We start from the raw sequence: 72,089 nt of genomic DNA on the forward strand, positions 1-72,089 counted from the left end.
TAACTTCAAGGCTTGGAATTAGAAACACTGTAATATTTGTAAACATAACCTCAACATAGGTATGTTTTTATACATTTTGTTTGTGACCCTATTCTATATTTTGACGCAAATTTTTCAATATTAGATTTGTATTAATTTGTAATTTCCGAACCTTCGCAGATGCCTAGTAAATGGTAAGTAACGGTTGTCCCATTATTCTGTGAGGAGAATTTGGTAATACAATGTTTGTATATTTTTGTTGTTCTAATGCATGTTGACCCCCCTGTCAGACATGTGGATCACTAACCTGAGCGAGGTTGGCATTCCACCCCGGAAGTCACCTGAGCATAGGAGGGGGTAGCGGCCAGCGGTGCAGTGGACCCTGCAACAGCAAGTTCGTGTAAGCAGAGTTGCCAGCATGCAGGGCAGCAAAAGTAAGCTGTTGCGGTTTTTTGGTGCCTGTAATGTGACACATCAGCCTGAATGACTGCAAATAGAAAAACTGTTAGTATGCACGCGAAGTAAGTTTGGGGCAGCAGCGGCTGTAATGGAAGAATAAGGATGCTTTGGCTTCCGGACAGGAAGGTTCCGATGATTTACGGGGGGGTAGTCGAGAAATACTGACTTTGACGTCTCGAAGTTGGTGGTACTGGCTGACGTCAGGACGACCTACTGAGAGGTGTCCAAAACAAGGAGAAAGCGACTCACACGAGGCGACTGCTGAAACATTGGACTTACGGAGTATCTCAAAATGTGAAGGACGAATTTTGTGTCAACGTAACGCAAGCAAATATACCGCTGTAAATACATAGTTTACCTGTTTGAAAATAAAAATGCCCACGTTTCAAACCATATGTGCGATTAAAATAATGAAATTAATGCGTAAAATGATATTTATACTTAATTTGATAGTGAACTTGAATAACATAAATATGTTTTGAATGTTTGTGTTGTTAAATTATTTTGGCCATCTTGTGTCTGTGATCTATAAGTGGATGAAGTTAACCACGTGGTAGCGAACAACACGCTAGCTGTAGAAGAGGTTACGTACGTAGCCTGTAATGTTAACAAAACTAAGCAAGGAATTTTTGTAGTTTCTTTTCCCCAAATTGAATTTATTTACTCTCCCAGTTTTAATTTGATATATGGACAAATTAACTGGAATTAATACCTTACATAATCTATTGCTTACAACAAACAAAAGTATACCGGTACTTGAGTCACCTACATAGCCGACTTCATTAAGTATTACTTATATCAATGAATAAGCATGGCTTATTTGATTATGAATACCGTATAAAAGCACGTACTACCCGCCCCCGGGTAAGACCCTCACCCTTATTTTTAGAATGCCATGGTGGGAAAAAATGTTTTTATTGCAAATCTGCATGGGAAAAAAATAATTTAGTTGTGATTTATTTTCCTTTCAAACAGTAACAAATCGTAAAGAATTACCAAAAATGTACTATGCTACTTACTACAGCCTCGGCATTTGTGTTAAAAGTGTACAGAAGGCAGGCAACTGCAATGTGGCAATATCGCGCAAGTAGAACGTGGCATCGACGCGTGCGATCGATAACAACACGCTGTGTGTGCACGTGACCTTGCCCAGCTCCCAGCTGTTTACAGTTACAATCTTCCGCGTCAATTATCGTGCGCTGGGCAATGACCTCATTCAAACAAATAAACGATAAAGCACGCAAGTCCTAGCCACGCATAATAAAAACTATTTTTATTACATGCATAATAAAAAACCTTGTGCCTAAATGTGGCATATTCTACACACAAATATAAATTAGGTTAACACCAATAGAGCATTTACTTAGGCTTAAATAAAATTGACGTACAAAATCACACTGACAATAAAATTAACAAAAGAATAACACGATGTCACAGCCGTCGGCCAAGAACGGATTTAAACTTTCTCTCAGCTGTTGTCCACAGTGCTGCCAGTGGCGGACTCATGGTTATTTATTAACTTTTTAACTGCGGAAATAATAGTAGGTAATACTTACTGCCATTGTGCGCTGACACCACTTTTCGGATATGGTTGTTCCACGACAGTACCCGCTGTTTCAAAGTTGCATCGCTCCACAACTTCTGAAAGGGGGGTACTGTCGTGAGAATTATGGTCTTTCTTCTCTGCAGAAGGAAGGCCATAATTCGCCCTAGCATAACCTTCATTGGTGCAATCGAAGAGCCTTTCTGCAATCATGGGTAACTGTGAATTAATAATTACCTTGTCTTGTAAATTTAAATTGAACGAATCATGATATAAAATCAGCCACCGTCCCTGACAATATATAGAATACATACTAACCTCCAATACCATTATTACATAGTTATAAAGTAACCTTTATTGCTTCGTTTCCAACTATAACTGTTCTGCAACATTACCAATACACATAGTATTGAAGGGTTTAAGTCTGAATGATCTCTTTATTTGAATCCCAGTAGGTAAGTTGTAAAAAAAAAAATTCAAACACACATTTAGGTGCTTCATGGTAAAAATTTAAATGTCTAGCAAATTTGAAATGCTTTCTTTGTCATGTTTATGAATAATACCTTTCCAATGGTTGTTTTACAATATAAGTTTCTGGGATTAATACATGTTGCATTTTCGTGAATTTGCTAACAAAAGTACAGCACCCATTGTTAGACTGGTATAATGTATAATGATATCTAAGAAAAATATTCACTTGGTAAACTTGAAACTATCATTATGAGTTATTGTAGTCACACTATTTTCTATAATATTTTCATTTACTTACTTGGAGATCATTCAAACCTATGAAGATAACCAGGCACATGGCCAGCTGGCCGCCGCGCTGCAGGCGCCTCAGATGATGTCGGCATGCCGCCATGCCTTGGCTGCTGACACACGCGCCTGATTTTTTTCTTCTTCGACCTGCAATTCAATTGTTAGATCAATGATATTACACTGCGCTACAGTACATGTTGTGCATTTAGCAATGTGTAAGGAAATACTTAATGGGAAATAAATGAGTGAAGTAATAAAATTAAAAATACTAATTCATGCAACGAATAGCAAAGGAATGCACAAGGATGCTGTTTACAGTTCACTTATTTCAGTGCAATGAGATATTACTACATGTCATTGACCCTCTCACCCCTTACCCTAGATTTTACAATTTAATGGTTGAACAGTGGTGTAGGAACCCGGGGGGGGGGGGGGGAAAGGGGGGACGTGTCCCCCTGAACTTTTTGGGTGGAGGGGACTGCCCCCCTCCCCTCCCCGCCACTTTCAAGACCGTGATATGTTAATTTTATAATATTATTCCGCATTACTGTTATGCTATTTGAATAAATCAATAATCTAAGCAATTTTAAGCGAATCGGGTACCAAGTATTAAAGGTTCATGTGCAAGAAATTTGTCCAGCATCTAAATTATTAAATTCAAAATCAAATAGTAATGTAACTTTACTTTAAACAGTCAAAACGTACCGATGCTATTCGAAATAGAGTATACCTGCAGGACTACGCCCCTTCCACTTGCAACCAAACCTAATGTCTGCTGTCATTAGGCAGCTTAGCTCCCTCCCTCCTCGTGTATCATACACCTATACATATCGTCTGTGAGTGTACTTGCACATTCCTTGAATAACCTTAAGTATTTCGCAATTTTGTTGTCGTGTTAGGTGTAAGCTGTAGTGTTGTAGAAACATGTTTTGATCAGTAGACCAGAGTTGTAGATGTAGAGTCGAACTACTTACGTGTGCATTAGCATTTCATTTTATTGACAATGAAAACACAAAAAACTGTTTTATCATATTTTTCAATCGCCAAAAGACTGTGTGAAGGTGCTCATGCTGAAACTTCATGGAATGGAAGTGAACCAGTAATAAGTGGAACTGAGGTGAGTAACAATCTATCATGAGAAGAATTATAGCGGTACAACACATTATATAAAATTGATTATTAATTATTCTCTTTGTAATAAAGTGGCAAGAACAAGTGTGTGTTTGTTTTCGGGGGGGGGGGGGGGGAAGGCCGTTTTGAATTACCATTAAACCATTACATATAACACTTAACTCTTAACTGTAATTTTATAATTTGTAGTCTTAAGTTTCTGTCCCTTGCTGGTAGTAACTCATCCTTAAACATAAAAGAGATAACAAAGTTAAAAGGTTAACTTAAGGATTTGAAAACATTGAAATAAAAATGTTTCTTTTTAGAAAGTTCACACAAATTTAAAAACCTTTTTAATGGCTATGCATACATAAAAAATTCTACTAAACATAGAAAAAGTATTCATGTAAATAAAAAGTTGTCCTTTTCTTATAGATGCAGTTATTTTAAGTTACCCGATTCTTTTCTCAGAGGTGTCATCTGAATTTCGGATGTGGAAATTATGCCGCCATGATGCTTCGGAAAGCTGGTATTCTCAGGGATTTCCTGGTTTCCCTTTTCCCTGCCTTTTATTTTCGGTGTGGCACAGCGTTCACCTCATTTCAAACACCCTCTCACTTTTTTTTCCGCCCAGATATACTCCTTCAAAAGGGATATCTCCACTTCATTACTTAATATAAATTGTTGTCATAAGAAAAATAGTGTCGCTCATTAACAGGATGGATAGTATAACATTGAATTGAGAAAGCAATGCCACAGGTGGCTGTGTTCAAAAATGAGTAAGGAAACTAACATAGAAACCGCAAGCGTAACAATTACACACAAAAGTACAAAACAAAAAATTAGTGTGCCGCGCGGTGGCCGAGCGCTTAGAGCTTTCGCCTCTCACCAAGTCCAAGTCACCCCTGTGAACCTTAGTAACTGCAGGAGATTTTACCCTGATTAATTCTTTACATTGTTATTAAGTGAGTGAAGACTTATATACAAAAATATGTGCAGTGTTATTTAAGGCATCGAATCATTTCTACTCAAACATGTTATATATTTCAGTAATTCAATTTTTTTATCAATCCGAATAGAGTACATATGATTAAATATTTATGAAATCAAAGCTCTATAATAATGTTGGATACCCATCAAAACAAGTTATTTTAATCATCCCATTGGGGGAAAGTTAATAGATACTTAATTAGTTTCGGGCATTTATAATGTTATTCCGAAGTATTTAAGACCTCTAAATTTGTCTATGTGCATGTCATCTTGTACTGAGTCTAAGGTACTTCCTGAATATTTTACCGTTTTTGGGAATTTCCGAATTCATCGGATTTCCTGCAAATACTGTTATGTCGTACGCGTGTGAAGTGCTAACTCTGTGTTCAGGATGTCTTTTGAAGTAAGTAAATAACTGTTTATATAAAATAATGTTTTTATTTCTTAACAGTTCCTACATTAGTAACATTACGTTAACAAATTTAGGTGTGTATTTTATTTCTTCATATTCTTTTTGGTCAGATGTGAAATCTCATTTTAGTCCATTTTCCATTTTCGTTCTGAATACTCACCACGTGGTCGTACATCTCTGTAGTCATAACTCTTTTTCACTCTGCAAATATTCGGTTCGTCATGGCACGCAGCATTGTTTTCCAACTGAATTTTTTTTAGAATGGGGTCACATTGCTAAAATTCCCTACTTATAGCTGCATGGTGACTTCATTACAGTTTATACAAAATAATGTTTTCATGTCTAACAGTTCTTACATTAGTAACATTACGTTAACAAATTTAGTTGTGTATTTTATTTATTCATATTCTTTTTGGTCAGATGTGAAATCTCATTTTAGTCCATTTTCAATTTTCGTTCTGAATACTCACCACGTGGTCGTACATCTCTGTAGTCATAACTCTTTTTCACTCTGCAAATATTCGGTTCATCATGGCACTCGGTGTGAGTTGTTGCCACAGCATTTTGAGCAGTTACGTTTCTCCAAGACAATGTAAAATGACAGTTCAGTATCTTAAAAGATTTGTTATGTTCTGTGACTGTAGTTACACCTTATATGTTAGGAAAAGTGTATGAAGATTGTCTTACAAACATGTGTTGTAACTTTTCAATGCTCAAAATTCATTTGTCACATTTACTTCTAAATACATGTAAGAAAATAATTAATGCATGTAACTTGTTACGTTTCCCATATAAATCCTTGCAGTGTTGTTAGTCTAGTGTAAAATGTTAAAATGTTACAAATTTTAAATTAAAGAAAACTTCTTTAATTGTGTCTACGATCAAATAAAAGAAAATAATTAATGCATGTAACTTGTTACGTTTCCCATATAAATCCTTGCAGTGTTGTTAGTCTAGTGTAAAATGTTAAAATGTTACAAATTTTAAATTAAAGAAAACTTCTTTAATTGTGTCTACGATCAAATAAAACTAGTGTGTATACCCCTGACCTTAAAAAACCAGAGCATACCTCTGCACTTGAAAATAGTGTTAACTTAGCAAAATGTTGAGGAATGATATACCACGAACATTTGCTAGGAAAAGGAAAGCAAACAGACAAACAACAACAACAATTTTAGGCTGTAGCGAAGTTAAAGATTCAGACCCAGATGATCCGGACAGTATCATTGTTGAAGAAGTTTGGCAAAAAACGTGTAAGAAACCAAAGACGTATTTTGAACCAATGTGTGTCGCAGACAGTAAAATGACGTTGGTTCCAAGTGTACCCACAATTTTAAAATACAATAATAAGGGGTCTGTCGAAGCATGGCATTATACTGATTTAATGCAAACATGTATTGGATTGTACGGAGAAGATGTATTTGCAGAAGAGGATTTTAAGACATTGTTTGGAAGTACGTGGTTGACAGGTGCCGCTATTGATGCTTGTGTTGCCTTACTACTAACAGAATTTAAAGCTGAAGATATTATATACATACCTGCTGAATGGCTTGGAAGTTTTGTTATTTTTGGGAAAATTCTTGAGCAGGGAGCCGAAATAAACAACATTAAATTAAGCTGTGCTAGTAAATGCATCGTTCCGTACAATACCAATCAGCACTGGACACTGATTACGGCAGATTTTAAGAAAAAAATATTTTCCTACATAGATCCCTTAGGTGAAGAGGATAGTGTTTTACCAAACAAGACTACTTCAAAGGCAGATGAAGCATTTAAAGTGTTCAAAAAATTGCTGTCCGAAAGAAATAAATTCAGCCCAGAAAAAATTAATACAGACAACTGGAATTCCAGAAGTTGCGCTTATCACCAAATTCAAACAGATTCCAATAATTGCGGAATTTTTGTGATATTTTTCATTCAACAAATAATAAATTAAATGAGAATTAAATGAGAATTTCAAACCAAACATTATACGAAAAGAACTCGTACATAAACTTTGTAGCTTTACACAGTCAGGTAAAAAGGTTAAACTCACACTAGATACACTTGATGTAAAGGAGGACTATCCTCATCCATTGGCTATGGATAATGGTCTCTTTAATAACACAGAGTACTATCGTCATCCAATATTTGAAGTTGTAGTAGCTTTGTTCAGTGATATCTGCCGGAATACAATAAGGGTTCGGGGTTCAGATTACTGCACTTTTTTTAATGGGGGTGAACTTACTAACACTGCCGTAGATGCAGGTATCTCAGTTTTCATTAAGAGATTAAAAAATTTTGATAACATATTCTACCAAAACATTGAATATATCACTGTCTTTGAAAGTAACATATGTTTAGATAAACCACATGCTTTGGAACTTTTGTACATCATAAAGCTACGTGATTTGAACAAAAAGAATTTATTAATAATGCCTTACTGCGTAAATGATAATCACTGGTGTCTGTTACTGGCTAACTTAGAATCATTTGAGCTTTATCATTTGGACCCGCTAAAAGGCAATGGGGGAAACCAAATTCTGAGTCGATTTGTTAATTTTTTGCAATATCGAAATAAACTATGTCAAACAAAGATAAACATTAGTAGATGGTGTGTCAAAAATATAAATGGTAATATTCCAGTACAAAAAGTTAATGTTAGTTGCGGAGTTTTTGTAATATTTTGTGTGTCTGTGTTTTTAAAACAAAATAAATTTGAAAGTGATCTGAATGTGAAAAATTTCCATAAAATGTTAGCTGAATCAATTATACAGGATTCTGATGTAGTCAACGACCTATGCTTCTATTGTGGAACTAAAGGAAACAGAAAACAAACACGATGGATAATGTGTCAGGTTTGTCGTAGGTGGGTTCACTACGAGCAATGTTTTAAAAATGATAACATAAATTTTGAAGATATATCTAGGCCAGAATATACATTTATATGCAAAATATGTAATGTGAGTAACCCATTTCCGCAAAACAGTTCCCCATAGGGTCATGTATATTATTTTGAAGTGAAATGTTAAATTTGCCAGGGCTGAGTGAAACGGTAACTGCGACAAATGTTACTCCTATGCGCAGGGAGGCGTGTCGTATGTTACATGTAGGGTCCCGTTTATTTTTTTTTCAATTGAAATGTTAAATTTGCCAGGGCTGAGTGAAAGGGTAACTGCGACAAATGTTACTCCTATGCGCAGGGAGGCGTGTCGTATGTTACATGTAGGGTCCCGTTTATTTTTTTTCAAATGAAATGTTAAATTTGCCAGGGCTGAGTGAAAGGGTAACTGCGACAAATGTTACTCCTATGCGCAGGGAGGCGTGTCGTATGTTAAATATAGGGTCCCGTTTATTTTTTTTCAAATGAAATGTTAAATTTTCCAGGGCTGAGTGAAAGGGTAACTGCGACAAATGTTACTCCTATGCGCAGGGAGGCGTGTCGTATGTTACATGTAGGGTCCCGTTTATTTTTTTTCAAATGAAATGTTAAATTTGCCAGGGCTGAGTGAAAGGGTAACTGCGACAAATGTTACTCCTATGCGCAGGGAGGCGTGTCGTATGTTAAATGTAGGGTCCCGTTTATTTATTTTTAAATGAAATGTTAAATTTGCCAGGGCCGAGTGAAATGGTAACTGCGACAAATGTTACTCCTATGCCGAAGGGTGGCGTGTCGTATGTTACATGTAGGGTCCCGTTTATTTTTTTTCAAATGAAATTTTAAATTTGCCAAGGCTGAGTGAAAGGGTAACTGCGACAAATGTTACTCCTATGCGCAGGGAGGCGTGTCGTATGTTAAATGTAGGGTCCCGTTTATTTTTTTTCAAATGAAATGTTAAATTTGCTAGGGCTGAGTGAAAGGGTAACTGCGACAAATGTTACTCCTATGCGCAGGGAGGCGTGTCGAATGTTATCTTTAAAGGTTTTATTTATTTTCATTCTTGTTTATTTTTGCACAGTTACAAAATATTAAACTGATTACAGATTTGTTTCGAATACTTGATAATCTGCTTTTTTAAAAGCTTTATGTTGGTAGTAGATATTGTATATTGTTTTATCTATTTTTTTTTAAAAAGATATAATTTTCACAAAAGCAAACAGTCCTGTATTTTGAAACAATTCAAATGTTGGTTTCACGATTCAGTATTGTTTGCTTTACGGTGACATGGTAATAGGCCTCTTGGGGAACTCGCCATGTAAAATAAAGAGTAACGAGTTGTGTGCTATACCTCCTGATGTATACCACCTGTGGTAAACTTCTAAGGTGACTTGGAAACTTGCACAGGTAGCAGGGGCCTTTTGGTTTTGTTCCTGTGACTTACTGCACTTGCATCTCTAGGGTCTCCCTCAGAAGTGAAGTGTTTGTATAAATCAAAACCTAATTTTTCTGAATATATAACGAAAAATAATTAAATGTTGCTGGTCAGCAGAAATATATTATTTACAGATAATATGAATGTTATAGTTATTTTGTTACTATATAAAATTCAGACTTGCCAACCTTTACGATTTTTTCGTAAAATGTACGAAAATCACGTTCGTTTTACGATTGTACGAGGATGTCTGCATTTTTTACGAATTTTAAGTACGAGACGTTTATTAAAACATGTATTTACCGTCCGCCTTAAATGTTTTATTGTATGGTTTGTGAAAGCTGTTGACATGTGTTGTTGCTGTGGAAACGAGTGCGGTAACTGAGTTATATTATTGGTCGAAGGCGATTGAACCACGTAATTTGTTGTTCTATTGTATATATTTCCTTATTGGCCGCCTGAGTTACATTGATGCGCTTACAACCAATCACGAACCAGTTTAAAGAGCATTTTTAGTTTGGCAAGATGGTGTCGTGCATTAGCGTATGTTGTGATTCTTCAGTAGTTGAGCCGATTTTGAATTTGTTTATTACAGTTTAGCAAACCAATTTATTGCATGTTGTTACTAAAAACGTGTTATGTGCACAAATAACTTAAGTGGAATCAAATGAAGAAAATGCCCCCGAAACGTGATACGCATTATTCTCAAGCATTTCGCGATACATACATGCGGGATTTTCCGTGTATTCTTAAATCAAGCAAGGGAACACAGTTCGCATTTTGTTCAGTGTGTAGATGCGACATCAACATTGGGCACGGCGGAAGATATGACATCAATCTCCACGTGAACTGTTCAAAACATCTCGCAAATGTTAAAAGTGTCGCAGTCAGTTCAAAGGTTAGTGATTATTTTGCTAAAAATAACAGCACAGACAATGCTGTAATACATGCAGAATGTATGTTTACAAACTTTTTGGTTGAACATAATATTCCTTTGAATGTTTCGGATCACGCCGGCCCGTTATTCAGAAAAATGTTTCCAAATTCTGATGAAGCAAAAAAAATTTGGTTGCGCAAGAACAAAGTCGACGGCTATCGTGAAAGAAATGGCAACAGATGCAACTGATAAAATTGTTTGTAATTTACAAAGTGTGGCATTTTCAGTCGCGACCGACGGCAGCAATGACTCTGAATCAAAATTATATCCATTAGTAGTAACATTTTTTGATGCAAATTTGAAAATGATAGTGTCAAGGTTGCTTTCATTACCAGTACTCCAGGGAGATTCTACTGGAAGAAATATTGGGGGGTTATTTTTTTCAGAATTGCGACATTTGAATATTCCGTTGGAAAATCTAATTGCGTTTTCTGCTGATAATGCCCCTGCAATGTTGGGACACAAAAACAGTGTTGCAGCAGTTTTAAAAGAGTGTCTGGCAGAACTTGTTGTTGTAGGTTGTCCATGCCACCTTATCAATCTCGCCGCAGAGAAAGCAGCAGCTACTCTCCCGTGTCAAATTGAAGATGTTCTGGTTGATATCTATTATTTTCTGGAAAAAAGTGTGAAAAGAAAAGAAAAATTGCAGAAGTTCTAAGTATTGCACGGCAAAGAAGCTAGAAAGATATTGAAACACATATGTACAAGATGGTTGTCACTTGGCAAAAGCTTAGTTCGCTTACTTGAGCAATGGGAGCCACTGTTGAGTTTTTTTAATGATGAAGTATCTGTCCAGAAACAGCAGTCATCACTGATGACTTACAAAATTCCAAGTTGTGATTCAGGAAAGAGTACTTCTATATCGACACAAATTGTTCCAGTGAAATCTAAGTGTGCAACTTCTAGTGATTCATCTGAGAGTGGAAAATCTGTATCAGGTACTCAACTGTTTGTAAAAAAACGTGAAGTGAAGCAAGCAAGCTTTGGTAGTTCACAAGCTGCTGCAAAGAAGCAGAAACTGGATGGGTTTGTACAAAAAAAGTGTACTAACTTCAATAATAGTGTTTCATCAGCAAAATCAACATTAAAAAACAAATGCAACACTCTTTCACGCGAGGAAAAATTGTTCATGTTTTTGTCTGCACCATCAAATAAAGCATTCTGTTTGTTTTTAGTTAATGTTACACCTACTTTCGACAAAGTTAATGTATTGTTGCAGTCAGCATCACCACAAATACATATTTTGAGAAAGTTGCTTTGCGGCCTGTTGCAGGAACTGTATTCAAAATTTGTAAAACCGGTGGCAATCAAGAATAAGAAACTACTTGAAGTTGGGTATCATCAACTTGAAAATCAGAGACAAGATTCAGAGTTAGTTATTGGTTGCTCTACTTCCAGAATTGTTGACTGGCTGGCTGATACTGAGAAGCTTGAATTTTACACTGCAGTAAGGAAGTATTTCACAACTGCCTGTGATTACATCCATCACAAATTTCCGTTGAAAATGAAGTTGTTGAAAAAGCAGAAATTGCAAATATTGATGATATTGAAAATGCTGCCTTTGCTAATGTTAGGTATTTCATAGATATGTTTCCTTTTATATTGCCAGTGAAGGGAATGAGACGGTTGACACTGCAATGGATGAGCTGCACAAACAGTTTACTGCTCTCCAGCTAGAAGACATCTCTTCTCTTGTGAGTACAGATGAGCGTGTTGATGTGAAATGGGCCACAATAGCTGGTATTGTAGGCTTGGATACACTCCCAAAGTTTGACAGAGTAGCCAAAATAATGCTTTCAATACTTACTATCCCGCACAGCAATGCGGAGTGTGAGCGCGTGTTTAGTCTTGTGACAAAAAATAAGACAAAATTCAGGTCACAGCTTTCAGTCCAGTCCTTGGAAAGCATGCTTGTCATTAAGTGCAGCCAAACAGGAGTCTGTTATGAACAGCAGTTTTCTGAAGAATTTTTAAGAAAGGCCAAAAAAGCAACTGCAGCGTATTTAAAAAAAGAATAATCTAGGCAATTGTGTGTGTGTGTGCAGACTTATAGTTTTTTTTTTTCATTTTTGTGTGTTTTTATTACTTTTGTTTATTTGTGCTTACTTATACTTACTCAGTCATATTTGAAGAAAACATTCCTGACTCAATTGGTGAGTGTATTTATACATATCTGTTATATCCTATATTTAATTCATTGCAAATTAGGAATTTTGTTTATTGTGTTTTAAAAAGTTAATATTTTTCTGGCAAGTAGTTCTAATCAAATACTTTGTGTATATGGAGCATGGAAGTTAACTGATATCAGTGTATATTCTAACAAAGGTACACTCAGTTGATTTGTAGGGTACCACAAGGAACGAAGTTATTTCTTTTATGTGATACTAAGAAAAAATGTTTCCATAATGGTAAATAATGAGCATTATTGTTGGTCTGCAATGTTAATGTATGTTAAAACGATTACAAATTTTGATTACTAGAAAAAAATGTGATATCATCAAAGTTTTCAATTGCCGCGAGCAGTTTACACGTGTTATACTATTTTTTATGTATTTTACTAATTGAGGGTTTCAAATGTTGGCAAGTCTGAAAATTGTCTTGCAAAATAAAACAATTAATGGAAAAAGTTTGAAGCTTCATTGGTTCCATTTGTTACACAATGAAAAAATAACCAATAACATGTGCACCTGGCCCTATGCTGTCCACTTATCATATCTTGCGTAGAAGATATCATGTAGAAAAAAGAAGTCAAATTAATGGAGGTAAATAGAAGATACATGCTAAAGAATATTGTCACGGATATAATTTTTGTATTGCAAAGATATGTTGTTTTTGTTATAAAATTTTATCTTGCGACATCGGGATTTACAGCTTGTTTTGCCATGTTGCGTTAGGTGGCTGCACGGACGGGATTTGCGGGGGGTCAGTGGCCCTGGGATCGGAAGTCTGGCACAGATATATGGCGTGGCGCCACGTGATCGACGTCGCAGATGCTGCGCTGTATCGCCAAGACTTTATAACGTGGGTTCGACGCGCGGTCGTCGGCCCCCACGATGTAGAAGTTTCTTTTAAATTGGCCTCTCCGGGAGAGGTCGGGGTCTTTTTTGTGTGGGGATTTGTCTCGTGGTTATGCATTTGAGAGGATCGGGCCAGGTCTGCGTCAGTGACTACAAGGGTGAGCAAGGAACATGGCTGAGTTCTCTTTCTCGGGATGACTAATAAACTTCTATTTCAGATACTAGGGAGATGCAGAAAATGGTGTGTAGCTGAGTTGTGTCCTTATTTAATATTATTTTTCTTGTCAACATGGCGACCCAGTAGTCTTGTATTTAATTATTGATTGCGAGGATGTTATTTAATGTGTTGTTCTTTTATAATTTATTTTGTTTACAATAAACTTGTTATTGTTTTAATTGGGTTTTGTTTCTTTCCGCTAGGTACACAATTCTGCTGAATCCCGTAGGGTTTTGAAACATAGTGTCCCGGTCGTGTATAGATATTTGTGGGATATTATCTTTTATTATTTTTTTAAAATTATTTTAGGACTGTTTTTCTGAGCAGAGCCTTCTGTTAATGCCCCGTTACAATATAGGTGTCAAAAACAACTCTAAACTGAGGTTTTTTTTTTACTTGACTTATTATCATATATGTGGGATCCACCAACTCTTAGTATCTGTCTGTAAAATACATGGACACACATTTAATTTTTGACGTGACAACGTCTAATAAATCGATGAACGCCGGCTGCACGCACGAAAAAGTGTCCCACTACGGATGTGTCCTTTTTGCTCATTGTACGCATGCGTGGCATCTCTCTTCCACTCGATTGGATCAACCATCGATTTGACTTTTCAATCATATTTTCGTCGTTTGAATTATTTATATGATGTAATTTAACTATCGTCCACCGATTTTCAGCACAATCGGTACGGTTATTTAAAAGTAATGTTGAAAATTCAAATACGTTTTGAACCAACAATGGTGTTTTACATTTACACATAATAATTCAAATTACACCCGGGATCTTTTGCACAATGTTATAAAAAATATTGTAACACATTATAAATAAGTTTGGTGTATTTGGAATGCGTATTTGTTATAAAATCGTGTTCATATTATTCCCCTACCGTGAACAAAATATTTATAAATATATATAACATCTGAAACTGCATACTTAAGTATGGCCTCGTGAGCGTGTGGTTAGCGTATCTAACTCTTAATCTAAAGATTGTCGGTTCTAAACCCGGCAGCGAGGAAATTTTTTTTTGTACTTGTAAAAATAAATGCGGCGCACTTAACATTTCAAAAGTAATAAATATATTTGAATTAATGACTGCAAATAAAAGTAAATTTATTAATTCAATTGTACATTTCATTTCACTCCTTTGTATCCATACAAAATAGTGATAATTCAATAAAAATGATTCAATTTTATTCATTAAAGTATGTAGAGGTAGATTTTACCATGCAAAAGATAGAAAAATTAAAAAAAAAATTCTTCCTCAAAGAATATAATATTTTTAATGCCTGAATGGTTTGGTTGCAAAATCCTATTACGGCTCAGTCCCAGGCCGAATATGATATTTCCTTTTCTTCTGGATCAATCATTTCATCAATGTTTTTTTATGACATCACGTTAAACTATCGTCCGTAAGCAGACTTTACAGACAACCAATTTTTTATTTCTTGTGTTTCATGCATCTAAGGATTTTACTATCTGAAAATAACATTGTTCGTAGACACATGAAAACAAATTTAAACTTAACATGACATTATTGATTGTTGATGTGTAGATGGTCCTCAGAAATGCGGAACTTCGTATCGGATGTCTTCTGGCTATAAAAACTTGGGGTCTCCTTTTCAGCTAGTGGAGTCTGTGACAATGAAGACAAATCGTCAGCTGAGAATTGGAGTGTTCTATGTCCATTGAAGTCGGAACTTATATATAAGCATTTGAAAGTTCAAATAACTATGAATATCATGACATAGATAGAACAAAATAATATTGGTCTTAAATTAAGAACAAACATTTTTATGTGCGTAGATGTGTGTGGATATAGTACAAATGAATACTAATATTAATTTGTGTCCATAGCATTAAAAAACCTAAAAAGTGGACATAGACAACACCAATTTTCAGCCGGCGAAATGTTAAGATATTTTACATAACTTTATGTAAAAAAAAAAGTTAAAAACACACAACCCAATTATCGCAAACCGCATTAATTTATTTCTGTCGTACACATTTATCAAATACTACATTTCTTATAATAAAAATTAATAAAACATCAATAAAACTACAAACCGACCTTCAAAATTACTGTATACTGATCTCTATTTATGTCTAACTTATCTTTACTTCCATAGACAGAAATTCTATGAAATACTTTAGCACAAACAATAGCTTGTTGTCTTAAACATTTAACTCAAACTATATGGATACATACACCACAAAACTTGATTAAAAATTTTTCCTGAACTTATTCCTGTAACAAACAAAATTAACAAATCATGTTTGACAGCCTATTAAATGAACTTTGTCTAACATATACATTACTTAGAAATGTAACAAAATTCTTAAATTTACTAAATCAAACCTGTTCATAAACAAATTTTAAAGTCAAATATTTACCGTTCAAATATTCTATGTCACCCCACACACAATATAAAACACAATTCGACTGTGTATATATGTTTCTCAGCAAACGTGCCCCATAATAATCTCCACACTGTACCTTGTATTATTATTACTTAAAAATTGAAATATATTTGAACTGAAAACACATAACCCATCATTGGTCTACCCCGATGGAAAAAGTCGCCAGGTAACTGTTCAACAGCTGTGCTGGTCGTCGACTCCAGGGTCACCAAAGCCAACAATCCAGCATACTACATATGGATCGCACTCCACCAGAACGTAGCACCATGTCCGGCTGAAATGCCTTCAGTCTACATAAAAACGAGTCTGTAACAATTAAAGTATGTTGCCATGAAGCTGATACACTGAATTGCACCCAAATGTGTGTACTAAGCGTGCATAATGTAGAAAGTCGGTTTTAAATTTTAAGGCGTCCTGGACTGGGCGATTTATTCTGCAATGGAGGTGAAAATCGCAAGTTCGAAGGCGTCTTAAAAAAACACCAGAGTACATAACCCCAAAGCTGTTACACTGGATTGCACCCACATGTGTGTACTTTAAGGTATACTAAGCGTGCATAATGTAGATAGTCGGTTTTAAATTTTAAGGCGTCATGGACTTGGCGATTTATCCTGCAATGGAGGTAAAAAACGTAAGTTCTAAGGCGTCTTAAAAAAAAAAAAACAAAGTACATACCACCAAAGCTGATACACTGGATTGCACCCACATGTGTGTACTTGAAAGTGTACTAAGCGTGCATAATGTAGAAAAGTCGGTTTTAAATTTTAAGGCGTCCTGTACTCGGTGATTTATTCTGCAATGGAGGTGAAAATCGCAAGTTCGAAGGCGTCTTAAAAAAACACCAGAATACATAACCCATCAGCTGATACACTGGATTGCACCCACATGTGTGTACTTTAAGGTGTATTAAGCATGCATAATGTAGAAAGTCGGTTTTAAATTTTAAGGCTTCACGGACTTGGTGATTTATTCTGCAATGGAGGTGAATTTGCAAGTTCGAAGGCGTCTTAAAAAAAAACCAGAATATATACACCCGAAGCTAATACACTGGATTGCACCCACATGTGTGTACTTTAAGGTGTACTAAGCGTGCATAATGTAGAAAGTCTGTTTTAAATTTTAAGGTTCATGGACTTGGCAATTTTGCCGCGTTGGAGGTATAAATCAATAGCATGATCACACACACACACCACAAGAGTGACATTGTATGTTAATTTTTATCAATGTTTTATAATTACGTTACAGTTTATATATATATATGTGTGTGTACATATTTTTTAATTGGAAGGTTAAGTTGCATAAAATGTTAACAATTTGAGTTAGGCCTGTATTGCACAAACGTCTTTTGTCGAGTTACCCGATTTTTATGGTACGGTATTGTAACTATGGTACCTCTTGGGAAATGAATCCAGGATTCGAAGCTAACTTATCCGGGACCGGTTCCCCCCCAACTCCACCACACCCGTTTCTAGGGATCTTCCCATAAGTCACGTACAGGATCTACCTGATGTTTCCAGATGTATAACAATGTGAAGACAAGCCAGTATTGCCAAACCCAGAGGGCGCAACTGAATAGGCGGAGTCGGGCCACTAAAAATATTGTGAGGTTGTGAAATGCCAATATCAAAAATTATGTTTTAAATATGAATACTACATAGAAATTTCTTAAAGATTTTTACTTAATTAAAAATTAATTTTGCAATAATTATTAGTTCAGAATTTACGGAATGGTGTATCAAGAAGTTGCGTATTGAGTATTTACCTTTTACCTTTTTTACTTTGACAATATTTTTTACCTTGGTAGCAATGATGGCTGCGATGTGTAATGTGCATGCATATACTCGTGTGTAGTATTTTATGCAATTGAATCTGTACTTATGATTTTCAACACTTATAACTTTGCGACTCTTTAAGTTTTAAAACAAAATATATAGTACTTTAAAACATAGCATTTTGGATGCTCCGAATGGGAAAATAGATATTATGAAACATTCGTGGTAAATATTCCCAGCAACGAAGACTAAAAAATAATCAAAGTAGCCAACATTTTCTTTCTATATGGTAACGATGTTTAGGTTGTTAGGTTGCTGTTAAAAACCTCACAATTCGTTTTTTGCTCAAAGAAAACAAGAATTTATGTTATAACATTGAGTTGCGACTCTTTATCTTCCTTGCTTTGTGGCCAGGCCGGAGTTTTCAACATGTGCAGGGAACTTGGTAGACATCACCAGTTGTTTGTGGGTTTTTATTTAATATTCCCCCTATCCCATCGCCCCACCAATTGCAGCTACATTTAGAATTTGCTTCAACATTATCGGTGGTAAAATAAAAAAACTCCCTGTCAAGTCAGTCAACTTAACCCTACAATGCATCATGTTGCATATATGCAACAGTAATAATAAAATGTATTTATTGTATAAAAATTTTTTTTTTTCTCCATTAGGCGTTGTCTGTCTAATGAGCAACCGATAGGTAGTGCAAATAGTGTACAAAACTCCCGCTAGATCGCACATGCTGCTTCTCTAGGGGTATTTGAATTGTGAGTTTTTGGCGCATATGAAAATACATTGAATACACAACTTTCACATTTTTTATTTAAGCTTTTGCTTCATTAAAATAATTTATAAAATTTTCTATGATTATTTTGAACTTTCATAAATAATTTGGTGTATTAAATAATTCATATTTCATTCATTACATATTTATATTACCACACAAAACACATGTTGCATATATGCAACATCATACAGTATAGCTTATTTTCCAGCTTTTGAGCGCCAAAACGAAATAAATAGGTTTCGAAGCTGTGAGGTGGTTGTGAATAGTTGTATGATGTTATATTCTTGTACACACAATGTCTAAATTTAAATACTGTGATAATGGCGAGGTGCGGTATTTAAATAACGATGAAATGCTTTCAATTATTGAAAACTTTCCACTTAATAGTGAAGATAGTGAAGATGACAGCGACAGCAGTGATAATGAATGTTTGGTTTCAACATCATGTCATAAACAAACTGAGGCAACTCATATGGACATTGTTTAGGTTAGTGGAAAGAAATTATTGGCATCCAAATCTGTTGATAATGTTAATTATGCAAATCGTGAACAAAATGAAATTGTACAAGTACATGCCACTGATGATTTATACCTCAGAGATGTTTCTTACTTTTCTGCTGGTCTAGCAAATTCAAGTGAAATATCTACGCATAGTGATGTAACACTTCCAGAACATTTTGACATTCTGAGAAGTCCTACTGATATTATAGACGCAAACTTACTTGAATCTCCAACATGTTATAGTGAAATAAATGTTGAAGAATCAGGTGCTCCACACATTACAGATCCAACAATGCAAACAGCTTCAAAAAGAATTACAAATAAACCTCTCACTGAAAATAATGCTACCTCAGCAAATCATGCTACCCATGCAAAACGAGATCCCAATGCTACCTCAACAAAGAGTGCTATTTCTACAAACAGAGCTATCTCTATAAGCAGTGCTAAGACTGTGAGACGTGCTCCCTCTGTACACACTGATCATGTCATTTGGAAGAAAAGTAACCTGTCCCTACCCCCGCAGCAAAAAACATTCTTGGGCAATGATTCCTTGCCTTCTGAAATAACTGAACTACAAACACCATATCAGTTCTTCAAATACTTCTTCACAGACAAGTTAATTGACAAAATTACTTACGAAACTCAACAGTACAGTGCTTCCCAAAACATAAATCATGTGTTCGCTGTCTCATCAAATGAAATTTCAAAATTTAATGGAATTGTTTTGTTCACATCCATAGTGAAAATGCCTAACGTGAGAATGTACTGGAATGAAAGTATAGGTTTGGATATTGTACGAAATACAATGTCTGTATATAATTTTGAGAAAATTAGAGCCAACCTTCATTTCAATAACAACCGAAGTCAAATTTCAGATCCACAAGCAGATGGTTTCGATAAGCTACACAAGTTGCGTCCTGTTTTAGAGGAACTTGGTGAACGGTTTTTGTCAGTGCCAATGGAGGAATATCTTTCAGTTGACGAACAAATTTGCGCGGCGAAATCTCGGCATCATCTGAAACAGTATATGCCACTGAAACCCCACAAATGGGGCTTCAAACTATTTGTGCTTTGTGGTGTTTCAGGGTTTGCATACAAATTTGAAATATATATACAGGATTGGAAAATGCAGCTTCTAAGCGCATGAGTTGTGAACCAGACATTGGGGCAGTGGCAATGTTGTTATTAGATTGTGTAGAGAAGTGCCATGAGACTGCAACTATAAGATATTTTTTGATAATTATTACACTTCATTGCCTCTAGTTGCATATTTCGCAGGTCAAGGAATCCTGTCTTTGGGTATTGCCAGACGAAACAGGATAAAAAATTGTAAACTGCCTAGTGAAGATGAAATGAAAAAAGAACCAAGAGGAGCCATTGTGGAGTATGTAGCAAACTATGATGGTACTGATATAGCAAATGTTCTGTGGAAGGATAACAAATGTGTCACACTTCTCTCAACATTTGTTGGCTCCCAGCCAGTGCATTCAGTGAAGAGATATGACAGAAAAGCAAAGACGACACTAGAAGTTGAGTGTCCAGACATTATTGCCCAGTATAACCTCCACATGGGCGGTGTAGACCTGTTAGACAGTATCGTGGGACGTTACAAGATTGTTCTCCGGTCAAAGAAATGGTACTTCAGATTGTTTTACCACTTATTAGATCTGTCAGTGATCAATGCTTGGCTACAGTACAGGCGTGTTGCTGCCACGAATCACCTTCCTAACAAAAACAAAAATTGTTTCAAGAAATTTCACACGTGTAATAAAGTACAACATAATGTAAAAGTCTGACAAAAATTATCCTGAACTGATACTTCTAGGATTGAAACTTTGTGCGTTGTTAGTGATTGACTTGATTTGTTGAAGTGATTGTGAATGTCTTGAATGTTATCTAATCAGAAAAGGTGTATATAGTTTTAGTATAATGCGTGTTTTTAGGTCGAGTTTTCTTTATTATTATGGAAGTGAAAATATGAAGCCTATTAGTGCATTACATTTTCGACTCAGTTGTTCATTTGCAACTATATTGTATTGAGTACTTTTGAAATTAATTTTAGTATATAATATGTTGTTATACATTTTTTTTGGTTTTGCATAATATAATAAAAGTGAAAATATGTATTGCTGTATTAAAAAAATACCTAGCCTAAAATTTTATAGAGGTTGCTTTTCACATTACAGGCAATATTATATTGAGAATTTGTAAACAAAATATTTAGTATAACATATTATGTATCATATATATATATAAGTTTTGTAATTTTATATGTTAAAAAAATTAAATGTAGTTCTCCATACACATAACACTTATTATTATAAATAGGAATTTACATTGTACATTGCAAATAATTTTGTACTGAGCACTTGTAAAATAGCTTTTAGGTAAATTAAATTATTTATTTGTGTGTATATACATACGTATATGTATAATATTATATACCAAATAGAAGAGAAGTGAAGAAATGTAGTTAGTACTTTATTATAGATTAGGCTTATTATTTCATAAATATATATATATTACATTCTGTATATGGCAATATTGTATGGAGCATTTGTGAAAGCCTGTCATGTCATATTTTACATGATGTTGCACATATGCAACATTTAGTATTTTTAATAATTTTCATGTTTAAATTGTAAAAATATTTTTTTTTGTATTTTTTTTAGTCATTTATATAGTAAATGCAACTCAAATACAATTTTAAAATGAATTTATAAAAAATCATGCACTGTAGGGTTAAAAGTCCACCAATATTAACAAATTAATTGCAGATTCGTTTCTCAGAAAAATTTTCAAAGCCCCTAGTTGGCTGCCGAGGATTCGTCTTCTGCACTACAAAAGTGTGATTCTTTAGCGATAAGAAAACTCAGTGAAAAGTGGTTCACGAAAATTTTTAAAGTTATATTAACATTTTCACTGTCTAAGTTGTTAACATTTGTCAAGTGTGTAAGCTATTTAAATATAATAAATATTCTGAAATGCTGATTTTTCACTTTCCAGATTTAAATGAACGCCAGACTCGGATACTATTCCGGGCGAGTTACCGACTATGCCACTGAGTTCAGTTTCACGTGTTTCTGAGAACTCAAAGTTTATAGATAACTACTTTAAATTTTATATTTTTTAATAAGTTCCTGAAAAGAATACACTTTTAGTTAGTTACATATTTTATGTAAAACAAATATAATGGTAACTAGAAACCGTATTTTCTTGTGTGTTAACGCTAACAGTTTTTATAATTTGGAAGTCTAATTATCAAAACTTTTAGCTTTCAAAAATTTTGATTGAGGATTGTACTATAATGTTGACTTGTTTCAACTCAATACAAAAAATATTCCTATACACGGCTTATTTTTTTTTGGTCACTTTTCTAATATGTCAAACAACTACGTATATAATGTTTCATGCTTTTAAGCCCATTACTGCTTTTTATGACTTTTTTAAGTAATTACCAAGAGGAATATTTTTAACATTATGATTATTTTATTAATTAAGTCTGTTAAATTTCGTTTTCAAGATACTTTTTATTTTAATGAAATTAATGTAATTTTTTTAAATTTTAATGAAATTAATGTAATTTTTTTAAATTTTAATTAAGTTTTTGAATTAAATTAATATATCACAGTGATGGATGGAAAACTTAAGATTTGTTTGGGGCTTTTCTTAATTTATATCGCATTAATACTCATTACATAATAAATGTTCTGTTATTTTTAGGAATTGGAGTAACATTATTTGCTTATAATATAAAAACAATATTTTACATAAGACATTCACTTTAACATTATTTTAGTTATTTAGCTTATATATCGTCTCTAATCTTCCTTATTTTCTTCACCATATTTAAGATTTCTTGTAACAAAACAGATGCCATTTTCATTTTCACTGAGGGTCATACTGATAGATTCATTCAACATCCAACACGTTTTGTATCTTATATAAAATACGTGTTGGCAGCTCAGTTTATCCAACATGTCAAACAAATATAGCTTCGCTATTGATGTTTTTATGTGACGTCATAACACTCCAAATTTATATGTTCAAACGCATTAGAAGATCTTGGAAGCAAAAGTTTGACAGTGTAACAGGGCTTTAATGCGTGCCTCCTTGAACGACGAGTTTTGAGTAATACTAATCTTTATTCTGTATCCGATAAATAAGATGATACATTTAATATTAAAGTATGTGCACTCAGTGTGACAACGTTATCTGTGGGTGTAAGTGTAAAAATATATAGAGGAAACGCATGTTCCAGCTATTTGAATTAACTTAATGGCAAAAAGCGCTACTCTCATTTACGTCTCTGGATGACCAGGGGGTGTTTTTTTTTGTTTGGTCTTAATATTTTATTTTATTGGATATTATATACAGAGTTGGCCACTTTATGCGACTATACAAGTGAAAATAACATTAATAGTACAGCATTAAAATCTATCTGTTTCTTCTACTGTACAGGATACGAATGACTTTAATTTATAGGTACTGAAACCATTAATACCTGGTGGAACTCCTCATAATATACATCAGTTTATGTGAGATATACTTCTCTTTTCATCCAAATTTTTATTTTTTTTATAATTTTTAAGTGATAAAGCTAGAAGTGACACCATATCTACTAAGGCCTTACTCAAGCGTGTTCAGTTATTCCAGAGTTCTGAGAGTAATGTTTTTAAAGCGGTCTACATGCTGACGTAAAAATGTCATAAGTTAAAAGTTAATAAGTATTACAGTTTCAACCAATATAAGATACATTCCTTGACGGCCCATAAAAAAACCATTATGCCCATTCTACAATGATACGAAAAGTAAAAATGGAAAGGATTAAGAACGACAAAATTTTACTTTTCACTATCCGTCTGTCACTTCTGCAATGCACGGAAACGTAACAAAGAGCAACCAATGAGTTTGAACTTTACTGTAAAAAAAGGATATTAATTGAAAAGATTGGGATCCAAGAACAAAATTTAGAGGATCTACAAATTTAATAAAATTAAACCACAAAGTGATGAAATAACATTATTTATTCTTTTACTTGAACAAATACTAGGCTTTTATTGATAACACAAAGTAACGTAAAAAACGGGAGAGCTAGGCATTGCCAAGCTAATCCGTACAGCGTGCAATTATATTCGTTTCTTGAGATCTGTCTTCGTTTACGTGTCGGTTACGAGACGCTAGGTATTTGATATCACATACAAGGTCTTTAAATAGTTATTAAACAATGTTATTTAACACTGTCCTATATTTCTTGTTTAAAATTTCATTTTTCCCTTTTATTATACAATTTTGTTTGAATTATTCTAGCATTAGTCAGTATATCTTATTCCTCTTACATTGTTTTAGTTATTATTTATAGTTTGGTTTATTGTTTCCATCAGTGGCAAATATTCTGTGTAAGGATTGTAAGCAGTGCTTCCAGTTAGAAAATGACGTACATGTGTGCTGAATATATTGTATTCTGAAGTAGTTCGTTTCAATGGTACGGAGTTCAATGGCAAGCGCATATGTAGTTTCTCCATACAGTGTCCATCTCTACCATTCAAATTCCTCGCGATATTTGCTAGAAGTGGTGATTTATTGCATCCTTGTTGTTTGCGATGCTACGTTTTTTTGGTTGGGATGGAAGTGGTGGTTTTATGCACCTACAATGTTTTGTGGTGCAAATTTTTTTTTTACACTGATGCATTTTACACTGATACGTTTTATGCGATTATATACGTTCATATGCGTTTTTTTCCATTTTATGCGATTTATGTGTTTATATATGCAATTTTTATGCATCGTTGGGCTCCTTACATCGATTGAGTCATGTCGATGGGCTCCTAACATCGATGGTGTCATGATGATGGGGTCACTACGATGGGCTCCTATCATCGATGGAGTCATGACGTTGGGCTCCTTACATCGATGGTGTCATGTAGATGATGTCTACGCTGGACTGTTACGCCGCTGGGTTCCTTAGTCGTTGACATGCAGGATTTCGACGTTGTGTGTCAACGCTGGACTGTTACGCCGCTGGGTTCCACAGTCGTTGGCATGCAAGATTTCAGCGTTGATACATCGTTGTTACTGGTCAATTTCAGCATTGGTATGTGACTTGTGATTGTTTAAGCACGTGCTTTGTGTCAATGTGTCATGTGGTAGTTCTTTCTGGTAGGCTTGCATCGTTGTAATGGGCCACTGCTAAATAAAAGACGTTCATAAGTACTTTGCCTACATATGTGGGGTATACTGCATATGAAGGAAAGGGGCTTGTGCGTGACTAGTCTGTTTAGCGGCGTCGGTCTCCAGCCCGTTTGAACCGCAGAGCAGTGATGCAAGCTTTTTGTTTAAGTGACTAATATTCTGTTTTAAGTATTTAGCAGGTGAGCAGTTGCTGAGATGGAGAGAGATTGCTGAGATGGAGAGAGATTCGGTGTAAGGCGGAGAGCTGGTGAGATGGAGAGACGGTGGGACAAGCGTGGGCTGCTAGGAAGAGAGAGACCTGCGAATCTACACTCAAAAAATATTTAAATGTATATATTAACGAAAATATATATCTGTAAAATTTTTGAACTTTGGTTTTATTTCTATAATAATACCTTTGTTTTTTTATTTGCTGATTTATTTTTCTTGATGAGAAAAAGAAGTATATTTTATAATGTATGCTTGAAATTACATTGCCGAAAAATGTAAAGTGATTATTATATGTAAATTTTTTTCTGCATGCTAATTTTTTTTTGAAAGAGTATAATTAATAGACTTTATATCACACACAAAAAAAGCAATGAAATTAAGGTGGAAAAAACAAACAGACAAATACATTGTTTTATATCTTTAATTTATTTACATCATTTCATCACCCCCACACCAGTCGGTAACATAGGTAACAATATGTACAATTGAAAAAAGAATAAAAAATTAAACATCACTGTAGTAATAAGGATGTTCATAGAGCCACAGCTTCAGTAGCTGACTATTACAATGTGCACAGTGGAAACCATTATAAAATTTATCACACTTTTCAATTTGGTTTCCGTAAGTTTTTAACAGTGTTTTGGAAGAAGGATAGTTGCCTTGTTTACGTAGGTCAATTACTTTGGCGCTGCACAGTTCGGTCACAATACGTTTCTGTTCATTACCAAGGACGTAAACAACGTCGTCTTCAGGCTTGACGAGGTCCGACAGCACAGAGTTCACTTGACCATAGTCTAAACCACCGTCATTCCACGAGAGTCCGTTCACTTTATATGTTAGTTTACGATTCTCGCTTTGTGACTTTCTGTCTAGCTTAGTCCAGTCACACGGCGGTTTAAAAATGTATTCACTAGTCTTGACTTCATCGCCTCCGATGATGGACGTCACGGACAGTTGCTTCACTATGGGCTCCTTTTGGGACGTAAGACACTGGACATTGACAAGAAAGAGTGTCATATTGTCATTACTCACAGTTACACATACGACGAGGCTGGAGTGATGAGACTAAGATGCTGGCTCTGCAAATGCTGGAATGGCACCTAAGTGATGTCTGCAGCACGGCGCTCAGGATCTAGGCTGCTGCCGCTGCCACGCATCTCACCGCTTCTTGCACCATGACTTCATGTGCGGTGTGTCGAGGACGCTGGAGCTTCCTCTGTCGCACTCGGTGCACGGCAAACAATCTTGAATGTCTACATCTAGCTGCAGGTACACCGGTAGGAACTTGTACACGTATCTTATCTCGTGAGGAGCGTAGACCAGGAGAAACTCCTTTGGTAGATAAGGTAACTCCGTCTCCTTATCCAGTGCCGCAAGCGTGCGCACTTTACCATATGCTAATATGGCCAACAAGATCTTTGTTCCGCTCACACGACACGTAAACATTGTCTTTCCTTCAGGCTGGGAGCTACTGCAAAACTGAAGGCTCCCGGGTCCGGCAGCCTGTATTTATACCCTTAACCCGTCATTGGTCGCATTGTAAAATGTTACACCAGTAGTTGCGCATGAGCATTTTGCTCACAGACTTAATTTTATGATTAGAGTCGTGCTTAACCACTTTTAAAAGGCCAAATATTTTTACTTATTGCAAATGAAACAACTCTGCTTGTTTAAATAATATTTAATTATTATTATCACATAATTTTTAATTTTTTTTTACATAAATCATCACAATAAACTATTTGGCTGTACACTGAGTTTCCTTTGTCCGGCCTACGAATACATCAACAATAAATGCAATAGTATTGGAAGCAACAGAAAATCACTCATTATTCACAACTTCATCATTTTCTAACACAAAAATTATTAAATCTACTGAGTCTTTTGAGGGCACACTTATTTATGTTATAAGTTTGAGACTATGACTAATAGAACACACATTATGCAATAGAGAGTTTCTACATCAAAATTAACTGCTTCCATGGAAATTTACATTTTATAACATTTAACTTTATTAGGATTTTTCAACATTATTTTGGTCAAAATTTTGATCATTGGCGGCTGCTTGGTTTTCAGGTGGTAAACTCTCCGGCAACCATGGTGGAACTTCTGTAAATACAAAGCACAGAATATATATTACATCACTGAAAATTCTAGACAAAAATAAAATAGAAACATAAAACTATGGAAAGACTACAATTACATATCTTCCTCCGGAATTCCTAAGTGCTTTTCCAAAATTATAAAATCTTGTCTCACTTCTATCCAAATTCAGCTTTTCAGCTTTCGTATTCAAAAGTAATTTCTTATTTTGATACGAAAATCAACAATTTTGTGACAAAATGTTAATGTTTACTATAATTGATGTTAATTGATGTTTTATGTAATACATGTTTTTGTTTTTATTTTATTTTTTTTGTATTTTCAATCAAAATATTGACAATTATAAGATAACTTACCTGTTCTGGAACATTCAGCGATTTCTTGAAGAACCAAAGCCACAATTTTCTTCCCCCGATTCATTTCAATAAGTAATACCATGAATCATTAGATTTATATTAAACAAAATAAGTCTCACGATAATATATTCCACGACTAAACACAGCACTTTGCAAGCCGAACAGTCGTCACAAGTGTAGCAACACGACTGGTCGCACTGTGAGCAAACTACTTATATGGTGTGCATCCCTGTAAGCGATATCTTATATCAAGGCCAAGTATCAGTTGCATCCTGTCAGCCACCTAGTGACTTGATAAGGAAGGTTCAAAACTCAGCTAGAAAAAAGGACACCTCCACGCAGCAATAAAACAATAACAGTAAAACAATATTTCTGAGGGTGAGCAAAATGCTCATAGAGCGACCAATGACGAGTTAAAAACATTAGGGTGAAGGGGGTAGGGGTGGGAATGAGGGTAAGGAGAGAGAGCGAAGGAGGGAGGGGGGAAAACTAGAGTAGTAGTGGAGGGTGGTTATTACGATAGGAAATAAAAAATAAATAAATTAAAAAAGGTTGGTGGGGGAGGGGTGGATCGTCATGTGTGAGAAATAATAATTTTTTAGGAGAGGGCGTGAGGCCGGGAGGGGGGGAAGTGGGGTGGGTGGTGTGGGTTTTGTAAGTTCGTATATGCATTGGTAAAAGTGGTGGGGGTCAGTCTGCCAGCACCCACCACGGGGAAAGGATCGGTTACCATTTTTACTTTTTTGTCCTCACCGGGTTTGAACCGAGAACTCTGAGCTCCATGTCGTAAAAGTAAATTTTTTAAGTAATTTTATTAAAATTGTATTATATAATTTTTTTTATAAATTTAAAATTTTTTTTTTCATTAAAATCAGATAATAAAAAAAACGTTAAAGATGGCGGATGTAACGATATGTGCAACGGTGACGTCATAATTCAAAATGGCAGAAAACAAAATGATGTCATCCAAGATGGCCACCATGACGTCACAATCCAAGATGACTGCCGTGACGTCACAATCCACACAATCCCGAAGCCTGTCCCAGTAGCCCCTATTATATACTACTAGTAGACCTAGTTGAAGTGGCCATTGGATTTGGCCCAGAATACCCGTCAACTGAAGTGTTCATCTCTGGATTAGGCAACAAAGACACATTAGCTGAAGTGCTTGCCATGTTATTCAGCACAGAAGACTCACTGACATGTGTTCACTAGGTCTACTGGATTTGGCAGAGAAGAATCATTAGTCAAAGTGCTCGCAGCAGTAGGCCTATTCAGTAGGCCTAGGCCTATATAAGACTTGTTGACTGATGTGTTCACTACTGGATTAGGCAAAGAAAACAAATTAACAGAATTGCTCTCTACAGGATTTGGCCTATCAGTGAAAAATGATGGCCCAAAATCAGCATCGGTGAAGACTTCGCAATTGAAGGGAAATATACCACATTTTTAAAAACCATTTTGAATATTTGTTGCTGTCATGGCAATTGGAAATGCAACATTTACAATACCTGGAATATCATATATTGTTATGCTTCTGACAGTGCTTTGCTCTCTTTCCATATCAGCAGAAACCCTTTGGGAATGGTGGCTACGAATCCAGCCATCCATAGCTGTATTTGTATGCTTTTTAAGAGGTCCATATACGCTGCGGTCCAAGGGTTGTAGCCGGTGTGTACAGTTGGGTGGAAATGATAACATCACTACCCCATTGTTCTTTGTGTTGTCAAGGATGTTTGGTGAGAGGTGAGATTGGTGGTTTTCCAGAAGGAGAAGCACAGGTTTCTCTTTTGATGAACGCACAGAATGAACAAAGTGTTTCATAAAAATCTGAAATTCTACTTCTGTCATCCACCCAGAATGGTTTCCTGCACCAACACAGCCCAATGGTAACAATAGGTACTAATGGATATGTACCAGTATTGTTTGCGAAAAGAGTTTTTCCTGTGTTTGTTTTAGTACCTTGCGTGCATATCTGCAGTTCTGCTTCATGGCTATTGGCAGCGCGACGTTGTGAACAGCCATCTCTGAGCCAATCATTATAGGCCTAAAGAAAACCAAAATGCCGGGATTTGTGGATAGGATCTCAACATTCGTGAGAATTAAAACATCCAATGACTGACCATGAAGCAGAACTGCTGATGTGCACGTAAGGTGCTGGAACAAACTGGGGCAAAAAAAAATTCGCTAAAATTAGAGTCATTTTGATTTTTTTTGTCCCATGATATTTTCGCTTCGAGAAGATAATTATATCTGCTCTTTGTTAACGTTCGCTTACTATTAGTTGCATACGTTGAGTCAGACAATTTTTACTTTCCGGGGGAAAATAAAGGACAAGATAATAAGTATACAAGAAAATAAAAATTAAGTATACAAGAAAATAAAAATTAAGTATACAAGAAAATAAAAATTGTCTTTCGTTTTGTATACCAATAGCTATTCATTTATTGAATTTAATCGTTTTTCAATTAATGCTTCCTGTGTCGACCGACAACCGGAATTGATTGACAAAATCTACATTAATGCGAGCGAAGCTGCGGGCAAAAGCTATATACAATGTATTTGTGTGTATATGCGTAGAGTAAGTTGCCAGAATATGGAATATATTTTTGATATTTCTTATAACGTTTTATTGCACGGAGGTAGCGTATTCTGGCTTTTTCACAATATGGATATTTTTTGAGCAGTTTATAAATTAATCAATAATTTATTACAAGTTGAAACTAATATAATTGTTGCAGTTTCTGAGATTTACTAGTATTCTATATTAGGTACACAATGCTCCTAATGTGTGTATACATAGTGTCCCTTGTATGAAATAGTGTCTTTTTTATAGAATTAACTTTACATTTAACTGACATTACAAAATCTTACTTAAAATTGTATATAAAATAACTATAAACAGTACTAAAGTATTCAATTGTTATAATTAGTGTTCCTGTGACACTCTTCAAAATTAAAAAGAATGTGTCATGGTTTTCTTTTAGTCGATGTAGTTCGACAGCTACAAAAAAGGCATTTAGCTAGCACAATCTGAGTGTAAATATCATTTTCTTTCGCAGTTACAGCACAAGAATTGTTTCTTGTGGTTTCCTGCACATTTGACATGAGCCCAGTTTTTACACTTCTGTCACTGGATCCACTCCGTGCTGCTTTGAGACCACAACTTCTTGCAATAGTTGCACTGTGAATCGACATCTTCTGATGTGTCTGCTCACTTTCAGTATCATCATCAAGATCACCATCGAGTTCTGAAGAAGAATCTTCACTCTCTATGACCTTTTCTTCCGAAAAGATTGCGTTTTTTACCATGTGAATGTGACTTCAAACTCGGTGGTAAAACACGTTTCAGTGAATTCCTTTTAGCTTGCAGCTCATTTTTGTTTGGAGTGCTTGTTAGAACCGAGGCAGATCCTCGTTTTGGTCCACGGTTACTTGTAGTAGCAAAATTTAATGGAGGTATGGGATATCGGTCTTCCACACTCACATCACATCCTGAATTCACATCAGCAACCCTGTTAGTTGCTTCAAGAACAATGCCAGAACCTTCACTTGGGAAATCGTAATCACGAAACCTGTCTTTGTCGAATAGATAGATACCTGACAGATGAAAACCATTCATGGCTGTTTCTACTGTAGCAACCCTTGCATATGCTCTGCCAAAAAGTTCAGACACTTGGTACTGGGTAACTGGTCTTGGTAGGCTATTGTGATTAGATAGCCACTTACGAATCTCGGAATTATAGAATGCGTTTAAGGGATGCATGAATGATAAATCTAAAGGTTGCAATTTGTGAGAACTGTGTGGTGACAAACACACTATAACAACGTGGTTCTCACGAGCATACTCAATGACATCCAAATTTCTAGAATGAGAGTAGTGTCCGTCGAGCACTCAAATAACAGGGTCGTCAGCACTTGGTTTTGTTATGGAAACAAAATGCTTAAACCACTTTGTAAACATTTCCATCTGAATCCATCCTGATTTATGACAGTCAAAAATCGATCCAGGAGGGGGCACCATCCACTATTTCATTCTTCATATTTGTACGCGGAAATATCATTAACGGGGGAAAGAATGTTCTGCCGGCACTCGCATACGTCACAATGGTAACAAGACTTCCTTTTTCGGCAGATGTAAGGGCACCAATTCGCTTTTTCCCTTTTCTTGTTACAACTTATGTTAGTTTTGACTGTACAACAGTCAGTCCTGTCTCATCACAGTTAAAAACCTGATGTGCTTGGTATTTGTGCTTCCCATACTCATTTTCTAGGATTGTGAAGAACTTATCAACATTTTCTCGATTAAAACCTCTAATACGGTTCACATGTGGCTTGTGGATTTCGCACCAGGAACTGCTTGAACCATTTTTTGCCAGCACATTTGTCATCATTATTGAAAGGACTGGCAATATTGTTGGCAACAGCTAGTTGGTATGCTATCTCCTGACATCACCTGCTGAGAGACCAAAATACCTTTTTTCCATTTCCAAACAATGGTTGGCCAGCTGTGATTATAAATCTGGTGGAAATAGTGGTTTACGGCCCGAAGGAACGGAGACATCGTCAACAGAAAGGCCAGGATTGCCCTTCAGTAACTTAACTAGGCGAAACAGTGACCCTCTTGGTACTTGGTAAGTTTTTTGAGCCTTAAGATAGCCCATCTCCTGTGACTGAACAGCCAGTATGGCAGCTTTCATGTTGCCGCCATCCCAACGATGCCGTGTAGGAGTGCGAGACATCTGTCAATCAAAATATTAATATTTTTTTATTGAAAATTTTCGCTTATTTTCCAAACATAACAAGCTACTTTCAAAATATAAAATTCAATGCACGTATTACAATTCTGTTTATCTATTATAGTTCCGTATAAAAATATCAATGTTGGCCAGCGAAATGCACAATATGGGCTTATAAACTGATTGTGATAGAAGTGTTTTAAATTACTTCAACAAAACTAAATCACTGTTATACTTATTTAAGAAAATGTGAAAAGCAAAGCACTACATTCTCTTTATTTGGCCTCTTATTCTTTCTCAAAATAATAATGTTACAATAAAATATTTAAATTTAACATTTTCACTGGCTAAATGTGACATCTTATAATAGGCCAGTGGTATTTAATGTAATGTTATTTGGGTATTTCATGAGCCGACCACAGCACGGTCTTGCACTTAAAACCACATTAAACATAGCCGTGATATCATTAATTAACGTATGCCCGACTATATTGGCTGATTTTATGTACACTTTGTTTTGAAATGTTTCCTACAAGCATAACCTAGTTCTGTATTAATTATTATTGATTGTTCGTAATATTGAATACATATTCAACATTTAGAAACCCATAGTATTCCATATTATGAACAGTGAAGCTATTTTCTTTTAGAGGTTGTTTGTCACAATCCCAGCATATTACAGATATTTTCATTTTTTAAATGTAAGTACATGGTCTTGATTGCTTTCTAAAAAAATCTGTCAACCGGTAATCACCTACCTTTCTACTACTGCAACCCATAAACCTTCATGCACAAAAAAACTTGTTTACGTTAGAAACACAACTCTTCGTGATCACTATCGGGGTGACTGGTACACTCTGTAGGCACTGCGCAGAACCTCTTTGAACAGTTTACTCTAATACTAACAGATGGCAGCTGTCTGCTGATTTAATAAAGTGGTATTCTGTATTAGGAATGTATTCAGTATTAGGGCACTTTACTCTATACGTGTTCACAGGTTGCTGCGCGCACCAGTAGCATGTCGGTGTTGTGGACTTCTAGGATTTTACCCATCCGAAAAGCGCCCAACGTGTCTAAAGAAATTTTCACTTCAAAAAAGAATCAGAGTGTTTAAAGAAATTCTAAAATAATTTAGCTTTGTGTAAAAAGGTTTAAATGTTTAATTTTTCTGAGCATAGTTATACCCAAAATAAATAAATGTTTAAAGTGTAAACCATAGCATAATTTAATTTTAAAGTAAAATAAGCGCATGTTTAGGCAATGTTTTAACCAAGATACCCCATGAAATTAAAAGAGGTAAGTGTGATTTCATCAAAGTTAAATGTGTTTTCAAATAAAGTAAAATAAAACATTAAAATCAGGTAGGGGAAATCCGGGCAAAGCAAATAACTTAATTTTAAAATAATATCTGACTGAAATTTGTTATGTTGATTCGTTGTTTTATGAAATATTAAGTTTTGCCAAAATTAAATTTTATTTTAAATTATACATTGTTTAAATTATTTATTTTAAAATATCACACACATTATTCTGTTTGCCCTTGTATAGGTTTAAAGCGAATAAGATCAGAGGGCAAAGTGAATAACAATGATATCAAAAACCATATTAAGCAAGTACAATTTAGCTATGACTTGAAGTTAAAACTTAAGTGGCAAGTTACTTCTCTTGTAAATAATAAGCTTTAATTTGTCATGTTTCAGTTTTTTTCATAAACAATATAGGCTGCAATGTAACTTTCTTAATGTTAATGTAGGCCCTAATATTTATATTGCAATAGAAAAGCATAAAAGTTCCAACTAAGGCATATTCTGAAATTCTGTTACACTTTAAAACATCATGCTTGAGATATTGCAGCGTTATATTAAATTCTGACACCTCACTCACATTCACGACACAAATATTGTCCAGTTACACAATATCAAGTGCAGGACTCATGACTATAGAGTTTGCACAGAGCACACTGAATCCAGTCTTCTGTTGGGGGATCCTCATATGGTGCTTCACATATTTGACAACTGTATTCTGATTGTGTGCTTTCGACGTGTTTTTCACTCTTCTTCAGTATCAACAATTTTTTCTTTGCTGAAACGTGAATAGTAGTGCATTTTTTAGCATTTTGTTCCAGTTTCATCTTTTGGTAGACCTTAACTGGAGTGCTAGTCAGCATTTATACTATTGGGAAAATGGCGGTGCAAGAAAAAGTATACTTTAGTCACCGGAATTCGAAAATCTTGGGTATCGTACGTAAAAATTAAGTTCTACTGTAGGTAAAATTAGAAATCAACGTCCAATATCTTTATGATTCCTTACGTTGCGTAGAAAATTAATTTTTCAAGCTCACAAAACAATGAAAGAATTGGCCACGGGCGATTCCAAAACCATTGTATTCTGAATTTTTCGATTATAGGGGAATCGATGGAACCGACTGATTCCGGAATCGGAATCGACCTATAACAAACAGGTAGTAGTTCTTTGAAATCTTCCTAAAAGTAAACTGTTAACATTCTGAATTCAAATATAAGCATACAAAAGAAATGTTATTTTTCACTGTCAGCATCATAGTTAAGGGGACATGCTCCAACTTTTTTGAAAGCATTTTTTAAGTCCATGCATGTGAAACTGTTCAAGAAAGCAGGATTAAATATTTCATAAAAGTTATACCTGCTTGGTTTCTCTAATGCATGCTGTAACATGTATGCATTAAGTTCTTTGTTCCAGTGACTCTTGAGTGATCTATACACTCCGACATCAAATTTCTGTAACAAATGAGAAATGTGCGTAGGAAATGTAAATAAATAGATACTACTGTTCCGAGCCATAAGCAAAACTTCTGGAGTGATGTGTGTGCTGTGAGAATCAAGAAGTAAAAACAATGGTCTTACAGCAGAAACATGGTTAATAAAAAATTGAAACCATTCTATAAAAAGTTCACTATTGATCCAGCCTTTGGATGACAATTTAATTTTAGATTCAGGCAAAGAACCTTTAGCCAGATACTCATTCCGCCTCACACCTTTGAAGATAACAAGAGGAGGCAGAAAAGAACCATCAGCGCATGCACAACCAACCAAGGTGTGAGTCTCTGCATGTTCTCCACATGTTCGTTTGTAAACAAAGCATTTACCAATTTTCGTCACAACTTTGCCAGCTTTGACAACAAATGACATGCCTGTTTCATCTACATTCCAAGCATTGTCTTTGATTCCCAGTTTTGTTATGAGTTCATCTAATTTGCTGAAATATTCCTTAATTAAAGTAGGATTGGCCATAGATGCTCGGTATGCAGAAAGTTTTACTGGTGCACTGAGTGTAAATTGTAAGTAGTCATAAATCGAGACCACCAACATTTCCTAGCAATTCCTTTGTCTGGATTTAAGTATTTTTCTCTTTCAGTGGCTTTGACTAAGTCATATGCCAATTTTCTTATTTGCAAAACTGTAAGACCGAATCCTAATTCCTGCATCTCAATTACATAGTGGTAACACATTGCTCTACTTCAGCAGTCAGGACAAAAGGGCACCCCAGGGCGTGAGAATGTTGCACATCATCATTTTGGGCCAGAAAATCTTTCAGAGTTGACCAAGGGACCCCAAATTCTTTGGAGGCTTTATAGGGTGTATCAAAATTCATGTAACAATGCTTGAGGGTAGCAAGCTCTTATTATTTGCAACCATTTTTACCAATAAACATGTTGCCGTAAACGCGTAGTTAAGCTCCTGTAGCCCCAGAAAGAGTCGGCGTAGGCAACCCGTTGAAGAGTGTTATGTTGTGGATGTGCGGGTGTTCAAGTAGAGAAATAACCTTTTTAATCATGGCACAGATTTTAATTTCACTCTGAAATCAATCACAGCTTCGGCTTTGTTTCACAACATTGAAATTGTTGCAAACGTTTTAACAACGTGACAGCCTAAAGCAACGGTTCAAAAACACGCCCACCTTGAGCGACACAAAGGTGGCAACAGCGAATCATGTTTTCATGGATATGCTGGAGCATGTGTGGAGTACACCTTATGATTTCGAACACTTCAATGATTCGCTGTATAAGCTCTTCTACCGTTTCTACTGGCGTAGCGTAGATAAGCCCTTTTACGTAACCCCACAGAAAGAAATCTAACGGGGTTAGGTCCGGTGACCTTGACGGCCATGCGACAGGGCCCGCTTGTCCAATCCATCGGTTTGGAAATGTTTGGTTTAAATACTCTCGCACTTGCAGGGAAAAATGAGGTGGTGCCCTGTCATGTTGGTACCACATCACACGTCGAACATGCAATGGAACCTCTTCAAGAAGACCTGGTAGTTCGTTCAGATGGAAGTGGAGGTATCCGGCGCCGGTAAGTCGTGGCGGAAGAAAAAAAGGCCCGATGAGTACGCCGTCAATAATACCGGCCCACACATTAACTGAAAAACGTTCCTGGTGAGCTGTAACACACGTTGAATGTGGATTGACATAATTCTAAACATGACTGTTGTGCGAAGCGAATTGAGAATAGCGTCTTGAGTGAACTTGGCTTCATCGCTGAATAAAACCGCTAAATCAGGGTTCCTCAATACTCCTAAAATGTACCAACGAGAAAAAGTTATTCGAAGAGGATAGTCTGCTGGACCCATGTGTTGCACTTTTTGAAGGTGGTACGGGTACAAGAGTTGCTCATGAAGAACTCGCCAAACAGCTATTTAGTCAGCGTCCATATCGGAACCTTCTGCCCTTGTGCTTGTATCCGGACTCTCCTCAAATCTCTGAAGTACATCTTCAAAACTGGGAGTACGAACCCTGCGTGTATCACCAGCATTTGGTCTTGTGATGGCACTTGTACCAGTATCACGCATTCGCTGAGTAAGTCTTGCAAACATGGTGTGAGCTGGAATCCTACGACCCGGATATCGTTCTTCGTACAGACGACGGGCGGCTCGTCCATTTTGTCTAGCTTCCCCGTAAACAAGCAGCATGTCCGTGTACTCACTAAACGTGTACTTCATTGAGCTCCACTAAAACGTCGCCCTTTTCAGAACCAAAGCGAAAGAAATGACACCACGAGTTTTCTTGTACGACAGAACAGTCAACGACAGACCACCAGTGATATCAAAACACACTGCGACACTGCGAAGTCACGCTGCGCAGTGCTATGGCACGGCACGAACGGAAGAAAAGAGGTGAGGGCGCCACCAACAAGTAAAAAGGGGTGGAGGTCAGCATTCAACATTGTACAGTCCTCTCGAGCGCTGCCCAGCGTCGTAAACACGTAATTCACCACAGCATCGTCTGTCTTGCACAAAGCCCAACGGGTTGCCTACGCTGACTAATTCTGGGGCTACAGGGGCTTAACTACGCGTTTCCGGCAAAATGTTTATTGGCAAAAATGGTTGCAAATAATAAGAGCTTTCTACCCTCAAGCGTTGTAACATGAATTTTGATACATTCTGTATAAAGTAATATTTTGCTCCCTTTCTTTACTTGCAGCAGCAACCAAAGCTTTATATTCATACTGGCGACGACATTTAGTTTTTGCCTTTTCACTTGGTTTCTTTAGCTTCGATACCAAGTTTTTCCTTTCCCAAATCATTTTTTCTCTTGTTGGTGGGAGCCATACTGAAAGAAACCTGAAAAAAGTAATATATTAGAATATGAGTCATTTATGCCGATAATTACATTTTACAAAGCGGTGACTAGAAAATAACTAGTTTTTTTTTAAATGGAATGGTAATATCTTAATAATTTTTAAAAAAAATGTTTATTCGCAAAATTGTATACAGAGTAAACATTACAACTCTACTGCTTCAAAACTGCTAAATTTTTAATTTAAATGCAAAATAATTTACTATAAAAAGGTTTTTGCTATGTCAATTTAAACGTGTCCTCAAAAACAACAAAAACCTTAAATATTTCTCAAAATTGCTAGTGTTGTCTCATACAAGCTTTAAACTGAACAAATGATTTGAAACATGTAAAATTATCTAGAACTTTCAGTTATTAAATCTATTATAATAACATCTTAACAAAATACTTAAATTTCCATTAATTTACTAAGATACAAGCCCGAGCAAAGTAGAAAACTTAACTTTGGAGCAATACAGTATAAAGGCAATATTTACACTTTATAGAAAGTAAATATTTAATTTCCTTTAATATTTATTTTGTTTAATTACATTTTATTCCGTATGTTTATATTTGGAATCTATGATTAATTCAGACTGTAATTTCTTTGGTTATCGTTTTGTCTATGTATTACTCTATGTTATTTTTTTATTTTAAAATATTGTCAAGGCTAGCATAGCAGTATTTTTTGAAACCACTATTAATTTAAAGATGAACACGTCAGTAATGGTTAGTAATTTTACTAGTTTTGTTTTATCAACAAACTAAAGAAAATTGTTTACTAGTGACGGGAAAAATGTTCTTTAGAACGAATTGAGACTTGATTAAGACAACAGCTAGAACGCAACGATTTTGACATTAATTTAGAATTGAATATTTATAGAAGATTGAAAACGGTTATTAATGCCAATATTGACTGAGATTTTGAAGGAAATAATAATTTTAATCGACGAAGATAAGACTCAGATGTCAAGTTTTTAAATAATTACTTAAGAAGAGAAGTCGACAAATATCCATGTTCAAGAGATCGTCAAATGACTTTAATTTGCTTTGAAACTACGAAGAATAAATGCCGTTTACAATTCCGAAGAAAGAAGAAACCTGTCGAAGATTGAAAAGTCGCAGTTCGAGCCCGGGAAGGATGACCATCGCGCAGTCCAGCCCAGTTGCAGCCAATAGTCTGAAGGATGTAGTCGTGACGGCACGTATTCCTGCTGCACGCTAGAGAACGGAGGAGCAACACCAAGTTCGCAGTCCTGGATGAGTCGAACCAAGGATTCTCCGAGAACCTACACGTCTCGCGGGTATCCTGCAGCAAGGTTTGGTCCCTTACCCCATCATCCGAAGACTCGCTGAATATAGAAGTACCCTAACGAATTACAATTTAAACAAGACAAACATTTTTCGCAGAACTAGAATTTTTTATATTATAGAGCATATTCTTTGTACAGAAAAATCGATTAACTTGTTCATCTTTAGATTTACAAATCAAATTCCGGAATCGCGATCCCGAACTAGAAAATATTAGCTAGTATAGATGGAATTTGATATTGGGAGAACGTATTGCTATTTTGGTTGACTGGTACTGCAAGTTACGTACCCAGTAGTCCACGCTCTGCCGGACTGAAGTTAGTTAAAATAAATAACATCCAAATAATTAACATTTGATCTTAAAGATAATTCACTCAAGTGAAAGAATTGTTAGATGCTTTGAAGTTGAGAGTAATAACAAATTCCATATGTAGTTTAAAATAAATTATTTTAGTTAAGTTTATTTATATAAAGTGTGATTTTGTGCATGTCAAAGTGTATTGTCACCGTCTTCACTAACATTACACACAAATATAAATACTTCATTTGAATTTGTTTACACGTTATTACAACGTCTAGTCACGATATTAGTATTTAACATACTTTTGACACACTTTACTTTGACTTTCAGACACAAGATCCTAGATACAATTCTTAAAACTGAAAGAGGTAGGCTAGAGAAACCGAAATTATTAAATACATCAAATAATTTCAATATTTACACTAGCTGACTCTACAACAGCTAAAAGAAAAATCTTTGTAGATAAAAATCTTTAACTGGGTATATTACTTTACTGTTTGGCGATTACTGTAAACAAGGTAAAAATATATATGAAAGTAACAGCAATACATTATAATTAACTTCAATAAGCTAAGTAACTTTGCCCGTTATGCCCTGGCAAAGAGGATTACTGACCCAGGCAAAATGAACAAATAAAATATTTAAAAAATTTAGTCAAAACAATCAACACAAAAATATGAGCCATGTCCACTGTAACTTGTGCACGATCCGTGGCTCCACATGGTACTCTGGGAGCATTGTATCCAGTCCTCTTCTGGTGGCTCGGTGTAGGGTTCTTCACACACTTGGCAGGAAAACTTTGGTGTAGAAACTCTTCTTGTCGGTTCTTCAGAAAGGTGATTATTAAGGTTAATTTTAAATTTTCCAACACGTTTCCTTCCCTTTTTATCAAATATTTCTCGTTGCTCATTTCGTATTGGGGTGCTAGCTAGAATTTCAGATCGTTGGCACTTTATTTTGCATATGTGTTTATTACCCTCAGGCCGGCAAACAACTGGCAGAGGTCGAACTTCATGCGGACTGTAACTAGTTTGTGACTTGTTCCTCTGGCATGGTGATCTAACATCAGAACTAGTCGCAGGTTTTGCTGTTTTAGATTGAAGAGAAGCAGAAAGTGCAGATGAACAAGGAGTGGGGTAAATAGACAAGAAGACTAGCAGTGTCTGACTGACCACAGCGAATATCAGGAGCAGAATCAGGAAATTGGCAAACCAGCTCAGGAGCTGAGAAGCAAGCAGTTTTAAAATTACTATTCCGAATATCTAAAACTCACGTAGGCTCTGAGTTATCTGTAACAGATGCTGGAGCATAATCAACATTAAAAAAATACCAGGTTTTTAGGGCCAAATTCCCGAGGACCGAAATCCACTAATTACATTTTGAGCAGAAGCCACTCGCAAATAAGCAGACGAAAACAGTTTACCAATATCATATTGATTTACAATCCTTCCTGCTTAGTTTTTTTAAAAGGTGCATAACGCTTGTTCAAAAATACGATTTCAAAGGCCCATAGACTGCAACATCTAGCGGCTGCAGTTTGTGTGTTGTGTGAGGTGCAAATGAGAGAAACGCAAGATGATTTTCTTTGGCAATCTCTAAAGCTCTTATGTTTTTGTGCGATTCATGATTATCAAGAACTAACAAAACTTTCCTCTCTTGAGTAGGACGAACTTGTTCAACAAAGAACTGAATCCACTGATGAAATATATCTCCATTGATCCAGCCATTTTCTGTACAAGAAGCTTGACAGCCTGGAGGAGCACCATCAAGTAGCCTTTCCTGCATGCGTTTTCGCGCAAATATGAGAAATGGTGGAATAAAAGAGCCAGCCGCATTGCAGCAACAAACAGCAGTAGTTGGTCTTCCCCTTTCAGTGCTAGCTATTATACCCATTTGTTTTTTGCCTGTCGTTGACAAAATTTTTGGTGGTTTGTTAGTTGAAGTTTGTATTCCCGTTTCGTCCATATTGAAAATACGAGATGCCTCAAGATTATGTTTCTGTATGAGTTCCCACAAGAGATTAAAAAATCGAGTCACCTGCTGACGATTAAAGACCCTAGCTCTAGCAATCGAAGTTGGTTCTGGAGAACGAAGAGTTAGATTTGAATGCCTCTTCATAAACCCTACCAGCCATTCATCGCCCGCTCTTCCATTTTGAAAAGGATGAGAAACTCCATTTTTCTCGGCAAAATCAAAAGCAAGTTTCTTGAACTCATCTCTCGTCAGACCATAGAACCAACTATCCATGGTTTGTAGGTATTCCACGATCAGATCTTCTTGTTTTTTTACTAAACACAGTTCTAAATCTTTCTAAATTTTTTCCAGATGAACCTGATTTAACATGCCTGTACAAAGTTGCATAGGATTGTTTTACTTAGAAGCTACAGAGTTCAAAGAATCATGTGCAGCTTCCTGAATAGCTTTCTCCTTATCAGCTTCGTTCCAGCTGCCTTGGCTGGTTTTTCTTGTATATTTATAGACCATCTGAAATAACAATATAAATAATATAAGGGGACAGGTCAGGTACCTATATATAGTCTACATATTAAAAAAAAAAAAAAAGAGATTTCCTACAAGATTAGTTGTTCTAGATTTTGACTCTTTAAATTGCAATATTGAAAAAAAATAAACAATAATGACATAACTCAATGATGAATTAATAAAAATAGAAAAATATGTGTTTAAATTGAAATTAAATTATTGGTAGAATCATCTCTAACCATACCGGTAACCAAATTTCTATAAATATATTGGTCCAACAAAACATTTTTGTTAATTTTTTGTGTGGATTGTGTGAGTTTATTTGATACCTATGCAAATGCTACAGTGGCAATATTGAAATAAACTATAGGTAAGTACCTACTCTTTATTATTAAAAAAAGAAGAACAAAAAGTAGGTACTTTCCTAGAATCACTGGCCTAAAACTTCTTAAGAATAAGTTAAAACAAAATTTATTGCTCACCAGTATTTGAATAGCTATTATAAACTTAAAATATGATGATCATTCCTTATGGATACAAGTTGTACCTAGTTAAATCTGCCGAAAGAAAATACTTCTCAATAAACCAGGTGAATTTGTAACGGTATTCTTTGACATAAACATTTAGGCAAACTAAAATAAGTGTCTTCCTTTCAGCTAGGTAAGCTACCCTAAATATTTGCCTCACTAATTACAATTTTTCTTACAACAAATTTCCAACAGGTAGGTACCTAATTAACAATTAATTAAAATGTGTTATGCAAGAAAAAACGAAATATTTCCAAATGGTTAATTTTTTTAACATTGTCCTGTTTGGAACAAATTTCAGCTTTCCGTTACATTATGTGTCTAAATATCTTGCTTTTAAATATAGGTAGGCTGCACAATCAATTTATTTATGACATGACATAATAATATTCCTTAAAAAGTTATTTCAATGGTTTTAACGCTTGATCCAATAATCCGGGCAAAGTGAACAACTTTCCACTTTGCCCTGTTCGCTTTGCCCGTGTACGCATTATAAACTAAAAAAAAGTGTGAATCTGGAAACAAATGCAATGAAATGTGTGCCTAGTAGTAAATGAAACACAAAAAATATTGCATTTTAAACATAATATAACAGTAAATGAAAGTTTTTATTATAAAATTTTATATCTAAATACAGCGAAAGTATTTAATCGAAAATCTGAAAAACACAATTTGTTGCATCACGTAACACACAATAGATTCTCAAACACGCCTCTGAGTTCCTGGAAAGCGCTGCAGATGTCACTACGTGTAGGCACTGTATCGAGGTGCCATCTCTGCCAACAATGATAAACTAACAGTTTTTCACTTTGCCCGGGCTTCCCCTAGCTGGCGTGCAAGCTGTAGACTGTAGAATCACCTCAAAAAAAGACTCTTGATTACAAACTGTTCTTCCAGCATTTTCCCAGCGCTCCTTTGTTGCAGATTATAGTTCCGTTGTGAAGACGGCTTCTTGTGCTGTCTATCGGCTACAAACATAACTACGTTTAGTCGGCAGGCAAAGACTTAGTGGCTCACTGAAAATTTATCACGATAATAACTATATCACGATATTACATTTCCTTACCCTACACAAAGATATTTAAAGAAACGTATTACTTTATGAATAATTAGCTTTGCTGTTATCTATAAATATTATCAAATAATTGAATGTTCAGATTACTTCCCTCTACTCACTCCCTTCATAAAAATAAAAATCTTTGTAAATTTAAAAGTGGATCGACTTTGAATATTCTAGTTGAAATTCTTGATTGAGTGACTTAAAGTTAAAACTCAGATATTTTAGTCAGCTTTCTGCCGACATTATGTAGTATATCTAGCGTTTAAATAAACACATACCTGAGAAGTAATAACAATTTTATAGAAAGTAAGGTCGTTTTCGTGAATAGATTGCAAAGTTTCAATGCTTACTTTGGCAAAAATGTCTAAAAGAAGCTTTATGTGACTTAAAATAGTATTGACTAAAGCAAATTTTAATGTTTCTTAGCTATGAGCAAACACTTCCTACCTTTTTCTGTTGGCAAACACTTCCTTTTCCTTAGAACACCTACATGCATGTCATCTTAAAATGTAGTACTGCACGTATATTGTCAATCACACAACAAATGTACAGTAAAAACTACACTTTTAGGCAAAATATATGCGTGGTATATCATATACATCACTCCTGCAAAGTGGGCATCTAATGACGTTACCGTGACAGCGTAATTCGCTGGCACAATCTTCACACAGTACAAAGTGTCCACATGGGTAACACATACGTGTAACTTGGTTCACCAAACACACGCTACATGTGTTTTGCCTTAGTGGAGCGGGATCCCCAACAGGGGTCTACCTCCTGTTGTGTAGGTTCAGGTACGATGATATTAACATGGTCATTTTGGTGTTCAGGAGGTCTGTCTTCGTTGGCATGTTAGCCTGCTGATTCACTAGATTATATATTCTATCGACAGAATGGGCCATCTGTCTTAAAAAGTCCGTGATGCTGTATTGTCGTCTTATCAGGCATGCCATGCTTCTCGCAAGAACAGAGTCGTTAAGCCGTATTGCATTATTTCTACGTATATTTCTGCCTTCAATCAGGCCAGTGTAATCACATTTCATTTTATGTGCGATTTGGGTTGTAAATTTAAGAAAACTCCAAACATTAGAGTGAGGACCCATTAAACTCAACAGTGTTTTATGATACGATTCCATGTGATTATTCGTTCTTATTGGAGCGCCAAAAACAGAGAATCGTTCAGGCGTGACGCGAAATAACCAAAAATTTTCTACATATTGGAGCAGTGCATTTAAACTGTTTGAATTCCCTTTTCTTGCAAAGATTTTAATGGCCTGGAAACCATCTTCTATATTTGCCGGCGGAAGAGCAATTTCACGAGGTTCTCCTCTTGAGACTGGCAAATAGGGAAGTGCCATTAGCATCTTGACAGCTCTCTTGAGATCAGGATTTCGACGACACCCCCTTACCAGGCCAAACCTCACAACAGACATCCAAATGGCCTGAAAAAATGTAATTTATATAATTTTATTAGAAAAAGGAAAATCACGATTATCAATTACTGGCTTATAAATAAACCAATGAATCAATTGAATGAGTAAGATATATAATACATAATGTAAAAATATGCCATTAACATATAAAACAAAAAAAAATGTAAGAAAACTCTAAAGAGAAATAAGAATATACAAGGTGATATGCACAGTAGGAGAACAATTGATTAGGTGCAAGAGTGTTAGGGTAGAAGTTATTTAGTGGAGCAGTGTGTGATTATGCTCACCATTTTGTCATAGAAAATATTTGGAATACATGGGCTGCATTATAAATAAAATTAAATTTCTTCAAATAAAATTGAATGATGAAAAACCCAGGGATATAATTAAATAAATTTGGGTAAATCATGGTAATCGCTGGAAGTTTTGAGTTGATGAATACTAAAACAACTTAAAATAAATAGGTATCTACAAAAATATTTTTGTATTGTACACAAGAGATAATGTGAAAAAAAATTCTTAAGGCTTAGTTTTATCTGATGAATGTCATTGTCTGTCTACATCTTCATAATGTAACTCCATGAAATAGTTAAAAAATATTGAACTGGCAACTATATAACTTACCACACACTTCTCTGAGAATTTTTAAATCAATTACTTAAATGGATATTGGAAGTTCAAAAACAATTTGTTTTATAAATTTTCGCAAACGGAATACTGCAGCCATGAAATTAACGAATTTTAAGTACTATACTGCGGCCCGGTGTCAGTTGCGGCCCGGTGTTCACAGCAGACAGACGTGTGCGCGCGCGATCGGCGGCTTTATGTTCATTCAGACGTGATATATGCCGGTAGTGATTTCTTTTCATCATTGATTCTTCGATTATTGAACAACCTGATTTCCAGGGGTTTCCATTGCCCTATAATGAAGATCGCGCATTGATTTTAAGTCAAGAAATCAACATGTTTAGATCTCCTAAGAAGACGGGACAAAAGGATTCTGAACTAAAATCAACGGGAAGCCTTGAACTACTCTCGAAAGGACTTCATTGTGAACTTCAAACAACCACCTGCAATATGGATGATTTATGAACTATTGTTAAATCACTTTGTATTAAAGTAGATGAGCTCAGAAGTGAAAACCAAGTACTGAAGACCCTACTGATGGATTCGCGTGCTGAAACAGCTGAGATCAAAAATGAGCTTTCTCAGATTAATCAAAAATTGACTCTTAAAAATGATATGGAAAAATCATATAGTTGAGCACTCATAAATTCTTCAAACAGCAAGAAAGCTGCCCGTGTGGAAATCCCGGTTCTTTCGGGTGACCGCAGCCAGTCCAGCCAGAACAATAGCCAGAACAGTGACCTACTTTCAACTCAGCGGGATTCTCGTGACGTCACGGGGTCTAGCAAAAACATGCCAGCTATGGACAATGACGGCTTTACAGTGATGCAACATAGGCGCAAGGCTAACGGGAACACCGTCGGTAAACAAGATCACGACCGGAAGAAAACGCCGACACAAGTGGGGATAAGGAATGTGTCTACACTTAAAACTGTATCTAAACCAACATTCAGAAGAACAAAAGCATTATTTGTTACAAGGTTTGATCCATCTGTGAATGAACAGGAAATTACCGATTACATTTCCAATGAACTTAATCTATCCCAAGTGAAGGTAACCAAACTAAGAACAAAATTTAATTCCTATGCATCCTTTCATATTTCTGTATTGGAGGAAGACTTTTTAAGGATCAATAACATCGTTTTTTGGCCAAGTGGGTGCTTAATTAGCCCTTTCTATGGGAAGTTGCACCCAGATCAAATAATTAACGTCTCTGAATCAACAAATCCGACTGAAGTCAGTAAATCCAGCCCACAGCCCTTAATTGCGTTTGTGCCTGCATCCACATCTACCTTATCTACATCAGCTTTTAATTCATCCCGGGTGTCTGGAGTAACACCTCTACCTTAATATTTCTCCTGCATTCAGTCTCTAAGGAGTGTGCCATTTTTTATCAAAATGTCAGAGGACTAAGAACCAAATCAACAGTCTTTTCTGACAACCTTCTTACTTCTGATTATAATATAATTAGTTTAACTGAAACCTGGTTTCACGAAACGAGTATAAATTTGCTTTATTTCTCGGACAAATATCTTATATTTAGAAAGGATAGAGATTCTCTACTGTCATTGAAAATACGTGGTGGTGTTCTAATAGCTGTAAATAAACTTGAATTTGGTTCAGTTGAGCTAATTAATGCACTTGATTATCCTGGTGTGGAAGCCGTATGGATTAAAATTAAAAGTAATTCATCTAAACAAGTTATTATTGGTACTATCTACTTACCGCCTAACACATTGTTAACTACGTATTTATCATATTTTGAATATCTTGAAGACAAACTTTCGTCCCTTCAAGATGAAATACTGATCCTTGGTGACTTCAACGTTCCTGGTATCGACTGGTCCAATTATAACTTACAAGTGAACACTAATCGTAAGGACAGAGTCTTCTCAACTTCACTTCTAGCCTCTGCCTTATCCAATACAACAACACTCAGCCTCCCCCTAATCTTTTAGATTTAATTTTTTTAACTCATCTATCATCCAGCATTATTTATAAAATTAATTTTAGACTCTTTACCATATAAGTCTAATTCTTCGACTAATTTCAAAAATTATAAAAATGGGGATTATCTTGGTCTCTTTAGTTCCATAAAAAAATTTTGATTGGTCTTTATTCTATAAATCTACAGATGTTAATTTTTTAGTGGATCAACTCTCTAACTGCTTATGTAACAGTATGAATGAATTTATTCCTGTTATTTCTAAAAAATTCTACTAAATACCCTTGCTGGTTCTCTAGTGAATTAATATTTAATCTAAAAGCAAAAAAACACTTCCATAAATTACAGAAAAGAAACATGATCTACTATTCCCAATTTTAATTCTACAGGAAGCAAGTTAAATATCTAATCAAACGTGACAAAATCAATTGGACTTGGCAAATTAATAACAAAGTAAGGTCTTACCCCAAAAAGTTCTGGCGCTATGTAAAAATAATGAGAAATGGTTACCGTGAAGAGTACTCTCTCAAGGTTAATGATGTTGTGTCTTCTGACCCTGTTTTGCTATCTAATACCTTTGCTGAATATTTTTCTAATGTATATTCATCTACTAATCACAATAATAATGTTAATGTATCAACGTCAAACCATGATACCATTTTGGTGCCCGTTATTTCTGAAAGTCTTGTGCTTTGGGGTATTAAATCCCTAAACTCTTTATGTCATGCGGTCCTGATGGAATACCTAACTTTGTTCTTAAAGGCTGTTCATACATATTAACACCACTTTTTAAACACTTATTTAACGTAAGTTTGAAAAGTCAAACGTTTCCCACCAAATGGAAAATAGCAAGGGTAATTCCCATTCTCAAAAGCGGTTCTAAACTAAAGGTATCTTAACTACCGTCCTATTTCTATCCTTATTGGTTTGTCTAAAATATTTGAAAAAATTATCTTTAAATTCTTAAATTTCCCAATTAAAAACCGACTGTCTCCTTCACAACATGGTTTTAGAACTGGTATGACCACAGCAACCAACCTTGTGTCCTTTCTAAATCCTATTTATTATGAGGTAACGAATAGGGGTCAGGTAGATGCCTGCTACTTTGACCTTGCGAAAGCATTCGACACTGTTAACCATGATATTTTACTAAGTAAACTTCCTAAATTTGGTTTATGTGGCAATTTTGTGACCTGGTTTTCCGACTACCTTCATAATATATGCTTTTTGTTTCCATCAACAACAGTTATTCTTCATATTTTAAAGTTCCATCTGGGTCCCGCAGGGTGGCACTCTCTCTCCATTACTTTTCAATATTTTCATTGATGATATTACATTTGTACCTAAACATTCGAGTGGTGTATTGTTTGCCGATGATTTTAAAATTTCCAAAAGTATTAACTCTATCAATGACTGCTTGTTACTTGAAATTGATATACATGAAATTAATAAATTGTGCTTATTAAATTTAGTAAATCTTAACACAAGTAAAACAAAAATTATCTCCTTCACTAGGAAATATCATCCTGTAAAATATGATTATGTAACAATAAAATAATACCAATCACTTCTTCTATAAAAGATTTAGGTATACAGTAGAATCTCGTTATAAAGTACATCAATAAACCCTCAACTTTTATACTTAGTAATGAAAGTACTTTATTCTGAAAGTTACCTTTAAATCGTAGTATTTTTGAATTTTTAAAAAAAAAGTAGTAGGGGATCAAATGTTACATTAGCTTGGAAGCAAATTGTAAAACAACAAGAATTTAAAAAAAAAATTACTGAACTTAATAAAGTAGCCTAAATTCTAGGCCTACATATACAAAATTTATATCTGTCGAACACAAAATGACAAATGGGCTAAACTATTTTGCAGATATATGTACATTTATTGGGATAGAATTCCCTCGTCATCTCCTAGGCGAAGTCTCTTGCGACCAGCAGATAAAGATGACTGTTCATACAGTTTAATCATTTTTTCGCGATCTTTTATTATTGTTGACAGTGTAGTGGGAACCAAACCAAACGACCGTGCCACATCTGCATTTTTCCTGCCTTTGTCAACTTATTTTAGAATTTCCACCTTTTTCCTTCAAAGTAAACGGCTTGCGTTTCTTTATATCTTTTTGGCCATCCATCCTGATTAAAATATTCAATCAACAATATTGTTTTCCCCGTGCCACGTCAAACGTAAACAAACCTCTCATCCATAGATAACCATACTCCGCACTAGTAGCGCGCGTTGAGAACATGGCTGTGCCAGGCAACATTCCGACCTTCATGGCAAAACAATTAAAGCGTGTCGGCCATGTAGTGACACCAAACAGTTCAAAAATTAACCTCCATAAATTAACATTATTGGATTTTCTATTTTGTATATAATTAAAAATATAATTTTTATTTAACGTTTGTATCTGCGGTAATTGAAACTTTTAAAACGTGCTCTATAAACTTAGACCATACATATTATAGACTGCTGATTCTCCTATCTTTGCCATACTACGGGCCGAGGCCAACATCTCGATCAGCTGACTGTTGGTATCTACGCAGAATTCTCCCATATAACGCAATGTTATCGCGGCATACATTTCGTGATATTTTCAGTTTTATTGTTACCAAGAAAGAATATACGACTTATTTACTCATTGTAGTAATTAAGTGTCGAATCCGTACACATAATTTCCATGAAATACATCAGATGTGCGCCGTTTATTGAATATTATCGGTCGTGAGACAAATGTTATTGTCTGAAGGTAGTGAAAGAAATGAGTTTGAGAAGCCAATTCAGCTGTTTAAAATCAATTTGCGTGGTTTATTGCATACTCTAATTTTCTTTTTGTGTATAGATCAATGTTTATCAGCGAGAATTCATTCTTTATTCAACCATTTTGTTAAAATAATAATAATAATTGAACTCTTGAAGCTTGCAGGGTTGTTAGATAGTTATTATAGGTACACAGTCTAATGTTTTAATTTACACGTTAGTAGACCAAATAATATTGACAATGATAAGTTTATTTATTTTATTTGTATTCAATTGAGCCTTCTTTTGGTAGAAACCATAAGGCTATGGAACATGTCATTTACATATTTACAGTTTAACATAGGTACCTACCTATCCATACAGTTTTACATGTACACAGTTTTACATACACATAACTTTGAAGTAAAACAAATAGTAATAAAATTTTTCAGATAATCTGAATTACAATTATAACATTATTTCTTTTATACATAGGTACCCATAAACATGACATGTCAAGCAATTCCTAAATTTTTTCTTATAAACAAAATTAAGCCGGATTTAGGGTGTTAGGATAATTATTGTTGTTAGTCATTGTAGCTATACAAGGGAGTCTGGCTGTTCCAGAATGCTTCCCCTCTTTCAGCAGTATTCTCCATAAATTCTTTTAAATTGTAAAATGGATTGCATACAAGTGTATTTTTTTATGGAAGCTTTGTATTTGTCTATGTTGCTGATTTCCATTATTTTGTATTGTAAGATATTAAATATTATTCTACCAATGTGCTCTATTCCTATCTCAAATTGAGTAGTGGTGGGTTGTATGGGTCTCAATTTTTTGCAGCCTCGAGTATTATGATGATGGACATCTTTATTTCTTTTAAACTTGGTTTGGTGTCTATAGCAGAATATTAATGTTCTGTATATGAATTCATTTGTAAATGTTAGTATTCCTAATTTCTTAAATTTTTTTCTGCAACTAGATATTTTTTTATCTTTAGTTATTATGCGAATGGCTTTTTTTTTGGAGTTTTTGTATATTTACGTTTAGTTTGGCATTTCCCCAGATTTCAATATTGTATGACATGATTGTATGGAAATATGCATGATTAACAGTTTTAATTGTTTTTAAATCGACTAATTCTACTAGATACCTCAAGACATAGCAGGCTGAATTTAATTTTTTCGCAATATTATTTGTGTGTTCCGTAAATTTTAATTGCTCATCAGTATATACCCCAAAGAATTTTACGTAAAACTTGTTTTTATATACTTTAAACATACTTATATTTTATATTCTTTTTTATTTTAACTAGGGGCCCCCATGAACAAGATATTACAAATACTTATTAAAACACATTTAAAAAATATATATATTAGTTTCTACGACATGATTAATTTTGTAAATTACTTATTAATTACATTTTTCTTTGTTTATAATTATATCAACATATTTTTAGTCCAAGTTGTTACGCTGTTTCGTTGTTTCAAAATTCATAAATTAGATAAAACGTTGTTTTGTTGGTCCAAAAAAGTTAATTAAAACAAAGGAGAAAAACTTGGTTGACGAAAAGTCCGACGAGATTAAGTCCACAAAAATTTTCCACTTAGGGTAATGTTGTAAAGGTTAGTAATTCATGCCAAAAAATATAAAATAGCCGTCGGCTTTCCTGATTTGGTGCGGTCACTTCATTTGCTTCAGGGCTGCTGAGGACAGGCCTCAACACCACAGCACAAGTTGGATCAAGCAAACCGCATGGCTGGTAGCGTGGAACCGCACTTAGTGCGGTTTAAAGATGCTTAATGCATGTTGAAAATCACATACTCCCACATGAATAAATTTAGCCTTAAGAAAACATGGCGTCAAGGTGCTGGAAAAGACCGTTTGTGTTTGCCAAGGGCAAGACGAAGAAGAACATTGAACATGGTACTCGTAGAGAGTACTTTTTGAAAAACAAAAAAAGATCGAAAATTACTGGATCATTAATTCTATCACAAAAAAGATTGACTTATAATTCCTGAAATATACCTTCACATATTTACTACAATAATTAAATTGTGAACACATTATTCATAATAGATTTAGAAACATGCATTGACACAATAAAAAAAACTTGATGTGTTCAAACATTTAAATTACAAATAATTATAATTATTACAGACAATTTGAACTTTGTTCAGAATTAACTTTTAAATATTTAAATGACATAAATTAATAAATACCAATATAGAATAATGAAAACGTGTGGAAACCAGTTCGCCATTAAAAAAAAGAAAATTATAATAAGTAAATAAGTTGAACAAGTGCCACCAACTTTACAACGGCACAACCTCTGTTTCCTTTCCTTCAGATATGATTCCATTAATTTGTGTGTTGTGCCCCTTATGGCATAGTGATATAGTTTATCTAGGAGAATTGCATGATTGACTAAGTCGAAAGCTTTGAATAAATCACAAAAAATTCCTAATGATAAGGTGTTGTTATCCAGTGCATTTAAGACTTTATTTATGAATTCATTAATGGCTGCTGGTGTTTTATTTTTTGGCAGACTTCTACTTAATATGTTGTTATGGGTAAAAAATTAAATATGTCTTTTATATACAACCCGTTTAAATATTTTCGCCATTGTAGGTAGGATACTAATAGGCCTATAGTTTTCTGGATTTGGTTGGTTACCTTTTTTATACAGAGGCAGGACCCTAGCTAATTTTAAACAATCAGGTACCACTCCTTCTACCAGTGCTTCATTAAAGATAGCTGTAATTGGTTTTGCAATTAGGTGTTTGGACATTTTTATTATTTTGTTTGATAATAAGTTAGGAGGAGTTTTTGAGGGCATAACCTAAGAGTCAAGCCATTGAATGCTAGCTTCTGAGATAATTGTACATTGTATTGGATAAAAAACATACATGTTTATTTGAACAATAATCGTAATAACATCATGGTGTACAAGGTTGTTAATCCAAGAAATGTTGTGAAGTGACAAACTCCCAATAAGTGAACTGAAATACCTTCAACCTGAAATAGCTTTTTACTGAATTATAAAAGTTTGTCCTAATTATTTGACATAAGTAACATGAAATTACAATCTTCTTTGGAATAACAAAATATACAATGGCCTATGTACTATTTATTTAGGATTCATCACAACAAAACTTCATTTTGAGTGATGGTAATTACAAATTTTTTATAAATAGCTGACAAGAGTTTTCTGCCTACATGTAACTTATATGACCTGCATTTTCAGCACAGGTATGTCTTCTACTCTGGCACAACAGAGCCAGCAAACAAACTTTTATAGCAAATATATTTGTGGTCAGTATACCTCACCAAACGTAAATGTTTGTTATATGGTAATACTACTTTAGTGCAAAATAAATTATTTACTTAGATTATCCATATTTGTTCAACTAATATTTAAGGTGACATGCCTCCATTTTTGCACTTTACCTAATAAACATCTATTTACAGTTTGGTCTTGTCGTAATTACACAAAATTGTGCACCACTGAAAAAGTAATGTCAATCTTATGCTGTATGACATAATGTATATAAACATGTGGGGAGACATGTTAACACCTTTTATACACCTGAAGAAAAACTAAGTTAGTAATCAACTGAATGAAAAGCAGAAAACCCCACAACTCCAATACACCAAGTTTACAGTTAAATATACAACTATTCAAAATAAAACAGTAAACATACATAACAAATTCAACATAGCAATTGACTTCATAAAGTTAAGAAAACATAACTACAGGAAATATTATCAAAATAAACATTATAAAGGAATATTACTGATTTTTGAACAGTACCATTTTAGTGTGGAAACTTCTTATATGAGTGTGATGAAAGTTTTCACTTAACAGTCGAGCTTCATGATGCAACCTTATTTTGAAATACTCGGTGAGCACAGCTTTCTTCAGCTGATGTACATGGTTATCAAAAGGTGGTGAATCAAGACAATGGTCATGTAGCACAGAAAAACAACTTCTGTGTGCATTCTGCAGAGCTGGTATTAGGAGACTGTTTACTGGAGTGTTCACATCCAATAAAACATTTTGCCTTCACACTTTTTCACCCACTCTACATAAATGTACCACATCTTGAGAGGCAATACACAGTCCATCTTTATTTTTCCTGTCCAAGAAAGCAGAATTCGATATATCCCCTTTCAGTGCATATTTGCATGGTTCACACTTGATTTTATCTTTCAGCTTTTTCGCTACAAATCCAGCAATATATTCAACAACATCTTCTACATAGAGAGTGAGTGACGCAGGATGAGGAATGTAATCATGATCATGATTGATGAATATAACTCCAGAATTTGGCAGCAAAGCACATGACGGATCAGCATTTGCTTTGATAGTTGTTCTACAGTTCAGAATTGTTGTTGTGTCAATAGCAGAGCAGTTTGCACTGGTTGTGGTCCCAACCTGGATATGAACCAAAAGTCTCTTAAAAGCGGCTTCAAACTGCCGAGCGGTGGGATTGTTGTTGTGACCACCACGAATTCTGATTGCATGGAAAAAAACTTCTTGACTAAGTTTATATGTCAGTAAGAAATTCATCTTTAATTCTGGCCTACTTACTATCATGTCATATACAGCTAGCACTGATTCGATACACATAATTATGCCAATGAATCCAGTCTTTCTGGATGAATATACTATTGGTTGACCTCCTATGGTCTCCTGAAGTGAATACAATGACTGTTTGCCTTCTTCTAAATATGAACGGACACTATCAATTGTGTTTATCCCAAGAGGTCTTTTGAATCCCTTAGGATGCAAATTTCTGCTGTTGAGGACATCAAAAAATTATTCACTAGCAAAATAAACTTGGCAGTTTCTTCACAGCCCTGGAACTGAGGTAGGTACAAGTCTTTACAACAATACATCAAAGCATTCGCAACACTTTCGCTGAAAACTTGAGTTGCTAGCTTTACCTTCATTGGTTCTTTTTGCCAATTAATATGTCGTTTGGTTAGTTTTGTACTCAAATGAAGACCCTCTGAGTTCTGAAGTCTCTCCAGTTCTACAATAAATTTCCAAAGAACCAGTCCATTTTTAGTTGCAAAACTACCTTTGAGGAAAGAGCATTCCTTAGTAACTTTAGCATATGGCAAGCATCAAGCAATATAAATATTTTTTATGACCTGTTGAAGGATTTGTAAACCACGTTTTAATGTTCTGTGGAGTGAAATCTGCACCTAAACAACGGGCCATGGACACATTTGCAGCAGCGCCATCAAAAGTTAATGTCAATACATGAACATTCAGTTCATTTAAAAACTCTAAACAGTTCAAAACAATGTTACACCGTTCAGACCCACTTAAACCATTTACAAGAAAATATCCAACCGGAATTTTCCAGTTATCATTCAGAGCCACCAACATGAGCACCAATGCTTCTTTAGCTTCTGGGAGACTATCATCTACAGTGTCTACACCAAAATTTATAAATCCTACAAAGCATTTGCCATCAAACTCAACATTTCATCCATTACCAAGGAACAGACAACTATCTTACCTTTAGCAGCCATTTCTTTAGTTTTTAAAATAAGAGCAGTTTTGGCTTCTGCGCTAAACCCTGGTTTGCCATCCATAGAATTGTACCATTTTCTGAGAGTACTACGATGTGGTAAGCTGTTCCTAAATGTATTACGGACGTAGTTATATGCCCTACTAGAGTAAAAGTTTAGAGTAAGGGCAAATTTGCTAAGTTCTTCAGGGTATTTATTCCTACTACATCCTTCCCTGGACCGAACCAGCAGTTCGACAGCAACTGGAGGTAATGTTTTCTGGAGAAAAAAAAAATTGTTAAAATTTAGTCAAATACTTAGCTAGTCTACCTAAAAATGGAAATGGTTAACTAGGCCATTATTATGTAATGTTTTTAAAAATTATTTTTGTGTAATTTACAGTGTTTTATTCAGCATACACACATCTTTTGCTTATACTCTGCACAATAATACAATGGTAGGACAAGGCCGCTACGCAACAAGTTACATAATTCTGAATATAGATGCACGAGTACTCACAGGCTGGTACTCGTAGATAGACACATCAGGCGATGAAGCAGGCCTAGCCTGTGAAACTTCACGTAGCTGTGTGTTCAAGACAATGTGTCGTCTCTTTTGGTGTGTGTGTCTATCTACCAGTGCCAGTCTGTGAGTACTCATGCATCTAACTTCAGGATTATGAAATCTGCACAGTATTATTAATTTTTTTGTTCACAGAAAATTATGTACATTAAAATGGTCTAAACATGTCACAGCATGCTGCTGTATGTACTTCTCATGCACATTATTAGGTATGACCATTGAAAAGTAGGTAACCAGTTAAGGGAAAAATAATTCCCATTTTAAGATCAAATAAAAAAAATTGAAGCATTTTACAGTGAAATTATTTAGATTATCTTCAAGATAAAAAAGATTTTTACCCATTTTCATGCGAGGGTCTTCATTAGCCCTACATACTTATATTTTTTGTCTAAATACAGTCAATTACAAAACAAAAACTTTAACTTTATTGTATCCAACTTACAATCTCTGTAGGTAAGGTAAAGGAACCGGTGCTCAGCACTGTTCCAGTATTCGGTATGCGTAAATAAATTAATCAATAGCAATTTATATTTTTGGTATATTGATGATATCAATGGTGCAGTATTCTCTATGAAACCCACAAAAAATATAATGCACTTTTGCCTTAATTTGAATTCTGGAACACATGCACATAACCAAACAAAAAAAAAAAACAATTAACTTAGTTTAGAAACACAAAAAAATGTTGAAATTATGTCCGTACCCATAATATTAGACAGGTTAATGCATTTTTGCATTAGAATCAAGAGTGGAACACCAGTATCATTCATTGGTAATTGCTGATTTTTCGCACCGAACTTTGGTTCCACAACATCATCTCTTAAAAATTAATAAAAAAAAAGAATGATGCTAGATTGTTTCTGTACTGATTAAAATGAATCCATATTTGAACCATACTGTATGTTGGCTTGCAAAAATTGCCTTAACATATTGGATACTAGTTCCGTTACCTTACTGTATTATTAATGATTTATCTAATATCTTTATTCAGTTATGTGTGTGTATGTATATATATAAACTGACATAATAAACAATGACTTTCTAACAAATTGAAAATAATCATAGGCATAACTTCTTACCTCAAGTACATCACTAGCACTTTCAGTGATAAACTGCTCTTTTTGCAGGTGTTTGAGTAATGCTTGGGCTGTCTTTAGTCTCTTCAAACTCTGTCGGCATCTTTGGCGTGACATTTTCAACTTTTTTCTAGTTGCACTAAGTTTCTGCTTCACAACTTGCATAAAAGCCTGTGCTTTTCTTGGTGATTTTACTATTTCATCACTGTTAGTAAAATCACCAATGTATGCTTTCCTTAACGAACGTGGTTTTTTCATTGGTGGTTCAGCACTGTCAGTGGATGAACTGCTGTAAACAAATAGTGTCAAAATGAAAATGGATATGTTACGTCTCCACACTTTTTATTATTAACAACAAAATAGTACTTCTAAATCTTTTAATGCAACAAATCATATCATTGAAAATTATCAATTTTTACACGAAACCTTTTCAACAGTTAACAAAGTAGACATGAAAAAAGTGTCCAGTGTAATGCAATAGTTTGTACAAATGTTAAAAGGCCTAGTCTTTCATCATCATAACCTGAGTATTAGCATAGCTGACAAAATTATAAAACAATCTTCATAGTGACAGGCTCGAAGTGTGTTAGAAGGTGTAGTCATATACAACAGATTTTAGTAAGATTTAGGAGAAAAAAAAATTACGCTGTAAATAGTCAAATAGGCCTATATAGTGAAATTTATTTAATACAAACCCCAAAGGACCTAAATGTTCACAGTTAGTAATAATGAGAATTGTATTAACACTTATTATAAAAAAAAATCTCAGAATTACCAAATTCTGATTATTTGATGTAGGCCTACCACATAGGAAAATGAAATAAATTGTGAATACCTACTAATAAAAACAAATATTACTGTAGGCCCTACTTTCTATATTATCCTAATATAAGACACATTTAACTTAATGTGATTTTAAAAAAGTTTAAAAAAATATCTTCAACATATTGCTCAGTTGTGAAATTTTTGTTTATCTTTTCTTTGTGCACAATTAAGCAGAAAATGCATATAACAGGCCTAACCATTTATTATGTTAAACAAATAGCGGTAATTTCAAAACTAACCAACACAATCAGAAATCACTATGAGTTATGTGCAGGCCTTTACATTATCTCGTATGGACCCCTTCAAATAGTTTTAGAATACACAAACCACATGAAAACAAATATTCTTATTGACTGCTCTTTGACTGGATACAGTGATCACACGCTGGAAATAGATCCTTGTTAAGTTACCTGTTTTACGTAGGAAGTAAAGTTAGTGGGACATTTACTGTCCTCAATTTAATAAGTTATATCCAAATTTGTTATATTTTACCATGCTATTAATAGTGCAATGCATGTTGTTCTATGAATCATAGAAAATAACATCAGCAAACACATGCATACAATCGCAAAAATTATTAAAATTTCTTAACATAACGGTTACCTGAAAGAGTGATATCTGCTTAAAGAGTATCACTTACCTTATAACTTTTGAAGCTTCATGTTTGGTTCTTTCAACTGGAGGTTTCCTCTTCTTTTTGTCTGAGAGTAAATGTGGAGGGAAATTATAAACTGACGGTATGGAATCTGGCTTCGTTGTCGAAGCATTCTGGAAGAAAATGCTTTGAGCACAGTCTGGAATGTCGACTAGGAGTAAAACTTTCTCTCTTTAAAGACAAGATCCATTGGCTCCGTCTTTTTTCATATACAGGAAAGCTGAAAAAATTTAATAAGAACACAATAAGATGAAAGGGGACTAGTCCACTTCGCGATACCATAACAATACTGATGACGTCACCAAGATGGCATCAATTACGTCATTACCACCCCTACGGGACACGCATGGAAAAATAGGGGTATTGGGCAGGGAACAACAAACACTATTTATCTCATATATCAATTTTTGTATAATTTGCTTTTTCGGTATCGTAAACTAGACTACAATTCCCCCCCCCCCCCTGCTCTAGTCTATTTTGCGATACTGATTATGCATTATTTATGAAATAATGCCTGGAGACATTACGACTAAACGTGGTATCGTGAAATATAACATTGTGCCCTATTTATTACAAAACGTCATTAGCTAAAAATTAAAGTTGCGGGAAAAGAAGTTATTTATGAGAAATAAAAACCTGTATCGCAAATTATACTAGACCGGGTGGGACTGTATTCTACTTCATGATACCGAGATAAATTAATCACGAAAATTCTGGCCACAAGTATACCCCTGCGTAACTTCCTCAATAAAGCACACATTTCACAACACGCATCTCACCTAACACATCAAACGAATTATACATAAGAAATACGAAAAACAAACATTTAAAAGCCATAAAAACACCACATACCTTTCATGTCTATATGACAATAATCATTTTGTCAATATTTCTCTTGTATATATTAAATTTACACCAAATTTTATTTGGTCATTCCTGCTTTTAATTTATTAAACACGAACCGTCTCTTAACCTTTTACGACAACATTCACAACTACACTGTGCCATTGTATTATTTCAATACAAATAAACACGACCTTCGTCTTCGCTCATGACTACTACACTCATTACTGTCAACGTCTATTCGTTATTTAACCAATTAGGAACCTGGTTTCGTAAAACTGACTAGACCCGATGAAAATTGTAAACAATAAACAATGCATCCTTGCGATTACTAGCAAGTAATAGACGTGGTCGTGTTTAATGTAACTATTAGCGAGTGAAACTATATAACGTTATTACGATTACATAATAGTAATACTGTATGCTAATAATTCACATTTGATTTATTAAACCCTATAGTAATATAAATATACACAATACCGAGTGCTGACCTACCTATTAAATACTTAATTGTTTCTTACAAATATAACTTGTCTTAACTCACCTGTGAAATGAAATATTGCTTCCTTTTTTAAATTTTTGCGTACAACCATACGCAACACAAGAAATAACCATTTTAATGGAAAAATAACCACGTTGATACACAATAACCCCATATACCCTGTGTACTCATCACCAACAGTCAGCTGTTGCTCATCTTGCCCTCACAACAAAACGTTCAATAAGCAGTATATAACTATCTCTGGTCTAAGTCTATAAATAACCAAAAGATGGCACAGATAAAAACAATTGTCTTGAAGAGGTGCGAGACAGCAATCGATTGTTTAGATCGTCTCGTGCACTAAGTGTGTGATCCATGGAGGAGGACGAATGGCGCGTTATACTGTACTATGAATCTATGAATTGTTGATACAATGTTTGTTTACGTTTTATACATGTTAACGTTTCTTGAAAGTGATAAAAATTAATCGTAATGTACATTTATATTAAAACACCCCTGCGCAAAATCAGTTACTGTTATGTAAAATTTTTCTGATAACTGGAAAAGAATGGTCGTTGTATTGAAAGGTAGGATACATTTTTAACGTTAAAGTGAAATATTTTTACATTGTTTACATTGGTGTTTTGAGCGGGAATTTAAAATCATACAATGAACTGAAAGATACGTTATTCTGAAGTACGTTGTAACGGAATTTCACTGTACTACTTGACTCAAAATTATATTTTCACTTGCATGTAAATTACTTAGTTACTAGTTCAAATAGAACATTAGCATTAATCAAATATATTACGTTCTATGCTACCAACAGTGACTCTGTTCTTTGTCTTTATTTATCAATTGTTAGATCTAAGTTAGAATATTGTTCAGTTATTTGGAATTCAATTAATGCTTCCGATAGCAATAAATTAGAATCCATTCAGAATAAATTTGATAAATTAATTAAACTTAAAAACTTCTCTCAGCTTACTATAGATTCTCTTTCTGAATGCCGTATCTATCTGGATTATGTATTTATTAAAAACTGTTACTGTTCAAAATTAAATTGTAAGTCCATTCTTGATAATACTGGCATTAGAATTCCCCAATTTTACAGTCGTTTAACATCTACCCTATGTACATACCATAAAAAGAATGATATAATTTTTTGACTCATTTCTAATTTCAATAAAATTGATCATCTTAATCTGTGAAACTATAGCTAGGTATATAATGTATTTTTTTTAAATTAATTTTTACATATGTCTGCAATTAGTAATAATTTCATTATACTGTAATGTCTATGTTTTGTATTTCTTTTTATGCATTTTATATTTTGATGTTTATTTTTAATAGTTATACTTATTTTAACTTTACTTGTTTGTTTGTATTTCATTTGTATTGTTTATATGTTGTCTTTGTATATATGTGTCGTGCCCACCGCTAAAGCCCTTGGCTGTTGGTGGGCATGTTACAATATTAATAAATAAATAAATAAATATGTTTATCGTACGAAATATAAATTTTATGTTTCTAACTAAATAAACATCTAATGTTTTGCAAACGTTAAAATCTTCATCACCATTTCATTAAAATAGTATTAACCTAGCTTAAACTGATCTAGCAAACAATATTGGAATCCATAATAAAGGACAGAATTCCAGCTATAAAAAACGTTTTAGAAAACGTGCGTGTGCTTGTGTTTCAGTTTAAATCTTTATTACCTTCTTTTCAATTGTGAGGCGAACTGAATCAGTTGCATAATAAATATTTATTAAAGTAAAATAATAATAAATGCTACCATCTTGGTGAGCGGTTTTACTAACTCTTGCGTCTAAACCCCTTCCCCTCCTAGAATCTATGCTTATGACAAACTGAGATGTTGAAGGCGAGATAAAGAATGTAATGCGTAATTTTCCATTCATGTTTTGCAAAGTTTCAACTTAAGACAAACTTTTTCATTCAATCTTACGTCAAAAATTAAAATTTCATCAAATGGTAGGTAGGGGAGACAGGGGAGCATTGACCATGTTTCTTCATCATAATTTTTTTAATTTTTATTTCTTGATACAGAAATATCTAATCCATAACAAACAAAACATTGATTTAATCCCTTTGTAATGAATATGAATTAAAAGCTTAAATCTTTATAGATAATCTTCAAGATAGAATAAAAAAATAATAAACCTGTATGGTAGGCTTGATCCATAGTGTGGGAGGTTTTATCCCGGTTGGTAACTGCTTCTAACTAGGTTAAAAAAATGAAATAAAACATGAGACATAAGGCATACGCAAACTTTATGTATTAGGTCTATACGTATATGAATATTCATAATCAGAAACACTTCTAATCTGGATTAGAAAACACAGAAAAATCAAACATTGTTTACCACCATTTGACAAAAGGGCAGGAAACTTGACAACTATGTTAATAACACTTCTAATTTACATTATCAAACACAGAAAAATCAAAATCAAACGTAATTTTAAGAGCCACTCGCTCCGTACCACCACATGACAAAGGAGCAGGAAGCTTAGCAAATATGTCACATTTGGATACAACTGATCGATCTTCTTTTTCTGGATAACTGAAATGTCCAGGGTCTTTTTTTCGTAAGAATACAACTTCATATTCACCATTCTTTACCAGTTCAGCAGAAATCAACCCAGCAAAATGAGCTGAGGTTTTCTTTCCGGAAAACTTAACAAGGACGAAATCTCCAACACTAGGCCTAACACTGAGTTCTGTTTGCCATTCTAACTCTTCGAAACTCTCCAAATTGTTGTCTTCATCACTGTAGTCAGTATCCATCATTTCCAGCTCATCACTGTCACTTATTGTCGAAAACTTCAATTTATTTTGCATGTGATTTCCCTTACTCTTTGCATTTTCCTTAACTTCTTTAGGCCTCTTAAATTCATTTTTTTCTAATTTCTGTTTTTGCTCTTCTTCAAAATGGTTTTTAACTGGCATGTTAGTTAAAATTAGAGTCTTTCTGGGTTTTCGACCTCTACTCTGTTTTCTAGGGCCTGCTTTAGGAAATGGTCTAACAACCTCTGGGCTAACAACTTCTAAGCCTAGCTGTTTTACAAGATCCATACCTGTACTACATCCAGGTAATGGGGATGTGGTTGAAGCTGGTGGAATACAAGGTGGGTCTGTTATAACATCAGGCCTATGCTCAGCAGGCATAGTAATTGGAATGGTGGGGTCTGGACGGTCAGTTACATAGCTTCCCAGAAAATCATAATTGGTGAAGACATCCGAATTAAATGGATATATTCCTGTTTTAGAGAAGCCTTTAGTAATATTGTGAGGGGTTGTAGCTTTTGGGAGAGCTTTCCCTACAATTTCAGGAATATCGTAAATGGTTATTGGCTTACCAGGATTATTTGCCATGAAATCGTCACATACTTGATTGATGAAATGTTTGAAAGGCCCAAACACTCCTCGGTCGAGAGTCTGGAGCTTGTGGCTTGTGTGTGGTGGTATGGTTAGGAGTATGATTCCATTGTCCTTGCATTTCTGAATGCCTGCAGGTGTTATATGAGAATCATGATTATCGAGAATAGCAAGGACTGGCATTTCTTTGGTGCACTTTACAAATTTAATGAAGTGATCCCAAAATAATTCAAAGTTCCTTCCAGTCATCCAACCACTCGGATAAGCTACTGCCCTCGACCCTGGTGGTGCGCCCTTGGTCATGGTGTCTTTGACTCGAACACGTGGGAAGACGAAAAATGGAGGCACTGAACAACCAATAGCTGATACAGCACAGCATACAGAAACAAGAGTACCCCTCTCGCCAGATGTAACTTTTGAAACTTCTTTCGTACCTTTTTCTGCAATCACTTTACCAGGTACATGTACTGTAGTAATGCCTGTTTCATCTATGTTAAAAATAGATTCGGGTTCGAATTTATGTTTTGTAATGACGTCCTTTAAGTTATTGAAAAATTCTCCCACAGTCACTCTTTTGAAAGCTGTAGCTCTACTTAGGCTTGTTGATCTAGGTTTGCGCAAAGATAAACTTTGATGACTGTGCATGAAGCCTCGAACCCAATCATATGAAGCCTTTCTTAAAACACTCCAATTTTCAGGCATTTTTACGTTATTTGCCTTCCCAAATTCAAAAACAAAACCTTTGATTGTATTCTGGCTCAATCCATAATGCAGTTTGGCTGCCATTTTCAAGTACATAGCCAATAGGTTCTCTAACTCATCACTGAACACTTGGCCACTATTATAATTTGGCACATATGAAACACTGGTCTTATTTTCGGCTGCTATGTACTTCTTAACATACCGCTCGAGTGTTTTCCTGTCTATGTTATAATCATTAGCAGTACTTCGAACACTTTGACCACTCTCCACGACATAAAGCACGGCTGCTCGCATATGCTCTGATGTATGTTTTTTCCTCTTCTTTCCATTTTCTTTTGGTTTCCAGAAGAACGGCATTCTGAAAAAATTCATAAAATAAAATATATTGTAGGCCTACAGAATCAATAACTCAAAGATTTTCACTAGCAAAATATGATCATGACACTCATCAGGAAATGTGTGATAAATCATTAAAGTAATTTTTAATTTAATTTAAATCAACCTTCAATAAACATAGGGCCATAAAAATGGAATATGGGAGGTATGACCATATGGTCAAACCTCCCTGTTGTGAGGTGGGCCAAGCCTCCCTACAGGATCATTCCTACTTTGTCCTGTTCTGAGCTCTCTGGGTTTGAGGTTATGAGACACTTTTACATACTATTTTGAAGGTTATTTATTGCATAAACACCAGAGAATTTGACTTTAACTGTATTATTAATACTTAAAGAATTATTGTCTTACAAATATAATGTAAAACTTACATGAAAAGTGATGAATATCTTGAAATAACATTGAAATCCAAACAACAGCTCTTGCAACCTGCATACACAAACAAAAGAATAGTTTCCCTCCAAAAGTAAACAGTGAAGAAGAATAATTAAGTCTAACCAGCTGCAGGGCGGGAAATTCAAGCATGGGTCAAGCCTCCCCTACGGTCAATGCTCCCCTGTCTCCCCTACATATCTGACAGTAGTGGAACAAACATCGCACATTTCTGGCATTGGGATACAGATGGCCTACAGCATTTGTAAGACATCTTTCAAAATCAGTAACTACAGTCGCAACTGGCCATGTCACAGTTTTTTGGCGAAACTTCTCTAGAACTACAACGTACGTAGATTGCAGTTTGTTGAGCATAATAGCAAAGAAAACGGGAAATCCTTGTAAACAGAAAATAAAACATAGTTGTAGGGAAAAAAAATTAAATTTTTTGAACATTATCTAACCGGCATTATTTAAACACTACGCAGAATTGGATTTTAAGAGGTGTGAACAATCAATATTATTTTACATGTTGAACCCCTAAAATATGCCTGCCATTACATTATGACACTAAAATGAATATAAATAGCAACCACACTAAGTTTTCTGTCTGCAAGCTCTTGACACTTTTTTATAATAACACATATCTATTTTTTTTCTTGCTCTGCGAATAAAATAAACTTTTAACATTACGTGTATCAAGAGAATGCAGCTGTGGTAACGTGTCTTTCCACATCTATCATTCCTAATAATTACAATGTAAGTAGGTCAGAGTTCTAAATCGTTTATTATAATACTTTTTTAGTATTGAAAAGTATTTCAAATGCTTATTTTTAAAAATGTTGTGCTTATTATTGTAAGATGTAGTAAAAAAACATACTAATACGTTGAGGTAACCTGGGGAAAAACAGTTGCCTAATTCTCCATACGGTGGCAAAGTGAGTTGTGATTCACCAGACAGAGTTATTTGTACCGCAGTTCGGGGCAGCAGATCACTGAGCGGCATGATGGAAGCTATCAAGTGAGGCTGGGAGAGTGAATCGCAAGTGGTTTCATGAAAGCAATTGACGAGGACTGTTACATATTGAGATCCGCAGAGATCCTGTTAGTCTGGCGGGCGAAGGACGATGTTCAACAAAGCTAGCGTTTAGTTTTTTTTACTTCCGTTTGCAATATGATAAGAGCACATCAAATAAGGCTGCTGAAAACGCCTTTTTCATGTCACGATGACCATAAATATGGACAGTAATTGCATCTATTCGAAAGTAGTTATAGAAACAATTTTTTTTTGTTTTCTAATTTACCTTACTGAAAATATATAATTATTAACTATTATCCAAGGTGTGATCAAAAGGAAACCTAACCTTAGCTATAACATTTTTAATGCTTATATTGCTTATTGTACAACACATTAAACACAAGTAGTCCCATCCAATTGCAATACACAGTTCCCAACTTTTCCTCCATTTATTTAAAGCATCCTGGAACGCACTATCTGGGATGACGCGAATTTCTCTTGTCGCATTGTCCTGAATATCTTAAATGGTTGGGAAATGATGTCCGTTCAATGTGGTTTTAGTTTGGGAAACCGGATAAAGTCGGCTGGGGCTAGGTCCGGCGAACAGTGTGGATGGGGCACAACGGGAATGTGATGTTTTCTCAGATAGCTGCGGACAAGGAGTAATGCGTCAGCCAGTGCATAGTCACAATGCAACATCAAAAACTGTTTTTTCCCTAAACCAGGCGTCATACTGCGCACAGCATTCTTCAAACACGTTAGAATTCCCTAGTAGACTTCATTGTTTACTATCTGACCTCGTGGTAAAAAAATTCTTATGTACAATGGCTTAGTGATAAATCACAACCAACATCACCTTAATCTTTGACCGACTCATCCATGCCTTTTTTGGACGAGGAGACCCTTTGTTCATGCACTGCGAAGACTGCGCTTTTGTTTCAACATCATAGCTGTAAACCCACGCTTCATCACCTGTTAAATATGACTTGATTGTTTCACCAAGATTGTTAACTAGAAAATACATATTGGGCCAATTGTGTAGCATTTGTATCATGTAATTAAATTATCTGCCACAATTTGAAACTTTAACATACGTTGCTACTTATTTATAACGCTTTTACCCAGGTAGAATTTCATATAATGATCTAGATACAAGCTGTTTGGTACGGTAAATTATTTTTTGCTCCAATATACCACTTTATTGAACAAATATCTTTCAGAACAACCCTGTAGTTAGACTACAAAATTGTTCAATGTAGGGTTTTAAATTTCTTGTGAATAAAATTAATTATGAAAGTTTAATATTTTACATATATGTGATGTTTAACTAACAGTTGGGAGAAAAATATGCGGTCTTCTAACCGTTGTTTGAATAAAAACCATACTAGTGAGTAACTGACGAAGTACACTTGGGTGCTGCAGCAAAACTTTGAAAGTTGCATCAACAGCGATGGTTGTTAATTCTGCGGGGTGCTCAGAGAGCTGCTGCAGAAATGGCTCATTCGTAAATAGCAGTGCAGAAATCTGACCATCGTCATTTCTAACGTGATCATGCCGTAGTTTTGTTTTTGCTGACACGCCCTGAGAGTTCGCCCAGGTTCCTTCCCCGAGTCCGTTGACCAGCTCTTCCACGTCACGGGGAATAGCAGGCATCACTTCCCTCCTGCTTCGATTCAATGCTTCCCTCGCTGAATTAAAAGGAACTTGTTCTGCTCCACAATCATTAATGTTGGAAAAGATACAAATGTAAACCAACAAGTTCTAAATTTCAATGAAAATGAAATATGTTGCTATATAGTAGAATTAAAAAAATTATGTTTAAGTTAATATACATTAACTAGGTGCAGTACCCGGCATTGCCCGGGCTGAACACAGAGTGATATATTGTCCGCAAGTTAAAGCAAAAACGATAGCGCTATATGACAGTGTGGTGGACATAGAGAAATTACACACACATTTTTTTCTGTTTACCCATGGCGATTGGTTCAAAAGATATTTTTTTTCATTAACGCCCCTGCAATCTGGTTTGAAGGAGAAATTTGATAACATTTTATCTTATCTGGTTTTAACATCGCAAAACAAAAGACTATATAAAATTTCAAGTCTGTAGGAGCTACCGTTTAAAAGTTTTTTTTATTAACGCCCCCGCAATGCCCGTTGGGAAGGAATTTCGTAAAATGCATTCTTAGCTGACCTCTAGTTGGGGAAAGGAAGGTTCATGCCAAATTTCAAGTATATAGGACTTATAGTTCCTGAGATATCATGATGAGTCACTATATAGGGGAAGGTTACTCAAGATGGCCCGCTTAACTTTGAAATTTCATATAAATTTATAAATGGAGAATTATTGATTCGGATTAGCATTAAAAGAATAAGTTATATGCTTACTTAACATACATTAAAGTAACCTAGTAGAAAAATTATTTTATAAAGGTATTTTTGGCATATATTTAGGATATTACAAATTACCATATTGGGTACCCGGTTACCAAAGTTGGGACAATAGGTATCCTAAGATGGGACAAGTTAATCACTCTACAAAACATCTCAACATATTTGATATTAACATGAAAATGTTTTTAATTGTTTTACGACACAAAATGTATAATAAAATAAAGTTAAGCTTACATAAAAGCAGTTTCCATAACACATTTATGTATTCACTAATAAATATTTACGATAATTATGCTGGAAAATGCAATTCTAGAATAATATTCATTTAGACTTACATAAGTCATATAATTTCTTCTAAGTGGAAATTGAATTAAAATCTTATAACCTGAAAGTAGCCTACTTCTCTTATCTGACACATGGAAAACTTTTTAAAACAACATTAACAGAGTAAGATACAAATAGGAAAAATAGTCAGTTAAATAAGGAATATAGAATTCCACACAATGTTTATGAAAAAATTAAATGAATTCATAACAAACTATTCATCGCATTTGAAACAATAGAAGTACAAATTGTCACAAAGACCACATGATTCATGCACCCATTCATTGCACGTATTACATTTCAACCAGTCATCATCAGAGTCTTTGTATTGACCTTCACAAACTGTGCAGACACTATCACTCAGGATTTCTTGGCGCCGTTTCTTTGACTTAATCTGCAGCCCTGGTGTCGCCTTCCCACTTTTTAATACAGAAGACAATTTTTCTTAGCTGATGGTATCTTGATGGCGGAGTGGATTTGGTCGGTTGGATTGGCAGCTGTGCAACTGACTTGTTCTTCCTCTTCTAATGTTGTTATAATACTTGAAGATGGCAGCTTATTAGTGACCTCGCTGTTAGGGTCGGGTAATATAGCATTTTCCCGGAATTGCGTGTCTGTGGTTAAGGAAGGTGCAAACTCATGTTCAAAAAATACATGCGGATTAAGTGGTCACAGTAGTAGTTAGGAATAGGGGCTCCGGGGACAGGGAATCGGGGATTAAGATTAGGATGCGTGACCTTTGACCTCTGACATGGTTTTGATCATTGACCCCTGGGGTCACTTCTGGCCGCCATCTTGGATTACATCATATCTGGCCACCATCTTGGATTACGTCATTTCCGGTCGCCATCTTGGATTGTCATTTCCGGTCGCCATATTTGATTACATCATTTCCAAGGATTTCCGTCATATTGGATTACGTTATTTTACGACCATCAGTTTGTCTAGAATGTTCTGTCATTTTTAATTCTAGAACTTTCTATTATGTCACTACCAATGAGGCTTAAGGATTCGGATTTAGGATTTTACCATTATGCAATCACCATCTTGGATTATGTAATTTCTGGCCTCCATTTTGTTTTTAGAACTTTATACCATTACATTATAGCTAATGTGGCTTTGGATTTTCACATTACTGTCACCATTTTGAAATCTATAACTTTCTACCATTGGAACATAACTACCAAGACTTGGGGCTTTGGATTTTCGCCATTTTGTATTCTAGAACTTCATACGATTACATCACAACTAATAGAGCTTCGCATTACATCACCATATCTAATATTATAACTTTTATGCTACTAGCAGTCATCTTGGATTATACTTTTTTACTGATTTTTTTTAGATTTAATTTAAATCACCATATATATATATACAATCATCCATATTAGTTTCCTTCTATTGTTGAACATATGGTCAAATGTTCAATGTAATACTTATGGTAGTTAATTCCTAGACTACCCTTTTTAGTTATAAAATTTTATATTATTCCTGATTTACAACCATTATAATTTGTTCTCTTTGTACTCTTATAAACTATATATATAGGTACCAAGGACCTAAAACTACGAAATAATGTACATTTTTTATAATAATCACATGTTTATTAATATATATGTACAAAATTATTAGTATTTTCGGAGCATATTCTTTTCTTGACGAATCACATCTTGGATATCTTCCACTTCTTCCCGAAGCCTCCGGAGTTCGTGCAGAATGGCAGTTATGTCAATGTTCAATGCATCTTGCAAGGCTGTTGTTTCCACAACAACTTCTTCGCGAATAGCGCGCACTTCGTCAATAACATTTTGAAGAGACGGTCCCTCTTCGGCGGCAGCGCCCTCCCCATCTGTTGGTTCATCCTGCACGCCAGGTGATCCCAGCGTGTACTTGCTCCAGGGCGAAAGTACAGCATTCCTGGAGCTAAAAATCTTAAACTTTTGTTCTAGGTAGGTGCTGTCCTCTGCATTTTCACGGGCTTGGAACCGTCAACGCATATTTAGACTTATGACCATCAAGCGATGACGTAAATTTAAATATGTGCAGGCTGCATTACAACACCGAAAATTAAAACTTCCCAAATTATTAAACAACAAAATATACATGTCAGGACACAATGCACAGACACTATATTCTTACACATATATGACCAAAATAATACAACGTAAAAAGACTACAGCAAAGAGAGAAAGAATAAGAAAATAGGAAGAGAAGAGAAAGAAAAGAGAGTATGTCCAATACAGCCTCCAGTGGTTACAGTTATGTTGTATCTGCAACTACATTGCCTATACATATTCCCGCCAGAATAAGCAATGGTTCTTCCCACAAGCCCGAGAGGCCCATTAAATATCCTGCGCAAAACAAATATAAGTAATAAAGTTTTTTTCACTCTGTGTTGGTTCCATTATCATTTGCCAGTGCATTCATTGCCAGAGCCATCATATCCATTGCCATGCGGGAGTGTATGTATGCCATCATCCATGATCATTCAAGCAATGGTTCTTCCCACAAGCCCGAGAGGCCCATTAAATATCCTGCGCAAAACAAATATAAGTAATAAAGTTTTTTTCACTCTGTGTTGGTTCCATTATCATTTGCCAGTGCATTCATTGCCAGAGCCATCATATCCATTGCCATGCGGGAGTGTATGTATGCCATCATCCATGATCATTC

This window comes from Bacillus rossius, chromosome 3 (assembly GCF_032445375.1).
Source record: "Bacillus rossius redtenbacheri isolate Brsri chromosome 3, Brsri_v3, whole genome shotgun sequence".
Classification (NCBI taxonomy): Eukaryota; Metazoa; Arthropoda; class Insecta; order Phasmatodea; family Bacillidae; genus Bacillus; species Bacillus rossius.